The sequence below is a fragment of the Manis javanica genome, chromosome 1 (genome assembly GCF_040802235.1).
Source record: "Manis javanica isolate MJ-LG chromosome 1, MJ_LKY, whole genome shotgun sequence".
Taxonomy (NCBI): domain Eukaryota; kingdom Metazoa; phylum Chordata; class Mammalia; order Pholidota; family Manidae; genus Manis; species Manis javanica.
Genome location: NC_133156.1, coordinates 4,299,589 through 4,371,677, shown reverse-complemented (window position 1 = coordinate 4,371,677; position 72,089 = coordinate 4,299,589). Strand labels below are relative to the sequence as shown.

At 39.7% G+C, this 72,089-nt stretch overlaps 1 pseudogene; it reads left to right on the top strand.

Moving 5' to 3' along the window:
* Positions 1 to 44,958: 44,958 nt before the first annotated feature.
* Positions 44,959 to 70,992, top strand: LOC140845744 (relaxin receptor 2-like; annotated as a pseudogene).
* Positions 70,993 to 72,089: the final 1,097 nt, after the last annotated feature.

Here is a 72,089-nt window from a genome sequence, read left to right as displayed (position 1 = left end):
TTTCTTGGTAATTGGCACCTTTCTCCCTTCTTCCTCCTAGAATGCAGACGATGTGCCTGGAATTGCCCCCAGCAAACATTTGAGTAGGAGCTAAAGGCAAACACAAATTAGAGAGATTTCTGCACCAGCTAAGTGCTGACGCAAGACTTCTTGTTCTACGAGAATAAAACCCCATCTGTTTAAGCCACACTTGAGATTTTCGTTTGCAGCCAAATGCTATTAATTCTCAGTTCCTTCTTTTTCCCTCAATAAACTCTCCCTGCGCGACAGAATCAAGTCCCCTGACACCCATATGCTGCTGAGGTATGTACACATCAATAGCTGTACCCCTGGCTCTTCCCTCTGCTCCCCATAGATATTGCCAAGTGCCTAAATTCCGTATGTCCAAACCGTCCCTCCCCGCCTCCTCCTCCTCTGCTCACCCATGATTAATCTACTCGGTCTCTGCAGCAGAGAGAAATAACCATAAAATCCTCCCACTCACCCATCACTTCCCCCCACAACCAAGCAGCCAATAAAGCCTCTTCAGCTTCATTCTGCCTGCCAAGTTTTCTTCTCCTTCACTTGGAAGGAGAACTCAATGGGCACAAGGTACTGTTAGAGTCTTTCCCTTCAACACTTTGAATATTTTACTCCACTCTCTGACTGCTTGCATATTTCACTTGAGGGCAAATCTTGCAGAAAGCAGAATACTCTGGGCATATTTTGAAGAGTTACTTGCCCCTCTCTTCCTGCCAGAGAATGAAGGGATTTTCCCTGACCTTCAGAAATCCTGGGAGGGCTCCTGCAGGTAAAACTCATGGAAGTATGCACCCTGCCCCAAAACTGGGCCCTCTTGAAGCTTTTAACTCTCAACCTGCCCACACTGAGTTTCAGTTAAAAATTCTTTCCTAGATCACTACTGTTCCTGCAGAGATTTCTGCTCCTGGGCTTCTGCTTGGATAATTTGTGATTTTCTGTGTCTGCTTGTTTGTTACAACAGTTTTGGAGGCAGTGGTTTGTCCAAGACCTCAGTTCTCATGGATCTAAGCAGAGTTGTTGATTTCCTATTGCAAAGCTTTGACATTGTTATCTCAACAGGAAGAGATGATTTCCAAGCTCCTTACATGGGAGACCAGAAGCCAGAAGTCTCCAGTTCCTTCCAAACTATTTCTTCACCTCAACCCAGCAGCCAACCTGTCTTTGTTCAGGCCACCATCCTCTCTTTTGAAGATGGCTGCAACCACCTTTATACTGCCTCCCCGTCTCCATGATCACACCTCTTAAATTTACTTATTTATTCAAATAAAGCATTTACTGAACACTTGTTTCAATAACACAGGCAGAGAACCAATTCCTAGAATGAAATCAATCACCTCACTTCCTTTCTCAAAAATCCCCCATTGGCTCCCCATGGGCAGCAGATTTAAGTCCAAAGTTCAAGAACAGACCTTCACTGTATGAACCGGTCATCTGTTTGAAGCCCACCACTCATATCCCACTCTGCAGTTCCTAAACACTGCCCATCATGAGACCCCAGCTTCTGTGCCGATGCCATTTATTCCCTTGCCTGGAATGCTCTTTCCCTTTCTTGCCCAACCCATTCTGATGCTTCAAAGCTCACCTTAAAAATTAGTGAGCCCTTGCTCAGGGGCACTTAAAGGGACTCATTTATGGGAAGAACCACTTGAGGCTACAATTGTAGCTCTCTGATCAGCTCAGGTTTTTATTTTAAATGAAAGCTTAAAGTTTTTATAAAATATATGTTCACTACAGTAAACTGAAAGTAGACAGGAAAAGCATAGCAAAGAAAATAGACATACCTAGTGAAAAGCGCTGTTGGCATGGGCTGCGTATCTGCCATCATTGTGCTGACACTGAGGATGTACTTTTAATCATCAACATTTCTCAGCAATATTAAAGACTCCTGGGACTCACGATTTTCAGTGGCAGCATAATATTTCTTGCGTGGATGTACTATAATTTGTTTAATTCTTCCCATGCTGTTGACTGTTTTGATTGCTCTCAATTTTTGCTGTTATGAATTATGTGCACAAAGTTTTATCGGCATTTCTGCTTATTTCCAAGTAATACATTCTTAGAAGTTGATTGACAGAAAAGATGGAAAGGTTTTTAAGACTCCTGATAATATTACCAAATTGCTTTACAGAAATAGATCAATACTCCCACCTGTAGTGTATTAAAGTTCATATTTCCCTGGTACCCTAACCAGAATTACCATTAATTTTTTTTTTTACTTATTCATTAATATTTGGTATCTTGTTTTTATATTTTAACATATTTGTTTATTAGTTCAGTTGAACATACTTTCACATTTTCTGGCTGTTTGTTTATTTTTCTATGAGTTAGGCCAGAATCAACCAGCCTCAAGGTACAGAATGGAGCATTAGTGATACAGTAAGAAAATTCACTCATTTTACTCATTTGTCAATTTGAGCTATTATATAAACTGTTATATAAGACTATTTATCAAATTAAGTTCATTTTTTAGAAAATATATAAAATCACATAAGGAGGAACTTAATTCACTCAACATTAATTGATAGGCTATTATGTACCATTACTGTTTTAGAAACTATACAAAGAAAAATTAGACATATATTTTGCCTTCAAAATGCTTATAAATTTCATCATAATAGTGCAAAATAGAGTGATATCGGCTAGAGAGCTAGAAACTCAGAGCCCATTGTACACTCAGAGGAGAGTAACTCCTTCCTATGAAGCAGAGAAGTCAGGGAAGGCAGGAAATTTTTTGAAATGATAAAGATGAGAAGGAGTTTAGCAGGTAGAAAGGGGGACAGTCCTGTCAGATACAGAGTTACACTGTCCAACAGATCCCAATGCCTAGGGGATCTGTCTTTGGTGGGATTAGAGAACAGGGTGTATTAGGAAATTGTAAGATTCAGGAATGGTTATGGTTAGCGTGAGGCCAAGCTATCAAGAAGCTTGTAAGTATTAACAAGGAATTTGAACTATTCCTATTTTGGGCACTGAGTCAACATTTTTAAAGCCAGGTACTATCATCCTCATTTTGAAGATGAAGAATTGGAGGGGTAGACAAGGTAAATAATTTGCCAGGTGATGCTGTTAGGAAGTGAAAGAATTCAAACACATCTCATCTGTCTCCAGACAGGGCTTTTGCATTCAATGCTGTATGCTTCCCTTTATTCCCCTGAGCCTCACCATGTCCACGAGAAGTATCTGCCAGGAACTGTGCGAGGTACTATACACTGCAGGGAGGAACTGGGCCTGTCCTGTCTGCCCATTTCACATGCTGTGCCTGAGACACACACACACACACACACACACACACACACACACACAGCCCCTATGTTACACACTCACCAAGCGAAGAATAGCTACTCATCTACCTGGCAAAGGACAGAGCTGTGAGGGACAGTGCAGTGGGTATTGAGATGTCAACATAATTTGTTTCAGGCTCAGAACCAAAGAATATACTCATTACCAATAAGAATGCTAAACACACCTCTATTTATCTTCCCACAAGCTAGTACGACCTCTGGAAGCACGGGTTACAAAAGCATTTTTCTTCTTTCCACCCATCTTGATAAAAGAACATTATTAATCAGATAATTAGCCTTTGTAAGTTTGAGTGAGAGAAAGAAAAATGTTTTTTTTCCCTGGTGTTCAGGGAAAGCATTCTGCCTATTATTAAAGACCCACAGGTAAAAAATAAAAAAAACTCACCATTTTGAAAGTTTGGACCATGGTCTAGAAAACCAAAGTCTCCTCCCTGACAGAATCTATGTAAGCAAGTTTTCACTTTGATCCCATTGGTCTCCTCTTCACTTTCCAGGTCCTGGTCTTCAAAGTGAAAGAAAACCTAGAAATGCAATCTGTGTTCTTAAGACCTACTGTTTCCTTCCCTGTACTTCAAAGTTACTGGAGATATTTTGCAGGTTTATTTAGTTTCTATGAATTATTTTTATATGAATCAGTAAAAACATGGGGCTGAAAATGTGATAAGAAAGAAGTTTGCTGTATTTTGATGGCTTTGCTGGATTATAGCTCATAAACCACAAAGCCAGCCTATGAGCCCTCTGTCTAGACACATCATGACGGCGTGAGGTCACCTCTCCAGAATACTCTGGAATTCATTAACCATCCAGAGATAGTGTTAAGGTTGCTACCATGATTCTGTACATGTGAAGCCTCCTTATTTTTCTGCAGCCTGCTTATCCCTCAGCAAATGCACATCAGCCCTTTGACAGAAACTTTACATCAGTCATGAAGATTTAGTGGCATAGAATTTCTTTAATTTGACCTTCAAGTTCTTGAGATGACAGCCCTTTATTTTTATTTGACTTAGTTTATATATTTTTAAGCACACTTAAATACTTATTTTTATTTATTTTATTTTTAAAATGTTGATTAGCCATTGATTCTTCACAATCTGTCTTTGTGTGTCATTCTTGAACCACTGTTTTCTTTGAAGAGCTTTACCCCTGTCATCAAATGGCCACTACTGCATATATATTGGGAAGGATTTGAGAAATACTGGTAAAAGTTCTGGGCATTTATTATTAATTTGTACCTGCTATATGGCTGCTCAGATTTTTAAAGAAAAGATTTAAGTACCCAACCTTGAATTGCATATTCTAAAAATCTACCTCTTTTCATCTGAGATATAACAACAAACAAGATAAGGTAACTTCCTCAAACACACAGCTAAGCATTTGAGTTTGGTAGAATAAGTTTCTAGAAGTAGATGATGCTCAAACTATTCAGAATAGGATTCAAAATTAAAGAACATGTGTGTAACATTCAAAGCAAAAATGTTCATTTTGTCTAGTAGAGCTCAGGAATTGACTATCTATGGTATTTTCTCTAAGTAAAAATGTGGTATTGATTAGTAAGATAAGCCTGAGACACAGTTTTATATTTATATATAAATACCAAACTATATATATAGAAAATGAGATTTGAGTTTCTCTTTTGCCGCCTGAAGCCATTTATGTAATAATCTTTTGAAAGATGTATTGATCCTTCTAGGAGAAAGTCATTTTCCCCAGTCATGAAGAAATAGTACCTTCTGTTTACTGTGGAGGGAACATCTGTTAATGATGATTTTTCTCTTAATTCAGGAATCTTTAAATGAACCAAAAGAAGACATTCATCAAGATGAGAAACACTAAGACATCAATCAAGGAAAGGGCAAAGAACCTGAAAAGAGGAAATATGGTGAGAGAAAGGGGGAGGAATAAATAATAGCTTACAGTTATTGACATAATTATTCAGGAAGAAAACTACATGAAGTTTAGCAAAACCCTAACGGGCCATTTCTGCTTGTGAAGGTTTGCCCTTGGACCTGGCCAGGTGGAGGTGGGAGCCAGACTGCAGGCCTCTGAGAAGCAAGGGAGAGGAGACCAGGACCCGGGGTAAGGGTTACTTGGACAAAGTGTGGCCTGGAAGAGATAGGCCGGCCAGATGGGAGGCTGGGACCTGTCCACTGGGAGAAGCTCCTAGGAGCAGGAAGGGCTGTGCCCTTTTATAAGTAGAAATGTGCCACCTGTAACTGAAGGAGGTTTGCCATCCTAAAGAGGTTTTAGGTCTACTTACTGTCCATGTTCTGGTGTGTCAGAGGGACGTGAAGGAAAGGGGACAGCGTGATGGGACTGACATGAGGTAAGACACAGGAGAGACTGAGAATTCTGGTGATTCAAAAAATTGGAAGAAGCGACTAGAGGAAAAATAAGCCCCTCAAATCTCCAGATGTGCCTTCGTGGACAGTGGGTTCCTACTGCGCAAAAGAACTGAAGCTATTCTGATTTAAATACAATGGAACAAGGTGACACTGGCAAGCAGGAGCCCTAGGCTAACCTCCCTGCCCCTGACGCGAGGGTAACACGTTCTTCCTCAAAACAGTAAAAGATGCTCAAATTAAAATAAGCAGCAAGTGCTATTTTAGTTTCCAAATTAGGGAGGAAATATGTGAGCCATGAGTTAGAGTCTTGCCATTTCATATCTTCATGTATCATAAATTGGATCCACCCTTTAGAAAAGCAATTTAGCAATTATACATCAAAAGAAGTACATATGTCAATATGCATGGGGCAATAGTTGCATTGTGGGTCTAGATCCTAGGAATATTATCCCAATGTGAAAATAGCATTATTGCTATTTAAACAACTGAATGATTGCCAATGACATATTTTAAAAAAACTTTTTGATCCCACTGGTTTGCCTTGCTTTACTCCCAAATCCCATTAAAATTGCCAAAGGGGCATTTTTTTAAAAAAGAGGAAATCTGGTATCAGCTCTGAAAAATTAGGAACATTAATATAAACATGGAAAAAATGCTGCAAATCTGCCAGACTGTGTGGTGCTCACCAGAGCAGATTGCTCACATTTAAAATGAGCAAAGGTGGACCCCACTTAGGAAAGAAGTAGACGGGATGCCCCAGAGGAATCCCTGAATTGGCCCTGGAAACATCAGCCAGCAGAAGAGAGCTGGCAGGCCATCCATCAGCCCATGGTGGGCTGGAGGTGTCAGGGGTGACAGAGAAGGAAGCAGTGTAGACACACCTAAGTGAAGGTTTCCCTCACTAGGCTCTGCCACCCAGTGGCGCCTGGGAACAACCTGACTGTCTGGAATTACCCTTTAGCCAGTGGGTTATGCTTTGACACACACCTTCCTGACCTTTCCACCTCCAGGCCTCACAGCCCATGGGACCTAGACTGTCGTAACACAGACTTCAGAAAACATACATTTTCCTCTTTCACTAGTTGGTGAAAGGCTTAACACACAATCTCAAACACAAACAAAACAAAATGATTTAAAAAACCCTCTCCAAATCCTGACCCTGAACAAACACACATCACCCCTTCTGTGAAGGTGAATCAAAGATAATCGCAAGATAAATAAAATAAACAACAATATTCTGTTAAAGGCTAAAGAATGATACTCTGTGGAAGAATAACTTCTTTAGAAAAGTTGAGCCATGGACACCCAATCCAAATATAAACTCAACATGCGTCGTACATTTCCTTTAGCTCATTTCACAGTAAGAAGTAAAAATGTCAGGGAAGCGAGGAAGAGTCCAAAGAGCAGATGCAGACATGATCCATCTGGAAGGCTGAGGCAAATCTGCTTTTAGATGCAAACTTTGCCTCTTGGACAGAGCAGCAATCACCAGCACCTTCATCCTGTGGAGGCATGTGGATAGCATAACCATTAGCCCACTAGAGTTACCTTCTATTGCTGAGTCACCAAATTGTCAAGCCAGTGGGAGAGACAGATCCCCACAAAATTCAATAGCCTATCAGAATCCTCTAGACCAGGGGTCCGAGGATGATTTTTTTAAATATTTCTAGAGGTACCTTAGGGGTTTTAAGGTCTCTATCACAACTACTCCACTCTTCCCAGGGCCAGCTTCCTAGTCCTGTGACCTGGGCAGTCTCAAACAGGGACCTTGCTCAGAAGAGCCCCTGCTGGGGGTTTAATCCTCTGTGACTCCTGTCTCAAAAGTCTTAATAATTTTATCTTTGAATGTGTGCTTTATAAATGAAGTCTAAAGAGACAGTGGAGGCTGTGCTGAGGGCTTAGAGTTGAGTTGACTCACTTCAGATTTACTTCCTGCCATCTCCCCACCTCCCCACAAAGGGTAGAGGACCTGCCATCCCCTCCCCTCACCATGAAGCCCCAGGTCTTCTGTGTCCCTGCAGTCACTGCCACCCTCCACCTGGGCATCACCCTGGCAGGGGCAGGCCAGCTTTCCATCACTGCCCTGGACATGAGTATGAGTAAGGTGGGGGCTGGACATGTGCCTCCAGTTGTCCTGCTCCAGGCAGGCAGCAGGTGGCATGTTCAGTGCTCAATCTGGGGACCTCTCACCCACCCCTGATCCAGCTATAAATGTATCCCAGTGTGGATGGCAATCCATCGACGGTCACCCATCTGCCCCAGGTTGGGGCTATGGATCCCTACAAGGGAAGATAATTTGACAGGTAAGGCTTAGTGGCTTGTTGTTTTAATCCCATCTGCTTTCCCGCCTCTCCACCCCACCCCAATCCTTTCAGCAAAATAAGCCAAGAGCAGCTGATACTGAACAAGAAATTGACTCCCAGCATTTCTAGCCTCTTTCCTCCATTCTTTTTGCACTTTTTTTCCATTCCCAGCTGCAGGCTGTAGTTCTGATCCTAACCCCATTCCAGTGTCCTGCCATATTTGCTGCAGCTTTTTGAGTGTTTTAGCCTTGATTTATATGTGTGCTGAGTGTATATGTGTTTGTAACAACATAGACTTAAACTTCTAGAGGGTTACTTTTACAGATGTTTCCTGTGTCTTGTTCATCACTTTTAACTAAGGAAATGACCCTGAGCTTTCCAGTCTATTCTCTCATCTATCTGCCTGTTCTTTCATCAGCAGTGCATGGGTTTCATGTCTATAGTAGAGGGCTGACAAGATAAGCCACGGAGTCAGGCAGATTACCCCGCTGCATGGCTGATTAGCTCTCAGATCTTGAACAGGTGATTTAACCACTTGAATTTCCTCTGTAAAATATGGATAATAACAGTGCCTGGTTCATAGCATTATAGTGAAGATTAGATAAAATAATGCACAGAGTGGTTAGCATAATGCCTAACACATCTTAAGTGCTCACCAAATGTTAGTATATCATCATCATAGTTGTCATATCACCATTAGCTTTCTTTAAAATGGATTTTGAAAACTGGTGGTTCATAATCCATCCTTTTGAAGTAACTTTTGCCTGTTTATGTCTTTCAATACTACGCAAGTTGTTTGTGAAGTTCCAAAAATCTACTGGGATTCTTTGTTTCAATTATGCTAACCCTGTAAGATAACAGTCATTGTCTTTTTTAAAAATCAGTATTTACACCTAAAAACATAGCATATCTTTCCATTTGTTCCACTCCCACATCCATCAGGACAGTTTGGTGGTTTTCTTCCCATTGGCAACTAGATACTAATGCAGGAGGGACATTATCCAAGGAGATGTCCGTTACCCATGTGAATGGCAAGATTTAGAACCACGCCAGGGGAGGAGAAAAAATGTGGACAGGAGGACCCATCTGGAGGGCCTGGGGTGTGCAGACTCTGGGGAAAGGTCATAGCTTGGGACTGCACATTGTGTACCACTGCCATGCGAGTGTGCAAGGAGCAGACGGCCACCTGCCACCCAGCAGGCTTTCCCCAGACTCCCTGACCTTGCACCACCCAGTCTGCAGAAATAAATGCTGTTGTTTAAGCCACAGTTTACAGTATTCTGTCACAGCAGCCCCTGCAGGCTCAGACAGTCATCTCGTTTCCATTTGAAATTGCATCATACTCCAAGTGTTCAGTAAATTCCCACCAAGTGTTACCTGGGTCATCAGCCATGCTGGAGGCCATGTGGGGGGCAGAGCAGCAGGGCACAGCCGGGATTCTCCCGCAGAGGGTGACAGTGGAGGCGTGAGGGGGCAGAGGGGAGCAGGACCTGGAGACAGGCCATTGATTGAGTAACCATCAGTACGGGTTTCTGGAAACATGCAAGCCTCAATTCCTTTACACTCCTGTCCTGCCTGCAATTCAGTGGCACACCTCACAAGACAGGAGGAGGGGCCTCAGACAGGAAAGCCAGAGAGAGCCCAACACTGACACTTCACCTTACAGGAAGCTTTATTGCCCTGTGTTCCCGCCTCCCCTTGCTTCTCTCCCTTTCTGACTGACTGGGGCTGTGGATGGTCTCCCACTGTATTTGCTCTGGAGATCCGAGGGGTTCAGCAGAACCCACAAGAAAGGAAGGATGAAAACTGTCCATTTACCTGATCTGGGCACCAGCAGGGAGCAGTAGGAAGGAAGGCATCTTCTGCTTCTGTCCTATATTGTGCAGGTTATCTGGAGAGAAGGGTGAGGATTCCAATACCAGCCCTTGAGTGACTTTTTAGTAAATTCAGACAAACAATTTTGTCATGGTGTGGAAATGGCTGACCCCGGCCTGCTTCTGGGATGAGAAGTCTGCTGTGGGAGGCCCTCCCCTCAGGCCAGGACCACACTGCTTGGCACTGAAGGATGGTGAGGAGGATTAAATGAGAATATGAATTTGAAAGTGATTTTTGAACTGTAACTATACAAAGCTCTATTCAGATAGAGTGAATTGGTTTCCCAAACAGGCTTCACTGCTAGGAGGAAAAAATGTGTTGACATTCCTTGTCAAAGTGATCCTGGCAGTCATTTTCCTCATTAAAAAATGAGTTAGTTGAGCCATGGACATACAATGATAGTGTCTTCAACAGATGGTGCTGGCAAAACTGGACAGCTACATGTAGGAGAATGAAAGTGGACCATTGTCTAACCCCATACACAAAAGTAAATTCAAAATGGATCAAAGACCTGAATGTAAGTCATGAAACCATAAAACTCTTAGAAAAAAACATAGGCAAAAATCTCATGGACTTAAATATGAGTGACTTCTTCATGAACATATCTCCCCGGGCAAGGGAAACAAAGGCAAAAATGAACAAGTGGGACTATATCTAGCTAAAAAGCTTCTGTACAGCAAAGGACACCATCAATAGAACAAAAAGGAACCCTACAGTATGGGAGATATATTTGTAAATGACAGATCCGATAAAGGCTTGATGTCCAAAATATATAAAGAGCTCACACGCCTCAACAAACAAATAACAATAATCCAATTAAAAAATGGGCAGAGGAACTGAACAGACAGTTCTCCAAAAAAGAAATACAGATGGCCAACAGACACATGAAAAGATGCTCCACATCGCTAATTATCAGAGAAATGCAAATTAAAACTACAATGAGATATCACCTCACATCAGTAAGGATGGCTGCCATCCAAAAGACAAACAACAACAAATGTTGGCGAGGCTGTGGAGAAAGGGGAACCCTCCTACACTGCTGGTGGGAATGTAAATTAGTTCAACCATTGTAGAAAGCAGTATGCAGGTTCATAAAAATCCTCAAAAAAACCTACCATTTGACCCAGGAATTCCACTCCTAGGAATTTACCCTAAGAATGCAGCAATCAAGTCTGAGAAAGCCAGATGCACCCCTATGATTATCGCAGCACTATTTACAGTAGCCAAGAATTGGAAGCAACCTAAATGTCCATCAATAGATGAATGGATAAATAAGATGTGGTACATATACACAATGTAATACTACTCAGCCATAAGAAAAGGGCAAATCCTACCATTTGCAGCAACATGGATGGAGCTGGAGGGTATTATGCTCAGCGAAATAAGCCAAGTGGAGAAAGAGAAATACCAAATTATTTCACTCATCTGAGGAGTATAGGAACAAAGGAAAAACTGAAGGAACAAAACAGCAGCAGAATCACAGAACTCAAGAATGGACTAACAGGTACCAAAGGGAAAGGGACTGGGGAGGATGGGTGGGTAGGGAGGGATAAGGGGGTGGGGAGAAGAAGGGGGGTATTAACATTAGCATGCATGGGGGGGTGGGAGAAAGGGGAGGGCTGTACAACACAGAGAAGACAAGTAGTGACTATACAACATTTTGCTATTCTGATGGACAGTGACTGTAAATGGATTTATAGGGGGGACCTGGTTATACAGAGGATCAAAGCCTAAGTTGGCTACCCTGAAAATGAACTAAGATATGATATGAAAAAGAACTTCCAACATCAGCACTCTCTGGAAGACTCATGCCAGAAGATGATCATCAAAAACCCCAACAAAGAACCACGTACTGCTACAGGTGTAGATGCACTCATCCCACCGGTTCCTGGACTTGCCATGGGAATGAAGAAGGAGATATCTAAGCTGGCCTGTGCATACAGTAGAACAACAAATTTGACTGGATCTATACTGTTGGAACTCAACCAAGAATTAGGAGAAGTGCAAATTGTAGCGCTCCAAAATCTTACACGTACAGACTATTTACTGTTAAAAGAACATATGGGATGTGAACAGCCCCCAGTAATGGGCTGTTTTAATTTGTCTGATTTCTCTCAGACTGTTCAAGTTCAGTTGGACAATATCCACCTTATCATAGATAAGTTTTCACAAATGCCTAAGGTGCCTAACTGGTTTTCTTGGTTTCACTGGAGATGGCTGGTAATTATAGGTATGCTTTGGTAATGTAACTGTACTCCTATTATGTTAATGTGTGTTCATAATATAATTAGTAGTTTAAAACCTGTACATGCTTATGTTACTCTACAAGAAGATATGTCAAAGAAATAATCAATCTTCCCATGTTTTCTTCCGCCTGCTACTTCTATAGCTTTTCTTCTTCCTTCCTAACTACAACCCTTAAATAGAATTCATGCCTCATATCGAATTTACCCTGTATCATAATTCTTCCCAGTGGTAAAGATACCTCAAGACAAATGCTGGGCATAGAAGCCACAGGGAATAAATATGCAAAGAAGTAAAAGTCTAACCTTTTCTAACAATAAGGCTTCTCTCTCACTTACCAACTTTACATTTCCCTGTATGGCCACGGAAGATGACTGTTTAGCCAGAGATGGGTAAGATTCCTCAAGGGAAGAACAACCTAAGACAGGCACAATTGCAGGGGGGCCATCAGGTGAGAAATTGGGGATCAACAGAGGTGAGGCTTAGAACCTCTCCCCCCCTGTTCTGAGAGAAATCTGCTGCATCCGTGGATGTTGTATTGCCCTTGTCTAGCTTGGATTAACACATAGTCTACAGGCACACACCTGATCATCTACATTTGCTCTCTTACAACACTAAACTATGTTTTCTACCTTTATCTTGCATCTGCCTACCACTTCAGCATTTTATTAAAAATAATAATAATAAAGAGAGAAATGTGTCCACATATAAATCAAGTATAAAAATCAAACAAATATTCATATTTGGACTGAGTGTTTATAGTTCATAATGCATGAGCAAAACTGAAAGTTTCTGTGATGACTGCCCTTGTACTGTTCACCATGTAACTTATTCACTATGTAAGAATTTGTTCTCCATGTAAGAACTTGTTCGTTATGCTTCAGAAGATTGGAGACTGATGAAAATTAGGCTTGGGGTGGATTAAAGATTGTGCATTGAGCATTGACTCCCCTATACAGAATTTTATTGTTGTTAACAACCATTTGATCAATAAATAGAAGAGATGCTCTTACAAAAAAAAATACACACTTCCAATTGTAAAATAAACAAGTAACCGGGATGTAATGTATAGCATAAGGAATATAGTCAAAATATTGTAACAACTTGGTATGGTAATAGCTGGTACCTAGAATTATCATGTATATAAATGTTGAATCACTGTGTTGTACACCTGAAACTAATGTAATACTGTGTGTCAACTACCCATCAATAAAAAATAATTATGTACAAAAAAAATGAGTAAGTTGACTATGGCCATGGGTATGGGCATGCGGCCCTCTTTCCGATGGTGTAATGGCTCCAGGTTCATTCAGCCATGAAGAAAGCTTTAGGTTTCATTTCACTCAAGCTGACAGACCAAACAGAAGTCATGAGGGCCTCCCCATTATAGTTGGGGAACAACGTACCTGTGAATCTCTACACTGCAGCAAGTGGTTCAGAAAAGTAGTCGAGACACATGGCGGTGCTGTCGTGACCTAAGCAAGCTGGTTAACCTCTTTCAGCCTTAATTTTGCACTCATTAAAAAGAAAGTGCAGTGAATAATACTGTACTAACTCTGCCTATTTCAGCATTGTTCTGAAGATTAAACGAGGTTTGTAAAAACTTTGCATACTATCAAGTGACCTGTGGAAGCAAAATTTTATCAGTTATGAAATATATTATGATATAACTGGGTTACTATTTAGAAAAGGAATCAAGTTAAAACCCAATTAAAAAGGCAGGAGTTTTTTACCTCCTAATAGCCAATATTTGGAAGGTCATAAAATAACAATAACAGCAGAAACAAACTATGGTTTAAAGGTGTTGTCTCTTTAACTACTCATAAGAACAAAGTTCCCAACATTAGGGAAGACTGCAATTTTTATTCTCTATCTTTTATTCACTGAGCAGCTTAGAACTTAGAAGAATTGTGAGAACATATATACCTAGAGGAATAAATAAGGTCACAAAACTGTATAGGCAGCAATGAATTCTATATTATAGACAAAAAGTTGCCTCCAGTATTGAGAGGAGGGAGAAATCTCTGTGAGCTGGAAATCTGGAAAAGGGTGATGAGAAGGCAGTGGGACTTTGACCAGATCTTGAAGGACTGGTCACATGTATTTGGACACACATAGATTCCTAAGCAACCAATGTGGGCAGGGAGAACAGTACATGAGCAAAGTCATAGGTGAGAAACCATGGCTGTATATGAAAAATATTAAGGTCGTCTGTTTGGCTGGAGGCAAGGAACCAGGGAGGAGCCAATGGGAAATTGGGTGAGAGAGGAAGAATTTGAAAGGTGGAATAAAAGCATCCGATTTCATTATGAAGGCAGTGGGGAATGATGGAAATATGCAAATACGAAGGGGTAATCTGGAAGTGACACAGAATGCATCAGACATGATGCAGCCAAGTCAGGGGCCTTTTCAGATAGTGTATCACTCCGTTACTAAATGTATGACTCCGTTAGTAAATGGAGCCCCCGCCAGGTCTCCCTACTGCCCTTCCAAGTCTCCACAGCAGCTGTCCATCAGGTCTTCTAGATCTTGACCTCTAATACCATCCTCCACCAGAAAGAACCAGAACTACTTGGAGGAGTGGTTGATTCCTGGGCCAGGGCAGAGCAGAAATGTCTGTGTATGCCACAACGTGCATAAGTGATAAAAAGAATATGATGGGGTGTATTTCAGGGACACTGGAACTTGAAGGGGTACCCACTGGTCAAGTCTGGGATGTTCACCCTTACAGAAATGAATTTTATGAACAGGAAAGACAGATGCCTATGTACTGTAGAATGCCTGTTGCAGACTGGTAAAGCTAGGAGTGCTGGAATTGGAAAATCAGCATTTTGTCACCATCATAAGAAGACTGAATCAGGCAGCAATCATCAGTGGATGCTACTTTACGAAGAAATTTATGGTAAGGAATAAGATATGTGAATGTTTTAAAGCAGCTCCCTACAGATCACTTACTGGTTGCCAGGGGGAAATAAGGTACTTACATTAAAGCAAAAAATACCTTGACCAGGCCATCAAGGCCATCAAGTTGACATCGTGAATGAGGGGCTGGTGGAATTTGTGTGCCCCTAGATGGGACATTCTGAGAAGAACACATCCCCTGTGCTGTGTTCTGGCTTGTAACGCACAACCCAAATCTAATCATAAAGAAACATCAGGCACACCCAGAGTGAGAACTGTTTGATTTTTTAAAGTGAGGATCAGGGTATGTGTTCTTCAAAAATATCAGTGTTGTAAAAGACAACAAAAGGTTATAGAAATGCTCCAGATTACAGGAGCATGAAAAAGCATGAAATACAAATGCAGCAACTAACCCTAAACTAGATCTTGTCTGGAGAGGACAAATGCTAAAAATATCATCATTTGATCAATTAACATAACTGAAACATGGATGGTAGGTTAAAGTGTTGCATCGATGTTAAATTTACTGATGTTGAAAGTACACTGTGGTTATGTACTTATAAGGAATAAAACACAAGTTTTCTGTCAAGAACTTGTAATAAACAGAAAATCAATCAAGGTTTTAAAATACTACAAAACAGTAAATTCGTCCATTTACTCGTGGATCACATGACCCCTTAAATTCTTTTTAGCAATGAAATCTTAATTTTTTAGCAAACCAAAATTGTTAGCATCCAAATCTCTTTGAGTTCCATGTTGTATTAATTTCAACGAGGAAACAGCAAGAAAGGTGTTAAGAAACAGAGAGAAACACACAGAGTGAAAAGAAAGATGGATGAAGAAAACAGGCACAGCCTTACTCCATCAGCAAATGTTTGTTGAGGGGCTCCTGTGTGCCTGGAACAATATGCTAACAAGGAGGAAGCAGGTAGAAGGAAGGAGTGACAGACGGGAGAAGGCTTGTGGTTTCTGAACTAGAGGAAGCACAGGTTAACTGTTTCTAAGGCTGTACCGGTGGCGATGGTACAGCCTGGAAGCTGAATCTGCCACCCTTCAATGCGATGCTGAGTTAAGGTCTGCAGTTCATGGTTCTCCTCGGTGCATCATTAAATTTGCACCAACTCCTCCCCAAATGGAATAATCCCAATAATACAATCACACTGGGGGCTGCAGAAGTTCTTGGCAGGCCCACACTCACCTAGGGAATATTAGTCAAGATTCAGTGAACTAGGCCGAGGGCCAAGTTTGGCCCACAGGCTGGAAGTTTGCCAAATGTAAAGTAATCCAATATGTTATCTTAACAAATATTCTTTAGTTTTTGGTCATGTCCTGAGTTCAGAGTTTCATGTAGTGAGAAACTGATCCTAATCAAGGATTACATTTTTATGGAACGCCAACCTATTTATATTCCTAAAAGATACATTAAAGGAAATGCATTCAATTATAGGTGAAATATGTAATTAGTCCCTGTTGTAAATTTCAACAAAGACTCAGTTTACTAAAATTAGTAAATAAGTGGTTTTTAAACTACAGAAGTAGTTCAACTTATGCTAGTTAAACACATACTCCGCAGACTTCATAAAATTCTCAGTATTTGTTTCAGGAAATGAGGTTTTGCTGATTTATTCAATGACTACAACTTTCTGGACTGTTGACATGATTTCCCTCTCTCCATCTCTCTCTCTCTCTCTCTGTCTCTCATATTCCCTCCTTTCTTTAGTTTTCTGTTAGCAGTGGCTTCCAAAAAGGGCCAGAAAACATGAAAATGCAAAGCACTAAAAGATGAAATACTGTATTGTGATGATGGGTCCCCTTTCCTTCCCATCCTCCTAAAGCATATGTATGTTAAATTTGGCAAAAAGAATGGGAGAGGTCTTCCCCTGCAGAAGCATGAGGGAAGGGAGGGCAGTACAGATTCTAGGCAGCCAGCTATGCTGGATGATGTACGTAAGAACTCGTGCCAGACTTTGCACCAGCCAGTGAGATCCTTCCTGTCTCTCCGTACCTCAACCGCCAATCCAGGTGCCTTTCTGAGTCTCTCTGAGCAGCCTTGACCATCACTGGACCTCAGGGGCCTCCTAAATAAAACAAAGACCTAGAGGAGTCATCCATCCTTACATGCATCTGCCTCAGGGATGACTGATTTAATAGCCTTTCCCGGACCCTGTGCTTGGCTCTAACTATTGGGCTCATCAGCTTGATTCTGAAGTTAGCTGCTATGTCATAGCCCATGAATACACAACTTTTCAATATTTTCACAAAGTTTATCTCCATTCATTTGTTTGCTTTGTGTGTTTTAAATATCCATCATGAGACCCAGTAGCATTTACTGGCAGTACCTAGCCAATTGTCTGCATACAGCCTTAGAATACGCACATGTACCTAGTTACCTATATGCACATGTCATTAGTTACCTAGCCTCATCTACTATCTGTGATATTATAGCTTTGCTTTTCTTAGCCCTTTTATTTTGGTTTGCCCAAATGCAGCCAGTATATACGGCCAAACAAAGAATGCGTACTTGGTAGTAATCTGAAATCATCTGTATGTAGCCCTAGAACTGTGAGTGCCAGAGCATGTTAATGACTTTTCAATAAAGCTTCTAATGACTATCTTCTTATCTACAGCAACCAAATGATTTAAAATTTTTGACTGTAGCTTTTCACTCCCTTTATTTTAAAGTCATTTAGGTAATTATTATGACAAAAGAGTCTCCTTATTTGCCCCACCACACCTCTTTCTTGAATTCTGACATCAACTTCCAACTGCTAGCAAGACACTGCTATCTGCATGTTCCTCAGGCCCCTCAAATTCAGCACATGGAAATATTCCCTCAGCATTGCCCCTGATTTAGATAAGGAAACTCCTCCTCCTAGGTCTATTATCCAGTGGCTCAATCTTTCTCTCTTCAATTCTACTTCCTGAATGTATCTCACATTTGCTTCATCTTCTCCATTCCCTCCACCACAGTCCTGGTTCATGCCTTCCTGCACTAGGGCAGCAGATCTAACGGTCCTCCTTCTTCAAGCTCGGCCCTCTGCAACACCCTCTGTGGTGGCCATGCCAAGCTATTTGTCCCTTCCGTTTAATTAAAGCAACTCTCACTTTCCTGCCACAGAAAGTCTACGTATCTTCCCTCATAAATTACGCTTGTCCTATTCTGTGAATGCCCCTGGCTTCTGCCCACAGACCCCTGCACTCTAGCCCTCTGCACATGCCACGTTCCCTCACTCTTCAGCTCACGCGCAGTGTCTGTTAAAGAATAGATCAACAAATGACATAAAAGCAGCCATCGTGAGTTGCCACAGAATGGCCCACAGATGAACAGAGTTAACTCTGCATCCAGAGGTGATCTGACTTACTGATTGTTTGGGGAATGGCTTTTGCTCGTTCTTCCACCTAAAGCCAAGAGCTGGGGCGCTGCTCTGGTACTTCGTCCAGCCGTCAGGATGTGAAGGGATACAAGGAAGAAGGAGCGGACAGGCCGGCACTCACATCCAAGCAAAAGGCAAGGTAAGGGAGCAGGGAGAGAACAATGGCTGTTGTGAGTCTTTGGGCTTGTGTGAGGCCTTCTGTGGGCTTTGCCAAGTTTGTGTTTTATGATCCTATAAAATATAGGGCTACATAATGAATTCAAAAAGAATTTAGTTTAAAAAATCATTTATGGCTTTTTACTTTAAATCAAACAACATTACCCAGTAATAGACATGACTGTGCTTCATAAATAAAGGTACATTCATTCAGGGTAAACTCAGCACACTGACTCAAACATTGAAATAGGCACCAAATAGTGTGCTAGTTTATTTCATGTAACCTGAAGCTATAAATGCAGGCACTTAGAGACCATGAAACATACACACTGGAAAACAGCATCTACTCACTTAAGCACATACTGAAGTTCAGTCACACAGAATTTCAGAAAAACCAAAGGTCTTGTAAATATTTAGGAATCATTTTGTGATTAATGAAGGGAAGGCCACCTCTGGGAGTGATGCCTCTATAATTTACTTTAAGAAACCTGGGAATAGAATAGAATATTGAAGATATTCCAAAAAATGAAAATTTCTCCAAGGAAAACTGGAGTTAGGATATACATTTATTCAACATACATGGTACGTACCTCTAGGTCAATATTCTCAGTTTTGCTCCTGAAAAACCAAGGACTGATGATGTCCAGACTGACCTATCTGAGTTAGGTTTTGCTGTGTCCACCAAAACAGCAGCAAGAGAGTCACAGGTTCAGGGGCTGACAGCAGTAACACGTATGCCTCAGTCACAGGTCTGTGCATCATCAGTGGCTCTTCTGAGCTTGGCTGGACTCAGGCTCAAGCATGCTGCCTCTGGCTAAGGAGAGGGGGACACAAAAGGTCAAGCCACAACCCACAAACACACTGAAAGCCTCAGCTGGAACATGGCGCGTGTCACATCTAGTCACGGTCAATTGGTCAAAACCAGTCCCATGGGCAAGGGAGAAGTCAGTGGAGCAGATAATATCCACAGCCCTTAAGAGGTACTGCCAAGTCACATGGCAAAAAGTGGGGGTGCAGCATCCTTCTACAGCAAGCAGAATGCTTGGGAACAACCATCTAATGTAGTACGGCATCTCTGATATACTTCCCGAGTATCCGTCGTGGTTTTGGTGCAGCCGTGCATGACCAGACACAGTATTCTGACAGGAATCTGCTTTATTTCCTTCTCCCTTTAGCCTTTCTTGAGTGAGCCTAATACCTGATGCCACTGTGAGGAGAGTTGCCCTGACTTTTAATCTCTTAGGCTGTTAGGTTGTTCAAGATGGACAGAGCTCAAGTTTCACCTAATGGGCTTTGCAACTCAACTGAAATGTTCCCTTCCCTCAAATGCCTTAGAACTTCCTGTCTGCATGGTTCATTTTGGTTCTTACTTCTTAATATATCTCATACATGACTTTATCCTATACTCTCTTTAAAAATGGTTTCCTGGGTACACAATTTTTAGTTGCCATTTATTTTCTCTCAGAACTTGGGATGCTATCTTACTTCGTCTAACTTCTATTGTTGCTGTTGACAAGTGTACTGACTTTCCAATTTTCCTTTTGTAGGTGATTGGCCTTTTCTCTCTTTTTTCTTTTAAATCCTGCCCTGTGTATTTTTTTTTGACATCATTAATCCTCAATTACATGAGCAATATTATGGTTACTAGACTCCCCCCATTATCAAGTCCCCACCACACACCCCATTACAGTCACTGTCCATCAGCGTAGTAAGATGCTGTAGAGTCACTACTTGTCTTTTCTGTGTTGTACCGCCCTCCGCATGCCTCCGCCCTACATTATGTGTGCTAATTGTAATGCCTCCTTTCCCCCCTTGTCCCTCCCTTCCCACCTATCCTCCCCAGTCCCTTTCCCTTTGGCAACTGTTAGTCCATTTTTGGGTTCTGTGAGTCTACTGCTGTTTTTTACCTTCAGTTTTTGCTTTGTTCTTATACTCCACAGATGAGTGAAATCATTTGGTACTTGTCTTTCTCTACCTGGCTTATTTCACTGAGTGTAATACCCTCTAGCGACATCCGTGTTGTTGCAAATGGCAGGGTTTGTTTTCTTCTTATGGCTGAAAAATATTCCATAGTGTATATGTACCACATCTTCTTTATCCATTCATCTACTGATGGACACCTATGTTGCTTCCATTTCTTGGCTATTGTAAATAGTGTTGCGATAAACATAGGGATGCATATGTTGCCCTGTGTATTTGATATTATGCAATTTCAATACCCAAATGTCCAGCTGTTGATTTATTTTTATTTGTACTGCCTACTAGAAATTACTCTTCCAATTTCTGTAAATTTTATTTTTTATCACTTCTAGAATATTCTCAGTCATTAGCACCTCAGATACTGTCTCTTCTTCATTCTCACTATTTTCTCCTTCTGGGACTCCAGCCATATTTTGAAACTTTTCCTGCTTTCCTCCAAATCTTTTAACTTTTTCAACTTTTCTAAATCTCTGTTTATCTGTACTACCTTCTGGATAATTGTCTCAACAATGATTTTGCCCACCCACTGACTCCTTAAATTCTGCAAACCTGTTGCTCATTTCTAGAAATTCTCTTTGGCTCTTTAGTGTGATTTCTTATTATTTACTCACTTTTGTGATTCCATGTGTTTCTCTCTTGTATTCCATAGTTGATCACTTCAATATTGGAGGTTTTGGAGGCTCTAAATCTATTGCTTTTGTTTCTGTTGACTTTCACCCAAGTGTGCATGGTTGATCTTTGCTAATGAGCCAGCATTTCATTGATGTTAATCTGGGTAAAACCCAAGGATCCAAATTGAGGATGATGTTTCTGTTGCATGGTGCTAGTGGCCTCCTTTGACAGTGCTCAGCTGAATCCTCTGAGGAGGCTGAGATGGAGCCTCAGACCTTGCCACAGACCCAAGGCTTGGTCCAGAAGCTGCAGCGCCAATATCCACATTTGTTTGCAGAAGGCATCTTGCCGTCTACATTTGTTTACTGTTCTCCATTGCCGTTTCAGCATTTCAGTTTGGTTTTGTCTTGTGATCTCCCTTTAGATTTAATTCCCTTCATTTTAAGACTTCAGAAATACGATAAATTTGTTTTATGCAGGGGCTATTATTTTCAAGCAAGAAGGCCCTGCAGAGTATCTAATCTACAGTACTGCCAGCAGTGGGTGTCTTCAGTGATATTTTTTACTTTTGGTTTATAGCTCTGCTTTTAAAAGCTGAGCTTGCCAAGTGTTGAAATTCCCAGATAAATGGAGCATGACTTAAATTATTTTAAACATAGAGCAGCAGAGTTATAACACTCAACTTTGACTTTCTTGCTTAAAATGCACCCAGTATCAGGACTGGTTTGCTTAAATGACTGACTCCCTATGTTAAGGAGATCACGTGAGTCAGTAAGGTTTGCTCTGCCAGCAGGGTGCATATAAATCTGTCACCACTGCTAAAAAGGTTACTCAAAATATTGCTTATTGAATGATGAGTTAATAATATAATCTCATAAAGGAAGGCTAAAGTAATTATCATCACAAATAACTTAGCTAGTATGGCTGAAATTTCAAGGCTTTACTACAACTCCGTTGATGGTAAGGAGACTACTGTTGCGAACATTGCCACTATGGGCCTGCTATCTATCACAAGCTTTGGATTCTGATATTTGTTAGTCTATAATTTATCTTTTTGAGGAAAAATATTAGCCATTAATGTAATTCATTCATTGGCTAATGGTGTCCTTTTCTCTCAAAAAAAGAAAGTGATACTAAACAGCTAAGGATCAGGACTTATGAATAAAAGATTAGATAGTCTGTAGAAGTGAGACATGTTTACAAGCCTATCTTGGCATTATGCACAGTGGGTGTTAAATAAATACCTTGATTGAAAATATTCATTTGACAAGAATGTGAGTTACAGCCTATATGAAAAGCAATCATGCAATTCTGAAAATGTGCTAAAATCAGGGTTTTCTGAGCATATTTAAATAAATTGTGTTCTGGATTCAGAACTTTATATGTAACAATGGCTTCTAAGAAGTGAAGAAAAGTTACAGTAGAAATTAAGAAATTCCCCTACCCCCACGCCTTTACACATGGAATAGGATAATTAGTACTTTCAGTAAAAAAACTCTCTTGAATGATCCAGAATTACATTGAATTGTACTATGTTGTAAATACTGTATTGACACAAGCTTTGATGCTATTACTGCCGAAAGTATGCGTGTGTGCTATGCACAGGCGATAAGCATGAAGGAGTGAGTTGATTCAGACAACAGTCAATAAAGTGCACTTACACAAATTTGAAGTTACTATCCAAGGATGAATCAATTTACACGGTTCCATCATCTCTGCCTGAAGCGCTCTCTAGAGTTTCCCTGCCAATGATGTCTCTAAGGAAAGAGTAAATTCATTCACTCTCTTTTGAACCCATACATGGTATCTTTGTGAACATTTCACCTACTTCAGTTTAGTTCAGAAGGTTGGATATTCACACTTGAAAAATCAAAGTTAAAACATACCCAGGGAAACACATTTCAGTGTTTGTACTTTCTGCGTTTGGAAAACTCTATAATGAGCCAAAGATGTTTGTAAATATCATTTATCCTAACTGAGTTCTGAATACTTTTATGTTAATATTTCAAAGATTAACTTTAAAAGCCTAACACAAAGGGATGATGATTGAACTTTTTAGCAATTTAAATCTATTTCTAAGGTTAATATTCATGAAAAAATCTTTGTTTGAAGTTCTTTGAAATCTTGACATCTTTTTCTTTCTCCAAAAGTTGTATTTTCACGGAATATATATTTAAACTTCAAATAGACTTGTGATAGGCAATTCATGGGGTTTAACTGCACTTAAAAATTCAGGCTTAAAGTTTCAATACCAGAAACTAGCATCCATGATGTTATTTGCAGAATACAAAATGTAAGAAAAGATGTTTTTAAAGTGAAGTAAGGCAATTTTTATCTGAAAAGACCTCGAGGTTAATGAAGAAAAAAGTGCTAGAAATGTAAGAAAATATCTTGAAATATTTCTTCTCATCTTTAACATTATTCTCATTGCTGCTCTTTCTTTTGTTGAAAAACTAGAAGGAGAATGCATCTCAGTGTGTCTGGAAAGAGCCTTGGGGAATTTAGCTCACTTGTTAAGAGAGAAAGGAACTAAGCACATTATATGATAGTTAAAGTATTTTCTACTTCAAATTCCTTCTGAATCTCTATTCTATCAAAGGCTGGAATGAAAGAAAGCAGGATGAAAACCCCGCCTCTCCTGATGCGTGGTGACAACAGCCTGTTATCACGGGATGTTTTCCTAAAACACTGTTGTTGCGGCACCATTAATAACACAAGAGAATCCATATCGTTCACTAGCACAATCCTCCATCCATATCAGGACTACAAATGGCTTTGTATGTCTGCATATAAATTTCCCTGTTAGTAAAATATATATGACTCTGACAGTGAAACTCTACAAAGAACTTTTGTAGAAATCTTTATGACCACACAAGGGTCAATGAAACCCTACAACCAAAAATCGCTTTCTGTACTTTTAACTGGCATGAACTGCTGTTTAGGGGCTGCTTTTGGTATATAAGAACTAAATTTTAATTAATGTTTTCTATCAGGCATGCAATACAGAATTGAAAACAAGAATAAAATTATCCACTTTAAAAAAGAGATATGATTATAGAGGAAGTAAACAAAGTTGCAAATATTGTGTAAATGCATTAATGAGTAAAACACAAGGCCATATATTTTTACTAGTTATTAGTTATTAGTATCTTTGTGTATGTTGTGTAAAAACATTTAAATGCATTTGAATAGAATAGGTGTTCTTCATGTATTTGCTAGTAAGTAGCTTTTTGTTGCTTGCTTATTGCATGAAAAATATGCTTGTAAAAAGTTTTATCACCTATTCAGTGTAAGTCTATATCCCTTCATATCTAACAACTTCATATATATTTGTGTTTTAAATATAAAAGCACATTGTACTGTGTGCTTTGAGGGGACATTTTTTAAGTGATTAAAACAATATATTTCTTATCTAATAATACCAAAGTCTCATTTATATCTCTTTGTACATATATGATGAATTAATGACCAATAGTGCAACTGTAATTTTAAAATAAAATGAAATAAACAAACAAACAAAACAACAAAAAAGGCTACGTAGTGTCAAAAGATGGTTTCCCCTCATGCCAGTAAAGCTCTATCTGTGAGCATGCTCAGACGCGTGGGAGGTACCAAAGTTACTATATCAGAACTCCTTCTGAGGTGTAAGGAGGATACATCTGATAACTCAATCGCTGTAAACCTATTGTTATTTTGCTGGTATTAAACATCTCTTCAGCTTCAGATTGATTGCAATGTTCCTACTACTTCATTTCATCATTCTGATAGATATCAAAGGTAAGGCTGCTGCTTTCTCATATAAATGAATGCAGTTTCCAAAAGAATATAATATTTCTCTTTAGTTCTGTCACATTTATCATAGACTCCTTTCAGCGTTTGCTAAACAGACATCCAATCTGCATTTTCATTAACATTATCACTCATTGTTTCTAGTCCCATCCTAGCTATTTCTAGTTGCAACAAATTTTTCATGGAAAATTCCTTTGTATGTCATTAAAATTCTAAATGAAATATATTTTAAAAAGATTGTGGAATATATCAGTTATGGAGAAAATTTTAGTATTTGTAAAAAACAATGATAACAAATCAATTAGAATTTTACCTTACAACGTTTCAACCTGTTGAAATCTGTTCATCAAATGTATGCAATTGCTAGTTACTATGTTTCATTAATGTAGTTACACTAGTTAAGCTGGGAACCGCAAAGCCACAGACAAATCTGAAGACCAGTGTCTCTCCCTAAGAGGAAACCTATCTAATACCAAATTGTTAAAAATGTACAAAAGTGTACCTATTTTGATAATTCTCTTTTCTGTTTTTGATATTTAAACATGTTTATTTCAGTCAAATTGCTAATTTTCAAGTTAGTGGCATTTTTATTGTAAAGCTGAGAAAAAAGATCTAATCTTCACCTGGTTTTAAAGAAAAATATGGACTTGTTTTGTTGTGAGCTTGTACATTTGTAAGTAAATAAATAATCTATTCATCATATCCAAGGCATTTTGGGTTTATTACTATTATTAAAAAATATACCTATTTTAGTTCATAGTCTTTCTTAAAGACTTTGTAAACTCTCTGAGAATAAGTTACAATTTGAAGTTATTTTAATTTTCTGAGAAATTCATTTTAGGCTTTTAAAATACTCACTTTTTATAAATGATCAACTGACTATTTTAAATCTTGGATTAGAATGCAGTGTTTATAAGCAATTGTTTAAGAACTAACAAGTACAAGATTTTTTAAACATTTAAATTTTAGTTTGAATTTGAAGTGATGCTAAAACTATGCTTCAAATTATTTAAAAATATTCTGATGCACTTAGCACAATTTATATTTTGTTTCAATCTCTTAATGAAAAATTGTTACCTTAAGTTATCACTAATGTGTTATATGAAGTATTTCTTAAGAAGAAACACCATATGAGCTCATTTTACATGACAAACAAATGTAGAAAGCAATCTATTTCTTTGATTTAAGGTCTCTCAGAAGGTCATACCTTATGCACATTTGCAGTATTCAATTTCATGTGATTTTTAAAAATGGACAGTTAAAAGTAGGTTCTTGGGTTCAATACACTTTATAGAGGTCATCTATACTCTTAAAAATTCTTTAATATACAGAAATATAAGGTTAACCAAATTTTACTATAGTATTGCTTTTACTTGCAGTAATGCATTTCATTGATTTTTGCTTACAAAAAATCTGAGATGAAAAACAGCTATTAGTAAAATAATGTTTTAAGTTTTGTCATAATGTAATGGTGTTCTTTAAACCAGAAAAAGAAGGAAAGAAGTTTTAAACACATGATTATTATTTGTTCTTTATTTCTACGTAAATGCCCTATTTCAGATCCATAGTAACAACTTGGTAAGTATTTATTAATTGTAATTCTATGGAAACTTTATTTTCTACTCTTACATTACTTTGGATTGCTAATTTAACCTGTTATATTTAAAATCATTTATTTTCAAAGTTAGACATGCTAATCAATACTTTGATATCTTCCTTATATTTATTAAAGTAGTGATCATTTGCTACATAAATAGCAAAACTTTTTTTCTTTTTCACAATAAAATTATAGACAAGCTATAAGACTATAAAAAGCAAAGAAAAGTAATTTCAAATTATGTAAGAGCAAAGATTGCTTTTTCAAGTTTAATCAATATCTGTATTAGATTCATAGAACCAAATCTAAACCAAACAGGAAAGGGTAGAAATTATATTTTGTCTTTTTTCTTCTGGCCAAGACCAACTTGAGAGTTTGAGGAATAAATGATACTCTCTGAAGCTACAGACATTAATTTATAAGTAAATGTAACATCTTACTATCACTTTCTACTGTATTTTATCATCCGTTTATTCACTGGATATCCTTATTAACCAGCTTCAAACCACCTCGTACCCTGAAAAAATACAGTTTTTTGTGGACTAGTCATGGACAGTATTACAAACCCAAACATGGGCTTACATGGGAAATTTAAATCATGAAGTGTTAAGCATGTTACTTAGGAACTACCAATTTCTACTTATTCAAATAATTTGCTAACAAAGCAGCATTTTGAAGTGAGCAGTGTTTGACTGCCCCCTAGTGGACAAGCTGAGAGCTCAATTCCGACCGTCCTTTTTCTGAGTTCAAATCGGTCTCTGTAACTTGAGAAAAGGTTTTCCAATTAAATTCTAATTTCACACAATTACATCCAGGCTTCTGATAGCTGCGAAAATCAGTTATACTGCAGGCTAGTCATACTGAAAGGCTACAGCAACACCAGTAATAAAAAAGAAACGCATCTGCCTAGGGGCTGAATGGAGCCCCGCTGTGAGGGAGGAGGGAAAATAGCAGAAACTCCGACGTTAAAACCACTCAGGATGTGCGAACTCTAACAGCACTGCTAAATACATGTGGCAACAGATGTCTATCATTCGTTCATCTCACGGTGAATAAATATGACCAGATGTGTTAAGAGTTTTGAGGACTCTCACTTGAAGTGGCAAAATTGGCTAAATTCTAGAGATGCAATTGGGATGCTGCTTTAAGGTAAATTGATATTGAAAAATGGTGTGTTTTTATCCTAGGAAATTGTGCCCTGAATGAAACTCAGTTAACTAATAATAGTTTTTGTGTACATAGTTATATAATGATAAATGCACAGCATTTTTAGGAGAGCATGTACATATATAATATATTGCATTATATAATATATGTATATATCTCAATGTATAATATTGAGAACCCAAACTGCCTGGTTTAGTTGTTTGGTAAATATATAACCTAACGTTCACCAGGCAAAATGAATGTGCTTGTTTTACATGAGAAATAACAGTGGAATTATCTGAAAATGAAAAATACACATCTTTTCCATGGTTTACTCACATATACCAATTTCTCACCCCTCTACTTCCAGTTGTTGAGGACTAGAGAAAAAAATAAGTTTGCAATAAATTTCCACATGGCTAAATGCCTCAGAAAAGTGCTTCTAAATCAAATGAAATGACTGATGTAATAATTTTGCGACAAATAGACTTCTGAACATTTTAAGATATGAAAGGAATTTCGATTGCAAAGTCAACTTTAATACTAAGTCATAGGCCTTTGATTTTGAACATTCCATTCACATAAATGGAATCATACAGTCAAAAAAAAAAAAGCCTTTGAAATATGCTCAGCCTGACTGACCAAATCCTTGGCCTCTCCTCCTGCGCACCCTCCTCTCCACTGTTCTGGCTTCTGCCCTGCCACTGTCTCTGCCCCCTCCCCCCCGCTGCTGCCCCCTTCTTGGTTTGGCTTCCCACCACCTGTGTCCCCTTCTTCCGCCCACCTCTGCACACTTCTGTCTGGGATCCCCTCCCTGACCCTCTTCCCACCATCTCTGCACCTCACCTGCCCACCCTCACCTCTGTCTCCCAGCTTTCCTGGCCTCTGAAACCCTCCTGTCTTGTCTTCCTGCCTCATTTTCTACCCTCTTGCCCTCTGAGCTCCTATCTTCTCCAGCTCAGGCTTCATCCTTCCCGCATCCCGGGCTCTCAGATTCCCGTATCTGCTCCTCCCTGATGATTAGCATCGCCTTTACATTTCCACCGTGGAATCCGTGATTCCTCAGGTTGCTCCTCCTCACGTACTCCTCACCTCTTGGTACCCCTGCCTTTGTTGAGCTTCCTCTCCGGAGTCTTCAGCTGCTTTTCTCGCCTCCCCTTTGACCCTGCCTCCTTCCTGTTCTTTGTGTCCAGTCCCAGTGCCTCCGGGCCTGGTCAGCAGTCACCCTTTCTGCTGCTAAGATTGCTGGAACATGTGCCCAAATGGAACCAAACAAGTGTTAGATCGAATTTCATCTTCAACACCAGTTTGCTCTTGTTTTTTACGTCTGTGATGATTTATCTACAATTCTGAAATCCAGAAAGCTCTGAAAATGGAAAGTTTTAACACTTTTGCCTACAAATCTGGTCAAAATTGGTGAATACATCATCTACCCAGAGGCTATTTAGAGCCTTTATTTATAAACTTTTGCAAAATGTCATACATGGTGATGCAGATAAATATTGATGTGTTTAATTATGGGTTTTCCCCCCAGGCCTAGCAAGGAATGTTATGGAATTTATAGTGTGCATATCATATTAACTTTCTAAAATAAAACAAATTATAAATTCTGAAACACATCTCTCCAAAGAGTTCCTATGAAGGTATTATAGATCTGCACTAGCCATCGCCCTGTTTAGCTCACCCACTGTCTGGTGTCATATTATTCTCACTAGTAATATCTGATTGTCTTCTTTGCCCATGAAAGTTGTGTGTTAACAGTATAAATGTTTGATGAAGAAGAGATAATTTCAACCAATTCTCTCTTTCTCTGACTCTACTTTACTTTTTATTCAATAAAATTCTTAGAAAAATGTTAGTGACTATATTTTTCTTTCTAATTATTCCAACTGTATTTAAATCTGTTCTGGTTTTATAATGATATTATTATATCATACTATTATATCTGGTTTTGTTCATGATATTATTCCTTCCATTATTTCTATGAGAAGTTTAAATTGCACAGATTTTTGACAGCTCTTTGAAGCACCATCATTTAGTTCCCCAGGTATAAATTCTCCCCTTTTTGGAGCCCTGGACATTTTCATCAACTTGGAGGGATATTTTCCTGCACGGTCTCTCTATGAATGGTCCCATAACTGCTTCAATATAGCCATTGGAGTGTTCAGATCTGGGCTGTAGTTTATATCAGTATCTCAGGGATTTCACCTCGTGGGTGATCCAATTCCAAATCTCACACCCACTTTGCAAAGGTGTGACTGCTGATTTTCCCTGCTGGTCATGGGCAATGGGCAATATGCATATCACAGCCTTGAGTGGTCAGGCAGAGCTATTTCAATCCTCATTCCTTCCCAGGGGCTCAGTCCCAGCATGTGGCTCCTGTAGGTCCTAGAGTCACCTGGGCAGGTGGCACTCAGCCCCTTCTCAAACAGGCAAGAACCCAGCTCTCATTGCTCATCAGCCCCAGCTCCTGTTGACCAAGCGGGTCAGTTCCTCTCCCGACAGTGGCTTTTCCTCTAGTCCTATGCTGTGGGGAGTGGTCTCTTCCACGAGCTAAGGGTTTTAATGAAAAAACATAACATCAACATTTTCTGTGTCTGTGGGAAAGAATATGTTATGGGGAGCATATCCAAGACTTGCTCACAATAGGTCATCTGGACCCAGTAGCTAAGAAAAGGTGGTTTTTATCCTTGAGATTTTGCCTTCTTAGAGATTGAACCCGGGTAGGCATACACACCAGAGACGTGGTCATGAAGTAAAGGGTTACACAAGCATAAGGGACAGGCTAGGAGAGGCGGCGCAGTGACAGGATGCTGGATTCAGGGCTGGTAGACCTGTACTCGTCACAGCACCTTATCCTTACCTGCCTTTGACCTTCAGCCTCATACCGAAAAACCTCTCAGCCTCAGCCATAACACTGGTAGAATTGTTCAGTTTCTAAGAACCACTTGTAATGGTATTAAGTAGATTCAAGGACTCCAGCCCCCATAGATTCAATAGGTCTAGGGTGGGATGTGGGATTCTGCCCATTCTAGAAGGGTCCCAGGGGTCTGATCAACTTGTCGCATGGATCACACTTCTGGAAACTGGTATTAACAGGTTACATATCAAAATAGAAGTAGGCTTTTTAAAAAATAAGGGATGCTAATTCTTTGTTATGTTCTTTGTGTGTACCAGGATTGCTAATTGGTTCACCTGGATTATTTAACTTGCTAATTCTACCTGAAAAGGTTTTTTTTTTTAAATTTTGGGGATTATGAGGACAAATTAAATTTGTTGGCAGGGGGATAGCTGAACCTGTATTGTCTAATGACCAATATACAGCCTCTTAAGGGATGGTATAATTTTTAGAAGTATAATTAATATGTATGTTTATAAGGCAGTCTTGATGTTAATTACCACTCCCTTCTTTGGAAGAATTAGTAATCCCCTGAAATATGTGGCCAAGGAAGAGCCCTGATTTGCAGAGAGATTCTCTTTCTCAATCATTACCTGGATTTCATTATCCAATTTTTGTTTATAATCCATCCAGTGGACACTGGAATTAGTCATTTGCTGGACGAGAGTGCTAATTCAGGGGCCTCTTCTGTCTCCCCCTTCTCCCCTCCATTCTGTCCCCCTTAGCCCCCATCTCTTACACTTTGAGTGAGACTTTCTGTCTCATCAGCACAGGCTAAAAGTAGTGCATCTGTTGTTGCAGATACTCCTACTCTTAATTTCCTTTCATGTAAATTCATGAAATGTAAGAAATGCAAAAGATATTAATTCGCTTCCATTCTGCCTTTGAGGGACACTGAAAAAGTGTTCCCTCAAAAGCCTCAAATCCTATCTGAGAATGAGGTGAAAGAGTTGTAGGTAAACTTACCTATTGGCAGGAAAAATAATCTGTGCTGAGTGGTACTGAAAAACTCCATTCCCTTGCTTAGAAGCCATTCTTTCATGGTTTTTTCCTGCTTCCCACTAAAAAATGCCACTCTTAACTACGGTGGATAAAATGAAAGCTCCTGTGGTCAGGGTTCTCACCTGGCCCTGGTTGGCTAGCTCACTGCACATGTGTGAGCAATACATCATTATTGACTCTAGAGAGCTCCACCCAGTGCTATGGGCGACATGGTGGCATGGCTGCAAGGCTGCAGGAGAGTAGAGCAGAGGCTGGAGTGGTGGCAGTGCCGAGGACAGAGGCCCAGAGGACAGCTGTGTGGGCAGAGTGGTCCAGAGGCAGAGTCTGACTTGCTGTGTGCAGACTCACTCTGAGTGGATGGGATTTTAGTGACTGACCTGCCACCATGGAAACAAAGTTGGATATAACCCTTTCACCCCAAGATTGTTCTACTATCATTTCTTTGGCCTCATTGAATCCATAGTGAACTTGCCTGGGGCTGAAACCCATTGGCAAGACACTACTTAAGCTGTAACTACTAAAGCTAAAATTATCTACTTTGAAAATAGGTTGCCTTCAGTAAGAGCACACTGTTTTGCATTGCAGTGTTATTTTCGTTCATTGTATGTATGAATTGCAGGGGTTTTACAAGGAGTAAAAGCATGGGGCAATTCCTTTTCCTGTAACCTGATTTCTAGGTGTAGAGCATATAGTGTAATAAGCCAGTGTGGGCCATAGAATTCACCTGGAAATTTCCCACTTCTCCTCTGCTACCTCTGCTGTGTATGGGAGATAGCTTCAAGCAAAAAGGCCAAATTAAAAAAAGAAGCATTAATATAAGACAAATGAGAAAAGGGAAAAGAGCAGAGAACTTGTGTGTGCACCTAACCCACACTGGCATATATCCAACACAAACTTAGCCTGTTTCTGACATGATCATTGAAGGACCTGTATGCTCCCCACTTCCACATACAGGGATTTAGGTATGAGTAGGCCAATTATGAAAACAATTTTATTATCCTTGAAAATGTTAACTAAGTTTGGATAACAATTTGGAGGCATATGGTATGTGCTAAAAATGGAGAACTTTTCTAGGCATCAGGAGATTCAAAATTAATAAAGTAAGTTCCTTTCCATAGGTGGGGCACAGTAAACTACAGGAAGAATGAAAATATCTCTAATTATAATAAATGCCATAAATACTACAATAGATGTATGCGCAAGATGCTCTGCAAAGAAAAGAGAAGTTCATCCTCTGGAGTGGTCGTGGAGGGATCAGTAAAGTTTGCATAGAAATGATTTTTGAGATAAATATCACAGAACGATGAAGTGCAAAATGAGAAAAATTGCATTTCGGACATACAGAACACGGCAAACTAATGTCTAAATGTCTTATTACCATAAAATGCGTGTTTCCCTGATGGAACACAGAGCAATTATAAGAAGTACAGGAGAACTGTCCACTGGCTATGATTGATCTGAAATCACTTTGAATGATTTAGTTTCTTCATTTTCAATACCATATGTTACGCATCGATGAATATATCCATTTGTTAGCCATTTTATTTTGCAAGGACAGTTGGACTGTTTCCAGTTTTGTCCTTTTCTGAGTACTGTTTCTGTGATATCCTTGTCTGAGTCTCTTGGGGCACCTGGGTGTGCATTTCTACGGGGATCTGGAGATCCGTATCTAGAGGTAAAACTGCCAACTCATAAGGTTCCCAGAGCCTCAAGTTTGGTAGGTCACAAATGACAAACTGTTTTCTAAAGCAGTTGCTCTAATTAAGAGTCCCACCCGTGTGTGAGAGTTTGCACAGCTCCATAGCCTTGTCAAATAGTGTATGATTGTTTTTTTAAAATTATAGCCATGCTGGTAACCTGTGTGCTATCTCATTGTAGTTTAAATTTGCATTTCCCTGATCACTTATTAGATTTAATACTTTCTCAGATTTTTTTTGCTATTTGGATATCCTCTTATATTTAGAGTCTATTCAAGCTCTTGCTACTTTTTCTATTTACTGTTAATCTTTTCTTTATTAATAAGTAGGACCACTCTCTCTCTAATATATATGTTTGTATATATATACATATATATATAATGTATATAGATAATATAAATGTGCATAAATATAAATATAAAATACATATGTATTAGAGAGTATTAGGATGTATTCTAACTATAGACTTTGAAAGTTTTTGAAACATCTCCTCTGCAGCTTACTTTCATACTTTCTTAATAGTGACATTTTATCTTTCAACAGTTCCTAAGTTTAGTCTAGTTTCTCTCTCTTTTCTCTTATGAGTGATGCTTTTGTTTGTTGTTTTTGTATTTTCTTAAAATCTCTACCCCAAAGTCATAAGGACTTTCTCCTATATTATCTTCTGGAAATTTCCTTGGTTTACCTTTAATATGTAGCATAATCTACCTCTAAGTGACCATACTCAACGGTGCTCTGCGGTGCCACCAGGTCATAAATCAAGTGTCCATACGTGTGTGTCTGTGTCTGAGCTATCTGTTCTGCTCCATTGATCTAGGTTTCAGTCTGCCCTGATATCGTGCTGCTTAGAGTATTGCACCACTGTGAGTCTTGACACACAGATGAGTTCTCTCAATGTGTTCTCTTTCTTCAAAGCTGACTTGGCTGCCTCTTTCTCTCCTGCATTACCATGTGCCTTTCAGAAGCAACTTACCCATTTCTGCTCACATATACATGCACACTCCTGGATTTTTGTTGTTTTGAACCTATAGATGAATTTGAGGTAAGTGTTAACATCTTTAAAATAGTAAGTCTCCATTCATTTAAGTCTCTAATGTCTCTTAATAATTTTATATACTTTGCATAAATGTCTTGCAGATTTTTGTTAGTTTTATTCCTAAATATATGAAACAGTTGATGTGATAGTAAAGGGTATTTTTTAAACATTTCATTTTCTAATTGTTCGTTGCTGATATATAGAAATTAAATTGATTTTGTGGACACCTTGCTAAACTCACTAACACTAATAGTTTATTATTCTGGATTTTTTATGTTCACAATCGTACCAGTCATGAATAATGACAGATTTATTTCTTCTCTTCCAATAATTATACAACTGATTTACTTGCCTTACTGAATTTGCTAAGCCCTTCCACACAATGTTGAAGAAATGTAGTAATAGGGAATATTGCTGTGCTGTTCCTAGTCTCAAAGGGAAAGCCATAAATAATTCACCATTGAGTATACTCTGTTATAGGTTTTTATAAATATCCTTAATTGAATCAAGTAAATTACCTTCTGTTTTCAGTTTGCATAGTTATTTTAAAGTCAGGATCTGATAGTTCTCTCTCTGGAGCCCCTGTCATGATGAGCAGAGTTAAAGACAAGCGACAAACTGGGAGTGAAAATATCTGTGAGTTATACAACAGAGAGCTAACCTTCCCAGAGAATTCCGGTAACATTGCCAGATTCCATTTTCTCACACATATTAGAGCACTGGTCCAGGCCACTGCAGTCAGGAATGTAAGTTTTACCAGTCCATGAGCCTAAATAAATTAGGTTTTTACAAAGCTAAATGCCTTCCTTTCAAAGGATTGTCTTTTCTTCTGTGGGTATGTTCTCTCTCATTTTAACAATAAAATACTATTTTTCTAACAAACCATTATTATAAAACACAGTCACTCAGGGGTTTCTAATGTTCTTATTTGCAAAACTAAAAATTAGTAACTTTTTGCAGGTCCCTCTAACTTCTTCAGTTCATCCTATTGGTGTCAGAAACCTCGGACCTCATCTGTGTATCGGTGACCCTCAAAGGACTGGCAAAGGAAAGGAAGCCAGAGCATTACGGAGAAAAGGGGTGGTGATAAGGGAACCTTTGGAGATTATGGAGAAAGAGGAAGTAAAGCAAGGCTGTGCAATACCACGAAGCCAGGGCAGAGATGGATTTCTACTTGGTGACTGCGGTTGGCTGCGTTAGCGCTGCAGAGAACTCTGAAATGCTTACTGTATTTAGTAACAAAGAGGATATTAGTGCTTCTGGTGTGAAGAATGACAGCAGAGCAGCAGGTCCAAGACAGCATGCTTTTCAGAAGAAAAAAGGGTGGTGAGGACGTGGAGACACTGACTTGACTGATTTTTTGGGGGAATTTACTTTTGAAAGGAGAGATGTGTGCCTCTGTCCTCATGTGGACAGAGTAGGATTTGAGTCGATTGGGTGCTTGCTTGCTTGAGTGGTTGACTGGTTTAGTTGGTTGACTGGAGGAGATTGAATAAGATTAATGTTAACAGAAAATCCCTTAAGGGGAAAGACAGGAGTATTGAAAATGTAAGAGGTAAAGGAAATAATTAGCAGAAGAGAGATTCTGAGAAGAGGCAGTTAGATGGAATGCAGAACACAGAGGAGAGGCTACACTGAGGGCAGAAAGGGAGACCTGTGTCCTTGGTCCAGAAAAGATGCTTCCAGAATTCCAGCCAATACTGTGCAGTGTCTGCAAGGCTCAGCACTAGTCCATCAGTGTGAAGGGGTCCCATGCCCGTGTCAGGTCCACCGAAGTCTGGGATGCACATAAATCTGTAATCCAATGAGACTCGAATTGGGGAGAATGACCACCAAGAGGAATAATAGCCAGTGAAAGTCCCTTGGGACGGGGCAGTCAAAGAATCCGAGAGGGATAAAGGGAGAGGCAAAGAGCACAACTGTCCCTTTCTGTCCTCTCCACATTTCCCATCAGGCTGCACCCTGTCCCCTGCACAGACACCCTCCCCATATCCACCTAACCTTCACACACCACAGCATTCATTCTCTGAGTTCATTGTGCTCAGGCAGCTTGTAGGAAGAACTAGTCTCTCAGACTCAAGCAGAACAAGACAGGTGTTTGAAGACTAAAAGGCAAGCTTTCAGCTAAAAGAAAGCATCTCTCAAGGTGAAGTGTATACAGTTTCCTGGTCAGTAAAAGAGATCGTTTGGGGAGACAAGCATTCCTTGTGCCCTTATGTGGATTTATGTGTGATCCACATAAATGCACCAGCCTAGGCGGGACATGGGGCTGAAATCTACCCCTGGTGAAAATGATACTGACAATTTGAAATTCACCTGTTTTCTACTATCAGTCAACATGTATCCAGCCCATACTTTATTCCACATAGGTATGTATCATTACCATAAATCAGTTTGTCTAAACATCAGACAATATCTGAAGAGGGAGATGGGATGACAGTTTTCTGAGAAAATCTGTGAGTAGAAGAAGCCTGAGGGAAATTGACAGGCATTTGGCTTGTCCTGAAAAATATGACAGAAATGGGGCTTGGTGACCTTCCTCGAAGGCAGGCATCTTTGAAATGGGAAGGAGGTGGGGTAAAAGTGTGCAAGAAATGGGGTCTGGATCTTGTACTTACTGACTGATGTGGCCACGCAATCCTGTCAGGGCAAACAGTAGAATAAAGGTGTAAGATTTCTAAGCTGAGGAAACAACACACAAGAGGCCAATTCCTCTCCACTCACCATCACATAAAAGCTTTCTTAGCAAGACTTTATTGGTTTCCTTCACAGAAACAGTGAATCATCTGCCCCACCATGGTGGGCTTTCAGTGAGGCTCAGACATGTCCACAAAGTGGGACGGTCTCCAGTGGGTGGACTCGAATGAGCTGGATCGCCTTTGCTTCTCATGGGGGCTGCACTGAATGGTGTGCCTTCCCCTCTTTGAGATCCTGTTTCCCAGGTGGGAATGGATGTTGTCTGACCCTTGACCTAGCACCCAGAGGGCATTCGGTTAACATTTGCTTGACGCTAAAGGAGCAGTTTCCCTGGTGCTGCTCTTTCAAGAGCGACTGGCTCTCTGGCATCCATGGCAGAGGCTTCATCTGCATCTGAACAGGACCGAACTCCGCTAGGAGTGGTGCACTCTGGGAAATGGCCTCCCTGGCCTGGACCCTCTGTGGTCCCCAAATCCCTGGGGCCATGGGGTCGTCGTCTCTGGCCTCACTGTGGAGAGAGACTCAGCCAGAACAGCAGGCTGATGGGTAAAGGCTTTGGCCATCTGTAAGCAGGACTAACCCTGGAAGAGAATCAGAGAAAGCAAAGAAGGGCATGTACATCTCCTTGAATTCTTAAACTGAGAACCCAAAAAGTCGTTCTCACCTATTGTTTCCCAGTAACACAAGGAAAGTGTTGGTGGGCAGGAAAAAAACTGTCCTTGGGCAGCAGCCCAGCAGGCTTCAAAAAGCTATCAAAGAGTCATTTTAAGTCCCTTTGCACAGACATGTCCAGAATATTGACCATAAGAGAGAAGAAGAGAGACTATTCCTGAGTGATTTTCTCCAGTGCTCACACCTCCCCTCGGCTGTGTGTTCGGCAGGGGCCCCACAGAAATTGCTGTGGAGGCTATCAACATAGTTTTAATGTAGGCATCCTCGACTTTTATAACCCCCAACTTTCCATAAAAGCTCATTTTTTCCATTCCCACAGATGGCAGGAAGAATAGATAGCCGAATATACCCTTCACAGATGTCTATTGATTCTTTTTCATTATGTGCCAAATACAGCAGGGATTTTTAATTATTTTTAAATTGTATGACAGAACAGAATGATAAATGGAATAAATAGAAGACTAAACAATATTTTGTCATTGGAATAAAAATGTAAGCCTGAAGCTTTGGGAGGTTTAAATCTTGTAAGGGCCTCTTCCTTTGATTCCTCTTTTATTCCGAAAGGATCCATTAATTCATTCATTAATTTAAAAAGTTATTGAGCATCATGTATGCAGGCCTAAGTTACAGGATGGGGATTTAGGATGCAGAGGGCAAGGGGTAGGGGATAGATTTCATTTATTTACTTTCAATTCATATAAAATTTATACCTTAAGATGTCTTCAGGAAGATATTCTGGGGTGAAAGTGGGGAATTATGAGAAACGCAATGGACAAACTCTGCGCATGGCCAGTCTTCCTCCTCCCCTCCCTCATGCATCCTTTCTAGATGTGACCCAGGTGTTCCACAGAAAAAGAAACTATCTTGATCCCTCTCATCTGTAACAGTTGAATGTTTGTTTCCCCCTAAGTGAGTCTGTCGCTGGGAGATGGGCATTACTTGGATCCAGCCCTCAAAGAACTCAAGGTTATCTTCATGGTAAATCTCATGAGGGAACACAAAATACTGTCTTCAAAATTCCTTATAAGGCCTCAGCCTTCTATTGCAAAATTGTCTTTGATCAAATGTTTGAGCCATTTTTCTGGATCGTTAAGAAAGTATTACTATTAAAGGTTCATGAGGACATTTTCATTGCTTATTTATCATTAAAAGACCCCCATTAATTTTCAAAAGAGAGTTGAGGCTGCTTAAAACAGAAGCTGTAATGTCCTAGGGCAGTTAAGAGAGAAAAACGTGGAGAAGTAGAGGAAGCTTTATTACAGCTCCTATTATTTTTTCATAGAGGTCACAAAACATGGTGCAATGCTAAGGCACAGCAAGCCTCCCTCTGCACCACACCTTCCTTAAGTCCTCTTTTCTGAGCTTGTGCTGAAATTGCCTGTATGACAAGGTTAACTGAGAGCCCGGCAGTCTCCAGTACTTCACAAGCCTTAGCTTGGCCAGCTCCTGAAACATACTCATATGGGAGATCTTATCATTACTTTATTTTAAATATGAGAAAACAAAAGTTTAGAGATCAAGATTCTTGCTCAAAGTCACACCACTAGTGAGTGGCAGACAGAGAGAATTCTAATCCAGGCAGGTCTGATAATTTCCAGAGCACTTCATTAAGGTACATTTTTGAATAGTAGGTCACAGATCAACATAGTGGCCTATGAGTCCTTTTCAACTGAGTAAGTCAGAAGAGCAATGATCAGAGCACATCCCACATAGTAAAAGGCAAGAAGTATTTGAGAAATTGTTTTCAGTGGTGTGCATGTGCAAGCTTGCTTATTTGTGATACAAAACTTATTTCTAACTGTGAGTAACTCTCTTTAAAAAATTCCAAAACTGTTGCACTGAGATGTATTGATTCTCATTCATTCATGTCCCAAACATAGAAGGACTACTAGTTTTTATGACTCTGCTCTCTACAGAAATCTTTACACAAAAGAAATTAAGAGATTTAAAAATCTAAGACTCAGTATGCTTCTTGCTGGGTGAATAGGCTTCACAAGCCAAACTCCACAGGCGTGCAGCTGAGGGTCCCTAAAATAGTCACACCTGACTGGTCTCTAGTGCCTAGTTGCTGGTAGTAAATCATTCATCTGTCACTCCCTTAGAAGCAGAGAAAATGTTTTTTGCTTTTGTAAGAACAAAAATCCAGTGGATAGAAAGCATAGGCCACATCCCCACTTAGGAAAGGCCTAGCAGATGCATCAGCTTCTGGGGGACAGTGTCACTGTCACATTGACTGTCCCCCGGAGAGGGCCAGACTCCCTTTCTTTGCATTTATGGGATTTTGAGGGTCATTACGACTCAAGGTCTAAAGCTCAAGTAATGAGATCACTACTCTTCCTCTCTAATGAAATCACTAAAAGCTTAACATGCACATGTAGCTCAGACATGTCTTTAGTGCCTATATGAAATTCCTGCCTTGTGATAAGGGGCATTATTTGCTAACCAACAAGGGCCATCAGGCTCCACTATCTTTAGGAAAGCCTGGTAGCCTGCCTGGGTGGGGCAGCAGACCACTCCACGTCAGCATTTTCTTGAAGGACCCAGATGTAACAAGAGCATTTCCCGAAGAACCAGAGTCAGAAGTGCCGTCATAGTCTCAGGCTTCATTTTATCATCTTTCCATGGAAGTAATAACACCAACCACACAAAATTGCTATTAAGATTAAAGTGAGATAATTAGGATACGCCCAGTACAAAGTAGATGGTGCTCCACGAAGGTTTGTTCTCTATCTTTCCACTATATTAACAAACATCTTACCATTGACTCAAGGAAATTTCTGGCCATGATTCAGGGGCATGGTTAGGAACTTTGCAAACACCCCTCTCTTCCTTCAATTACTCATAATGACCTGTAGCCATGCCTGAGTCTACAGTCTCTTTAAATCAGCTTCTGTGACATTTCACCTTGTCCCCCTTTTTTAAAACTACGTGACTTCCACAATTTTAGTATTTACAAAGAACATACCTCTTTATTTTCTGAAAAGTACTGTTACAAAATTGAAAGACTGTCTCTTACGTCTAAATGTCTGGCATGTTTTGGTCATCCTATCCACAGAGCAGGACATGTTCTCAGTGCTAGTTATATGTCCTTACCGCATTCCTTCATTCAACCCAGCAGTTGTTCAACTCTTGTCTTCTCTTACGTTCTCAATACAGAGACTGTTGTCAGTTCATACTCATAGGGGACATATGCTTCTTGAAATGTAGGTTCCTGACTCAGTTGATGTCTTCAGAGCAGAGTGGTTAAGAGTGGGTCTCTGGGACTGGGGATGGGGGTGATTTAAACCAGCCATATGTGACTTTCCAGATGGGTGATGGCATTCGACCTCCTTACTCCTGAAACATAAAGGACAGTATCACCCAGACGTGGATGAAATAATAGCTGAGATAACCATTATGCAAAGGCCTGGCACACGGTAAACTCAGTGAGTGTCAGATATTATTACTATTAGCTCTCCTTATTCAGAGGTGGTTCTGCACTCCTAATTCATGCTTCAGCCGTCCTTTTCCCTATGCATCTATTATTATATGTCACCTCAAATCCTTGTAAAGGACTAATTAGTAAGCAAATCCCTCTGTTGGATTCTGCTAGCTTTGATTTCATACAAAAGTAGCACAGTAGCTTGGGTTTTGTTTACTATTGCCTTCATCAAGTGGAGTCAAAATGGGCCTTGACTCCATTGCTGGTACGGCTGGTGTTGGGTTCATGATGGTGATTGGGTAGAACATTCTAATTAAGAATTTCAAAGAAATTGTGCACTGAGAATAACATGAGACAGATTCAACACAGAGTGTTCCTGGGGAAGTAAAATGAATGGGGCACCATGACAAGAGCTCAGCCATATTAGCACTTTCTTGCTATTACATGACATTTTGGTCCCCTTTCCCTTAGATTTTGCACTGACTGAAGGCGGTACAGTCACTCCTTTGTGCACAAAAGGATATTTTCCCTGCGGGAATCTGACCAAGTGCCTGCCCCGCGCTTTCCACTGTGACGGCGTGAACGACTGTGGGAACGGGGCTGATGAGGGCAACTGCGGTGAGTCCGCCTGATACCTGCACACGGAACAGTAATGCTCACCCGGCAGCGGGGCGGATCTGCTCTTCTATAGGGAACACAAGTAATTGATCCCTGATTGATTTGTCGTGATGACCTGAATTTTCATAAAGGTTGCTGAAACCAGAAATACAGTATTATAAAATATATTATAAAATACAGAACAACATGTATAAAATACAGTATTGTAGAATTAAAAATATTTTATAAAAATTGAAGTTGTATTTTGAAATCTCCTTGGATCCCCAGATTTTGATTTTAAATGGCTTCCTGTGTCTACCTCCTTAAGGATTACTAATATGGTTCAGTTGCAAGAATATCCTAATCCCGTCCTGAGAATGAATTCATTGACCAGGTGTCCCCTCCTCATGGAGAGGCTGGCTGCCTTGGCCATGTGCCCTGACCCGGAAGCTCCCCATCAGTCTAGGATGAGCACCTGGTCTGTGGCCACAGCATCCTAGTGTATCTGCTGTGATGTACTAAGGACCTTCTTGTCTTTTCACATACTTATCTCACTAGACATGGGTTCCTCGAGAAGAGTTTATTTGTTCCTGATTTGTTTTGCTGTCCCAGAGCCTAAAACAATGAAGTCCATCGCAGGTTCTCAATCGGTGATAGGGGGCAGCCCTCCGGATGCCCTTGGGCAAGTCAATCAAGCTCCTGGCCTTTCCTACTCATGGCACGGGGATCAGAGATTCTGCAGGCTTATCTGCCTCATGAGGATATTCTGAATGCAAATTAGATAATTCCTACAAAGGCATCAAATTGAATCATTTAAAAAACCATTGAAAGTATTATAAGACAGAAATTAATTAAAGATCGCAGGGCTCAAAGGCACCTGTGGACAACATTTTAAACTGACTTTTCTGTCTGTGTGGACTTTGCTATCATACATACGATGTGTATACCTTTTTAAGAGCATATGCTAAAGTAATTATACTTCAAATGATGCCTCCATTTTAAAATGAATATGATTTTATTGCAAAAAAAGGAAAAGAACCTTGGCAAATAAGCAAAATCATATCTTCTGACAAATTAAAAAAATATTATTTCTTTCAACAGGAATGGATAGCCTTCATGAAAAGGAATCTCATTTTTGCTTTATTAAAAAGATCAGGAGACATGACTTTTATCAGAACTCATTACATCTATCAATGTAATATGTAATGCTTATGCATTTGACAAAACAGAATTCAGATTACATTGTATTATTCTGAGGACCTCAAAATTAAGATAATTTAAAATGTCAGCATAGAAATAGGTGACAGTTTCCAAGATGGATACGTGTATGTAAAATAATTACTGATTTACATTGTATATTTCAAGATAAATACATTTGAAATATTTGTAACTGCGAAAAAGGGGAAAACTCCAAATGTTTACCTAGCTCTTTGTCCCTTACCATTGATGTTATTAATACTTAAACAAATTTTTAATTGATTTCATTATCAAATTTTTATACTTTTGCTTTGTAGTTTGATATTTGGTTTATAGAATAACTGACACATATTCATAACTATTTCACAGGAGACACAAGTGGATGGGCAACTATATTTGGCACAGTCCATGGAAATGCTAATAATGTGACATTAACACAGGAGTGGTATTGGTTCAAAGACTCAGTATCAGCTTTGCAAGCAACACGGTTTGTGGCTTATGGATTTATATGGGTAGTGTGATAAATTCCCTTTAGAAATTCAATTTCAGTTCAGTGTATTTCAAGAGTCGACTCATCTGTTGTTTGCCCATAGGCTGAAAAGAAAGAAGAAAAAGACATTCTCAATTCATGATCATTTTATGTATTAGTCTATCATTGCAAGAATATATAGGCATTGAATGATTGTGACAAATAATAAAGATCTTATTCCCTCTAATTATTTCCTTCAATAAAGATATTGAGCACTAACTACTTTCCAGCCCCTACATCAGACACTGAGACTACCATAAGATGTGGTCCCAACCCACAAATACATAGTTCACATTGCAGTAAGAAAGACAAATCCTTACAGAGGCAGGAAGGATACACTATTAATGCTAAATTGGAAGATTTATGTTTGCACAGGCAACGTGGACGCCCACTGGTAGAAATGATTGCCCTGCTGGGAGTGGGGAAAGATCCACAGAAAAGATGACAGTGAGATGGACTTTGAAATCCTTAGATGGAGGGAAGGGTAGGAGGTAACAGGATGAGCAGGAAAGCAAGGCCAGGAAAGTGCTGGAATGGGAAGGTAAAGAACATGGTTCCCCATGCCTTTGGCAATGGTTCTGAGTGCATGAGGTGAAGGACATGAACCCAGAGAGGGGCCAGCCCCTAAGGGGCTCTGGGTACACACTTTGGAGATTGGCCTTGATGCTGGAGATAGAAATATGTTTATGTATATACATGTATTATATATGTATACTGTGAATATAGACATAGTTATGTAGGTGCATATATGTTTTTATATACACATTAGTAATTACATATGATTACATACATAATGTATATATGTATTAAATACTGCATTGACAATATCTTACATACTTTATAATACCAGTTTATAATTACCACTTATTATAGACTTATTCACAAGTATATCATGTATAAATTTAGAAATGAAGAAGATTAGAAACAGACAGAACTGGAAGTCCTAATATTCTCTCCCTGATGCCTTACACATGTCCCATGTGGCCGTCACTGCTGTACACAGTGGGCAGCCCCCCAAGTCGTGTGCTTATTTTCTTTCAATCAGGAGGAGAAGCACAGGATAAGAAATATATGTGAAAATGATCCCTCCACCAGAATTGTAGAGAATGGGTTAGGATGGTGGCTTTCTCACTGGGACAATTTTGCCCCTAGAGAACATCTATTTATCGGTAAATAGAAGTCTGCAACCTCAAGGTTTTAATCTAATAACCACTATTTTCAATGCAAATATATGTTAAAGTAAACATTTTGAACTTATCTTTAGGAAGCTGAGCTACCTAGCATAAACCTATAAACAACATTGACTATTTCCCAAAACTTTGTATGCTAAAATGCATCTTTTGAATTGAGCAGGCATTCAAAATAAGTGTGTTGAATTTACTAAAATTCAGTGAAGTTAATTTTTAAAATAAAGTTTAAAAGTGATCTAGAAGAAGCAGAGCAACTTGAGAGAACTTATAATCAGATTTCAACAAATTTAAAAAGTTAAAATTTGAAAATATTTCTCATTTTTCTTAGTGCCATCAAAACAAATACCCATAGAATCAGAGACAAAATCAAATGCTCCATTAGTATAGCCTGGTCATTCTCTCTGCCGAACACACACACATACACACAAACACAAACACATCCACACAAAGTGACTGTCCCATGGAGTGACTTGGCCTGGTTTCTCCACAGATTCTTCACACCTTTATATGCCATTATTTCCATAATTATGTAAGTTTCTTCAGAGTAAATTCTGAAACCTTCTTCTTTCTTCTGAATGCTTCATATAGCTGGATCTAAGTTTTTCTCAACTTTACAGCTTCTCCACAACTTGTATGACCTACTTTAACTTCCTAGCCAGGAAAAACAAGAACCAAAATGACAGGGTATCTGACTTTTTATTTTAATAAGGCGCAATGGTGTCTATTGTAAAAACCTGCAACTTCACACAGCTCTAAGAGGTTTGAAAATGGGAAAAGAACTGAACTGAATTTAAATTAACAGTATTTATTGAGGAAGTTCTTTGTGCCATTCAATTAAATCAAATTGCCTCAATTATACCCATTCAAGTTTAAAGATTATACCATAGAGATACACGCAATTATAGTAACATTTTTCATTGAGGAAAACTTAATCTTACTTTACTAGATACTTTTATGATATTTAAATTTTTCTGTGGCTTCTTTCTAATCACTTATTATATGCCTATGAAATAACCCCTGGAAGCTAGAACGGAGATGAACACCACATCAGTCTATATTTGACTAGGAAAGGATTCTGACTTGTTTTTATCATAGGGCTGAGTTAGTCCTTTTAACAAGACATAAATGTCATATACATTCAATGCAAAGAGAACAACATCAGTTCTTAGAGACAAAGTCATAATTAAAGCAAAGTATTTTTGCCCTAGTGAAATCTCACTCTTTTTGCCCCTAGTTCTAGACCAGTTTCCACAGCGCTGTGACTGCAAAGAAACTGAGCTGGAATGCATGGATGCTGGCTTAAAGTTCGTGCCCCTGACTTCCAGCAATGCCACATTACTGTGAGTAGATGTCAAATCCTCATGCTATTTGCCCCTAAAGTCATATGAAAGCCATGTAACCTGATCCAATGTGTCTTTGTTCTGTTTTATGCTACTTGTATATTGGCAAAATAACAGCACCTGCTTTTAAGACCACCAGCCATCAGAGAATTCCAGTCCTTCTCCAGGGAAAAAAACGTATTCAACACTCTATGTTGAATTAGCCAGGTTATGCTTTAGTTCACAGATGTCCGGAGTTCTTATTTTTAATTGCTTTCTGATGTATGAATTATTAGGAAAATGCTGGATCTGTACAACTAAAAAGAAAACTCAAAAAGGAAGAATACTCACATAGTTGATCTCATTTTTAATGGTGGCCAAGACTGCAGAGATATAAGAGCTATGAAACTAGCTATGTCATCATCCTGTGAGCTTTTCTGTGCTGTGAAAAAAAACCTTTTGAGAGCCTCAGGAATTTCAGACATGTCATAATTTGGGCATGCGTGAGTTGGTTAGGATTTGTGGACTTTTTGGTTTTGTTAAGTAGAGTAAAAAAGTTAAATCACTGTAGACATTCCAGACTATTAACTAGCTGACTAGACTTGTCAAATGTTTGCAAACTGCTTTAATTGTGCTTCCTAAGCTTTTTTTTCTGCCATGATAAAGTTTTAAGTTACTTTGTTTTTTTCAAGTGTGTGTTAAGTAGCTTGGAACATCACCAGATATTTTCTTCTCAAGCACAGTTTCTAAGGAAGAGTTTGGTTGGTCATAACAACCATAACGAAGTCTGCTTTACATGTTATTTTAGGTCTCTTAAGAAAAAAAATTCAGTCTTCCAGATAAAGTTTAATCAAATACACAGAACTTAAAAAGATGTAAGTAGCTATTAATAGTGTTTTTTAGGGGGAAATCCTTGTGATGTTTTGTTTAAGATATTTTTGATCCTAAAGTAAAATGAAATACAATGTTGATTACCTTTATCATTAAATTAATTTTTCTAAATATAGTGAAGATTAGAAAAGAAAGCATTGAAAAGTAGTACCTTTACATTTCATAACATAGCTGAGCTAATTTTGATTTAAACTACTTTTATAGAGTTAAGAGTTGAGAACAGGCATTTTAATAAGAAAACACATAGTTAAATGCATTTCTCCAAGATATTTGGAAAATGACATTGCAGATTCAGAGACATTAGATGCACTTTTTAACTTCAACGAAAAATATTAGCATAGGCAAGAATGATCAGAACATTTGAAACACATGACAGGCTACAGCCTGTCACCCAATATGAACAAAAACACAATCTGAGTGAAATCAGGGATAAGAGTATATCGAGGAAATAAAATGTTAATAAATTGGTTGCAGTCAGCAGTGAAAAAATGGTAATCAGTAATGAACAAAGTGTCAAAATGTTGCCAATATCATCCTAGAAAGCAAGCCAGGGTCAGAGGTATATGACCTATAGACAGCCTCTATGGGTGGACAGGGATGGACTGTAATTGACACAATTTACATAACTGTGTCTTGATAGAGAGTCGTTGCTTTGATTGCCAGCTCACCAAACAACTTTATGATAACTACATTAACTTTCCAAATTACTCATACTAACATATTTGGGAAACATTCTTATTTGTGGAATAAGATAGTTCCCATTTGAGTAAAGAAAATGAGATTATTCAAACTTTTATGAATTTGACTACTGTGTATCAGTCCCTCTATGCCCAGTCACTCTGGGTTAATGGAGAGATCAAGTTTCTATACTTGCCAAGATGGTCATTAGAGTAGACTTAAAAATTAGCCAAGTTATGCTGTAAGGCCCCTTGGCAGGGCCATCAGCTTATTTTATCCATCAACTTTTGACACAGAGGAAGAGTTTTTAGAAATGTGGAATATGTCAAAACCAGGAATGAAAAAAGTCTGATCCTTTGCTGATACTGGAAAAACATGTTTGGTTTCAGATCCCACCGACAGCTGCGTGCTCTTCATGAATCCAGGTCCAGAATCCCCAGTACAAGAAAGGGAGTCATTGACGTAGGTCCATTAGTGAGGTAGAATTTTATGTGAACATAGATAACCATGCCTGGGTTTGACTATAGCCTGTGTGAATTTCATCTGCAGTCAGGACCTTCTTCTCCATCCTGGAAATGTGGTCACACTGTCATTGTCACACAGGAGTAGCTGTGCATTAGCTCTGGGTTTCCAGATTCCTCTAGAGAACGCAGTGCTTTTAATCTTACTGGGAATTCTTAGGATCACCACATACTCATTCTGTGAATCAATATTGTCCTTGCACTGCCTCACTTACGCTCAAGGGAGGACAAAAAAGAGCACTAGCAGAAAAAAGGGACAAGATTCACAGTTTAGAGCACCTGTTGAAATTCTATTACCTGGAGTCATAGAAGTTTTATGAATCTCTAATTAAATCTTTTCATTATTCATGAGGTAATTAAAGTCTGCAATGGTTAAATGAGTTACCTAAGATCCAGAACTAGTTAGTGGAAAAGCTAGAATTAGAGCCTGTCTTCGGATGCCTAATGCAGCATTTATTTCACAATAACCAGAAACATAGAGATGGAAAGAAATTGTTCTAGCATCTAATTGAATCTTCTAACAACACATACTGCTCTTCAACACACAGACCACCCCCCACTTGTGTACATGTTTTTCCTTCTAATTTGGGGAAAACCATCTTTTGGGGGGGCAGAAGGATCAATTGAGGATCAAGCAAAGGAGCATTAAAATTAGACTTCTCAGGCCAAGTGCTTTCCCAGACCTCTGACCCAAAGCCTTGTGCTACGTCTATATTTATCTCTCATAGTATCTGCTATTCCACTCAATGGAAGAATATGGAATCACTAATTTCGCTAATTCAGGCCCCAGTTTTTCCTAGTTAAAAAGAGTAGGGATTAACCTTAACTGCCTAAATCAGATGGAAACTTCTCCATAAAAATATTTAATTCTGCTTTGAGGGAACTTAGGTACCACATCATAACCGGAGTATCATCCAGCAAGGGTTCTCCTGATGCAAGGTGCTATTTGATGATTTCTAGGCAATTTCATTCTCCTAGAGCCTCAGAGAAAGAGACTAGGAGACTGTCATCAATGAATATTCACTAAGTGTCTATGCCATGCAAGGTGCAATGCCTTATATTCATATGTCAATTTTTAAAGTTTACAAAGGGTTCCAAGATTTGGAATTCTTATCTGATCTTCAAAATCCGCAAGGTGAGGCAGAAATCATGAAGGTCCCTTTCAGGATGAGGAAACATACTCGGGAAAGAGAGGTTGTTTGCCTGGAGTCAGCCAGCTGATGAATAGCAGAGCTTGGCCTCAAAGCCAGACCTCCGATCATGATCCTTTGGAAGCTTATCCACACGGTCCAGTCTCAGAATATTGTTAACCATCAAGGAAAATGTCCAGGAACCAAACTCTGCTTTGAGAATGACTCAAGTTCTTCACAAGTGTTACTAGAAGCTCCCGCTCATAAGCCAACCCTTCCTTCGGTCGCTCCCCTCAAGCAGCTCCTGCCACTCTTCTCCAACCCCTGGGCTCAGCCCAGCCCGGGTATCTCCTGTCCTAAAACACTACCTTTTCTTCCAAATTCTGCATTACAACAGCTCAAGTAACCAAGGTAGCAAAACTCCACCTACTCACTATCCTCCCAGCACTTTGTCATCTGAAAATAAGATGACCCATCTTTACCTAAGATCTGGTGTAAAATACCAGAGAGGATGTGGCCAAGTCACCTTTCCAGGGCCTGTTATCATCATCCTTCAGACAATAAGTATTGTCTTCTGTTTCATCCATAAACACATCATGAAAACACATGATCAGTGTCTGGTTGACATTATACTGAGCATTTCTATTAATCAGTCTTTCAGAGGAGAAGTTCAGGAGGATCTGACATGCCCTGTTCTCTCCCTCTTTGAGGCGCTCACAGAGCGGTGTCCTATGAGCCTGCTCTATGATCTCTCCTTAAACAAATGTCAAGCTCATCCAGCCGTAGCTTGTGAAATCTACTTTTTCCATTTTTGAAAAATGAAAACTATGCTTTCCATCTTTAATTTTCCAGCTGATCTTCTCCTTTCTAGATTCCTCAGTAATTGGTCATGATTCTGTGTTTTCATTTTTGGTGTTTCTCAATTTCTAGGAGAAACTGCCCAAGCCAGAGGCCTTTAACTCATTTTGATGAATGTACTCTACCATCTGGGCTTGAACTGCCCTGACCCTGTATTCTCTCTATTCATTGCCATCCTGAGATTATCTCTTGGACTGAGATGACAGGAATAATGTAGGAGTTGAGCATTTATATTTATATATTATTTCATCATATTATAAAACAGTTTCCATACACTAGGCTTGGGCATTTCCTTAACATTTTCTTATTTATAAAGTATAACTAGAAATATATTTCCATTTCCCACAGTATTCTTTACTCTCTTGATTTTGAACATGACTTAGATCATTATTTGGACTACGATTCCATTTTTATGAACCCTTCCCACTAAACCTTGAATTTTGAAGAACTACCCCCACTGACCACCTCCTTCTGAGTTGGATGGTCCTAGTTTTCTCCCAGTACCATGTACCACCACCCCTCAATGTTGCATATGTCAAACACACATGAGGATCAATGATTATTTGTTGAAGGAATGATGTGTACAACTAACCCACAGGACTAAAGCAAAAGTGGGGAGCATCTTCAGCAGGGAGAATGAAAAACATAATCAGAAACCCTCAAAGGATATTGTGACAAGAGAGAAAAGGACAGTTTTATAAGAGAAAAGGATTCCCATAGGAAACAATGAAACATATGCTGGAGAAATCATTGAATCATAATTGTAGGACCTTTAAATTCCTGGCTAAAGAATTTCAGTTTGATTCTGTTTGACCAAGGAAAAGGCCTACCCAAAGGGGTGCTTTAGATTGTATTGAACCAATAAACTTAATATTCATTTTTAAGTTGTATTGGGATAGATCCTAGGAGGTCACCAAATTTAATATTTAATGCTAAGTAACTCTCTGGCCTGGAATGCTGTAAATATTCACTGTGGAATAGAGGCCATTTAGGCATCCAGAAAAACAAATTCCTAAATCAAAATGAAATTCTAGTTGCCAGATGGGTAACTCTTGTTCAACTTATCTGAATGCTTTTACTACTGATCAGCTTATTCATTTTAATAATCTTGTACTATATCTAGCCTTTCTAACATTGCATGGAGGGGAGCAATTTCAGATGACCTTTCAGAGAAATAAAATCTAATTCAGGAGATTGACTATAATAGTTTATCACTGCTACCATGGAAACCAACAGCAATTTTCCTCCTCATTGTAATATAAACCTTACATAAACCAGGAATTCCTTCTCAAACTGGGTTCTTATTCAATGCAATTATTGGCAGCAAAATGTAATTCAAGTCTGCCTGACTCATGAATGCAAAATGTTGGATTAAAAAATAGCCTATAAACACACATGTCATTACAGCATTTATTTGCTCTAGTTTCAGGTACATAAATTCCTGGCATTTCTGCTTGAAAATCCCTGACAGCTGAAACAGCAGGAATTCATGAACTAGTAAGTTATTCTTAGAAAAGCCATTTCATGTAAAGTATATTAAATGGGCTCCTATCTCAGCTCTGTATAAAAAGAGGACACCATTGCCAAATTGTCATGTTTCCGAATTTCCCCTTATATTCACCTAGCTACTATTCCACAAAGAAGAAAGCAGGTGCTAGGGGATCAAGTGAAAATGCAGCAGCCTAAGTCTGAGACAAGATATCTGGGACTCCAGTTCTCAACAGGGTGCCAGCAAGCTGACTAAATAGAAGACTGGAGGCTTTATTATTGTAGGCATTGGAATCTTAACTCACGGTCAGGAAGGCAGTTAGGCTGTACACGTCAGATGAGTCATGCAGATCAAATGCACAAGGTCAAATTCAGAACTCACGATTACATGCATCCCTTCAGTACTGACAACATGTGGGTAAAATGTGCATGGAGCTTTTGAATTACTTACCCTGAATAAAATGTAAACAGCACTAGATAGGTAGTACATTTTATATTTAGGAGGAACTTCAATATACCTTTCTTATAATATATGCTTTTCCCTTTTTCACATGGTGTTGTAACATAATTTATCATATTAACTTTCATTACATCACTGCAAGGGCTTTGAAAATGCTGAAACGGATACTGATCTATATGGGTTTATTTTATTCATAGTAGAACTTTAAACCAAAGGCAGAATTTATGTTGCAATGGGAAGCGTCTTCTCACAGACACCGTCCAGAGACTGTGGGTTTGGAATGAATGGCACAAGGTCTTCTGGGATTCCGGTCTACTTTGTAGGAGAGAAATTGATGCTTTCTGAACTGCTATGGATGTATTGCAGGTGCTCTGTAGTACCGATCTTTCCACGTGGCAGTACACAGATAAAATGACAATATTTGTTCAACATTTAGGGTAAAAAAAATGGGTTTGCTGGTAACTGGAGCCTCGTCTCCTCTTTACCTAGCTGTCTATGGGGCTGAGGGCTTCAATATCCTAGCATACCTGGTAGAACATTCATGACTCAAAGGCTGGGAAGTTTTGCTAGGAAATAATTGTGGCATAACAAAATTCACAGGTGGCTGAATGAGCATATGTTTCAGCATAGATTTGCAGTGAAGTAACGTAACAAGTAAATGTTACATATTATATATAGCAGGAGCCAAACCAAATAAAAAAAGAGAAAGGAAAGTCATTCAAAGGACTATGTGCCATTAGTTACTATTATTAGTGATATTATTTCCTGTCCTGAAAGGTCTTTAGAAAATATGAATTCAGGGCTAACCTCCCATTGTATAATGAGCACAGGAAATGGAAATTATTTACTTAGATTGCTTCCAACAGTGCTATTATTGAATCAATACTATATTGCTAAATTGCTTCAGAGGTTAAACAAGGCATGACCCTGTGTATACTAGCCCCAGTTCAACTACTGATGCTACTTGGGACCTCGCCAGCTGGCTTTGTGCTTCTCACTCTGTATCTCAAAATAGAAATGATTAAGACTTGCCCTCTCCCTTTTGGGGAGTTAATGAGGAGTTCAGGGTGGAACTCTGAGCAGAGAGAGCAAGACAGCTCAGCAGTGAGAGGCTGGCCAGTCTCACGTGGTGTGAGACTCCAGCAAGTCAGAACAAGAAGGCCCCCAGACTTCCGGTTTGTGGCAACAGGACTAGTTCCCTCCACCAACACATCGCACTGGAGTTCCATGGTCCAAATCATGCATGCCTGAGTCTCACTGGAGGGATGGTAGGGGGACAGCATGCATTGGCTGGGTTCAACATGAGAATAGGGTTTGGGAGTTTATAAACCAGTTTCACAAATTGTCTTAAGGTAAAGAAAGTGGAGAGCCCACCCAACAGCCTACTAAGTACAAAAACCGTAATCACATGGCATTTGTCTTATTACTACCAGATTCCTGCAGCATAACTGTATTAGACACGTATCCAGGAAAGCATATTTTGGATTACATAATATGCAAATATTCTGAGTAACTTCTTTATAGTTATATTATGAGTACAATTTTCAGTATAGATTAAAGGGTAGAATGGTATATTTAAAAGGGATGATTTGACTATAAAGAAACAGGAGGAAAAGGTTATCACAAAGTACTTAGATTAGTTATTACCCTGAAGGAATTATTAAAAGATTCCTAGTTTTACCATAAGGTGGATGCAAACGTTCTCCTTAACCTTATCTTCTCAAGTGAGGCTTATTTCCACAATTCTTGAGCATTTTATTTTTTCTAACCCTTGCTAACTTACCTATGTACTTTCTTAAAATGCTAGACTTTTAAGGATATGACCCAAAAGGACAAAAGCAAAAATCGCCCCACATATTTATTACAGTCATACTCTAACATACTGTAATATTCCACACACTATTCTGAGGCACTTTCCAGGACTGGCCCTGGGATTGCAAACACTAGGCTTGGGGACATCTGTATTTCTTGGTTGTGTTTTGATTTTTCCTCTTCTGCTCAGCCGGCAGAGTGCTTTCAGAAACAGATGTCCATACTTCATAATCATCATGAGAAGCTCATATTCTAATTATATGTGAAAGACAAACAGTATAGACTTTGCCTAATTAACTCACCCATGCTGTTTGTAGGTATCTCAGCCACAACTGCATTACAGCTCTCAGACCTGGAGTATTCAAAGACTTGCATCAGCTCACTTGGCTGTAAGTATGCTAGCTCTTTCTTCCTCCACAAAGGATCCTGGTCTTAATTCCATTTGTGTATCTTGTTTTTCTGATTGTCATACAATCTGGAGCACTTTACCCAAGCAATTCAGATAATGGCATGCCGAATGAAAGTTGTGTGTGAGGAAACTGGCACCATGCTTTTCCAGGGGGCCTTCTGAGCCCAGCAGTAAGCTTGCTTGGCCCATCCATCTGGTGTTTACCCACAGCAGGTTTTCTCAATCTCAACTCTATTGGTATTTGGGGCCAGATAATTCTTTGACTGGAGTGTGGGGAAAATATGTCCTGTGTATTTTAAGGTGGTCAGCAGCATCTGTGGTCTCTCTACCCCACCAGATGCCAGCAGCTCTCGCTTCCAGAGTTGTGACAACCCACAGTATCTCCAGACATTTCCAATGCCCCTGGGGGAATGCCATCTGTTGAGAACCACTCACCAGAAAAGTAAGCCAGTTCAGGACTTTTGTGATTTCCAGAGCATTCATAGAAAAGTCTGAAAATATGATAGCTCCTGGCGTTTCACCACTTTCCAGCCTGAGCCTGCAGCTCCAGCCTAGATACCTGTTTGTTTCCATCAGTTGCAGGGCTCTCTGTATTTGCCCAGTTTCCATAGGTTGGCCTGGTCTAGGGGGCAAAGCCAGGACATCAGCTTCATGCAGATCCTTGGATATGCCCTGGCCCCGTGCTTAATGTTCCAGGCAATGCTCTTAGTCTTCTTAGACCTCTTTTTTCTCATCTGTAAACTGTAGTCCTAATTCCTTTTGAAGAGTCCTGTTGTGAGGATTAAATCACAATGCACATATGAAGTGCCACATGCAGAGCCCCTGGCATATAGTAGGTGCTCATGTTAACTCCCTCTCTGAATCCTACATCAGGAATTCTGAGAGGAAGATGAAATGGTACCTAGCTTCAAAGGGAAAGGGAAGGAAGGCAAATTTCCCCTTCATCTAATATTTTCTAGGAAAACACCATATATAGTTAAAAACCAGTGATTTGAATATTTAAATATTTTCAGTCTTTCATCTTCAAAGGCCTTCATGAGTTTGTACAGACCTTACAATCACATGAACGTCATGAGACCGCTGAACCATTTGTGATTTCCTGAGCCTTTGTCCATTCATTCTTCATTTGGTCAGTCAGTAGGTCTAAGCATTTATGGAGCCCGTACTCAGTCAGTCAATCAGTGCAGCTTGTGCCAGACCCAAGTATCCAGAGGTGAAGGGTATGACCTGGGTCTTTAAGTCCAGTGGGAGGTGGAAGCAGGAAGAGGAAGCAAGCAGCATAGACCTGACAAGTGCTGGCATGGGGCTTGTAGGGATTTGGAGCAAAGGACAGCTCCAACCATGGGGAGCCGGAAACGCTCTTGAGGGAGAGAAGGGTGCCGAGTGTGGAAGGGCAGCAAGATCAAGGGCAGGTGCTGGGGGAAGCAGGATCGTCATAGGCCTTTTATGTTTTTCTGCTTTCATTCCACAAATGTCTCTGATGCTGGACGTGTTTGTGATGTGTTTTGTCAGAATTCTAGACGACAATCCAATTGCCAGAATTTCACAGCGGTTGTTTACAGGATTGAAGTCCTTATTTTTCCTGTAAGTATTCCTCTACATTTCGATACATCTGTCTATAAATTGCAAGGACACCAAACACTAGCTTACGCACAGGGCTTTAACAAAATCAAATTAAAATTTGTATTACTCAAAACCTTTCCTGTCTTTCCAGCCACAATATTACTGTTGCTACTTCCTGGCCGTATCTCCAGGTATATTTTGAGTCTACCAGTTGATTTCTTTTTTAATTTCCTTTAGTCCTCAGGCATGTTTTTATCTGCAGTTTTTGACCAAAGATACTATTCATGTTTATCTCCTGACTACATATAAGTCTGTTAGAATCTCCCGCGGGGTCAGCTCCAACTACATTTTTAACAGAGTAAAATGTGCCTGTGCCCAGCAAGTCACTGAAAATCCTAAAATCTTCATCCTACAGAGCTTTTCTCATAATTACATTTTCCGTGCTTATTAATACACTGGAATGATTTATCAGCAGGGTTTTATTATGTTCCTTTACAGTTGATCATATAGCGCATTATTTTTCCATTTGTCCAAAGGAGCCACAATATCATAAATTAATCATGCCGCTTAACATGCTGATGAGCTGTTTTCTCTCCCCAAATGCCTCCTATTCTCACTTCTTAGATTTAATGCAGTTTCCAATGCAGCACTTTAATATTAGAAATGATTAGCGTTTCCCTTAAAAAGAAAGTTTGGATGTACGATGCTGGAAATGATTGTAAATTTGAAATTCACAAGGAAAATTACCTTGGACTTCAAAGTTATTACCCAATATATACTTTTGATTCATTTCATAAAATTAAAGTGTATATTTATTCCTAGGTTGCAGATTGTACTTTTCCATTTGTGGTTTCTGTGACGTCTGCTCCCTTACCGACACCATATCCATGTCTAGAGGCCATTCTGAAGAGGCAGTTACATTTATATTCTTCATCCTACTTTATCGATTTTAGCATGCACATTTTCAATTTGTGGAAACAGTAAAAATGCTGTTTGCAAAGTGGCAGGTCACTGTGTTTCTAATGTCTTATTTGTGTTCAGGTCTATGGTTAATAACCACTTGGAAGCCCTTCCAAAGGAGATGTGCACCCAAATGCCTCACCTCAACTGGATGTGAGTATGCATTTAGGGGTTAATTTGCTATTTGACTGGATTAAGGAAAGTAATCCTGAAGTTAATTCATGATTACCGAAAAAGCCCATCCATGATCTTCTTTCCAAACCCCAAATCCCATTGTTACTTCCTGGTTTAAATCTTTGGAGAATTCCCACGGCTGTCAGGGTAAAGTTCAAACTTCCCCCGAAGCACTCAGGACCTCTCATTTTCTATCCCACCCCCCATCTAGTCTCTTTCCCTGCCCCCCTCATGTGCCACCAATCCACAGCTCCCCTGATCAATTTCCTGAGCACATACTGTTCCTTCACTTTGAACAGTCTTGCTCAGTTATTCCTTTGATTAACTCCAACATTTCCTTCAAAAGTCCACTTAAGCATCACTCCAGGAAGCCACCCCGGACATACCAACCAATTTCCGTGGCAGCCTCCATGTTCCCGTTACACCGTGAACAGACTTCCAGCAAGCCACCCATTGTCTACACCACACCCCTATCTCACAGTACTATCAGCATAGATTCGTTCATTTACTTGTTTACCCTGTACGGTTCTGTAAATTCTGAGGGCAGAAACCTATATTGTGATTTTATATCCTGATATTGACACCATGATCAACACATAAGTGCTCAACAAATCCTTTTTAAATGAATGTGCTAAACCATTTCTATTCCTTGTTAGCTTTTAACCAATATGTCATTAAAGCATTTATGTAAGTCTTGCTTATGTAAAGTTTCCCCACCACTACCTGCCGTTCCCTGTCATGTTCACCTTCTCAGTCTCCTGAGACAGGCAATACTGTCACAGCCAGTGACTCCCTGCCCTGTGACATGTGACTGTACTGTCCCCTCCGCTCATTGCCAAATCAGGGTACCTATAAGATGATACCTTGTATTTATTTACTGATTATTTTTTGTATTTATTTATACACCTGCCACCAAAAGGCTTTTAAGTCAATAGAGGTCTCCTGTGAGTGTGCCACTCTCTTAACACTTGTGGGACATAAAAACATTTTTCCCATTTAACGAGATTCAGACTTTTAAGAGGCTACAGTGCTTATTATTTTAATCCATATTTTGACAGTGAAAAAAATATTGAGCTCCTACAAGACCTCCTAAATGGCTTTAAAATAGGGTTTCAAGGGAAATGACAAATGGATTGGTGGTTTCAGTATGAACTTGAGTAAGGTTCAAAGGCATCAAAATAGCTACTATCATATGTAAGGAAGACTGTCCAAGACTAACTATAAATACAAGTTGGCAGAAAAGTCAACGCTCTCGTTCTGAGGCCCTGCAGGAAGCGGCAATGCAGCAGTGTAGCCGAGGGCGTTCCCAGGGTACGTGTGCCGCCCCTGTTTTAAGGAGCCATCGGCACAGTGTCATCTCTCCACCAGGGCTTCTCCAGCATCAGCGTGCATCGCACAGAAGGCGAGCACTTGTTAGCATGGATGGTTGGACCTCAGTCCTATGGTTTAAGATCCAGGGTCTAAGGTGGAGCCCAGAATCTTCATTTCTAATAAGTTTCCGGGGGTGGAGGTACTCCACAGCCACCCTGGGAGCAGCACTGCGCTCAGCAACAGCGTCCCTGGCCCCCCACAGAGAGAGCCCTGGTTTTCCACCTCGCAGGTTGGGACACGCATCCTGACTCTGCAATTCAGTATTTGGAAGGCACCTTTGGCCTGAATTTCCCCTTCAGCAAAATAGAGACAAAAATATCCTCCTGATGTTGGGGGGAAATGAGGGAGGTAACAGTCTATGATGCCAAGGTCAGTGTTTACATTCAGACAGACCTGGATAAGGAGGTCAGTCCCACCACTTATCAGCTATGTGACAGGAAGGAAAGTGCACTTCCAAGCCTCAAATTCCTCTTATGTTAAAAGGGGGGTAATGATACCAGCTTAGGGGGAGTGCTGTGTTAGGCCCTCAGAACAGCACCTGGTACCATCAAAGCCCAATGCATTATAGTTACTGCTATTATTGTGGCGATATTATAGTAATTAATAGCATGGTATTCAGCACAGAGAAACACTCTGTAAAATGATGGGCTGTTCTTTCCCTCAATTTTATTAAGTTCTAATATTAATCGGAAGGGAAAAGGAGGCATAATGTTCATTAAACCAGCCCCACAATAATTAGGAGGAAGACATAAAACTTGGAATGAAGTAAAAATAAAGCTCAGAGCTATTATATCAACAAAGGTGCCTCTAGATATATGATTTGTGCAAAAACATTAAAAATGTTTTTCCTCCACACTTTCTAGGGATTTGGAAGGCAATGGAATAAAATACCTTATGAATTCCACCTTTCTGTCATGCAGTTCACTCACTGTGCTGTAAGTATACAATGGAATTCAGCAAATGAGGAGAAGACCAAAGGATTTGGAAATCACATGAAAATATTGACAAGGAATTTTAAAGTTGTGTTCTGTGTACAGCCTTGGTCTGACACTGCAGTATCAGAAAATGAATACATGGGTTTTGATCCTGATGGTGGGGCTGAGCCTTATGCTCATCCGCCCACCATTTAAGTCTCCAGCGGCTCTCCTTTTATCTGAGGGCAATCATCATTTCTGTGCATCCTCTCCGATGAACTGGTACCCAGCCCATCATCACCAAGGAAATGGGATAATGTGTGTGAAAGTGGTAAGCTAATCGACAATTAGTTGTCACTGCCAATCACACTGATCACTTGATGTCTCTCTCTCTTTCTAAAGAAGAAAGCCATAATTTTATTCTAAAAGGAAGACTGTCTAATGTATTCTGATTGGCCAAAGGTTCTGATTGGTGATTCTGATTACTGATTATGTTTCTGTGGAGTCAGGAAGGCGGAAAGATCAGTTAACGGGCAACTTTTGCACTGGTAAGCTTAGAAAGTGAAGAATTTTGCCTTTGTTTTAGCCTTAGTTGTCCACATGTAGTAAGCACTTGGTAGTTTGTTGGCTGGGTGGATGGTTGGAAATGAAAAATAAGAGTATATCCATTCCTAGTGGTTTAACCCCTCTTCTCCAACAAAGGAAGAGATAAGGCTACTTCCAGGGTGTGTATTTATTAATGAGATTTCAGATTAGCATATTTAATGAGGAAAGAAGCTATCCCACTTAGGAGATGCAGAATTTATTTTTTTTTCTCATGGATAACGAGAAAGAACACTGAAACCAAACAAATTACATTGACAGCTTCTATTTTTTTTGATAGCTCCATGTAGCTTTTGCATCACTTTCATACTCATCATCTTATGTGTTAACACCTCTGTAAGGCAGTTAGCTGCTGACCCTGTCCTTTTGCTGTTATGCTTGGAGGAGTACATTTCTAGACAAAGGAAATGTAAAAACACCATCCCCCCACCACATTTAAAATTTGTCTGTGGGCCCAGAATCTGCTATGTGGTTGGTTCGAGCATTGCTTTTTCTGATCTTTTCCTAAGGAACATTCCTTAAGCAAGGATTGTCTCACAGCCTCTCTGAAAACTATTAACAATGTCCAGACTTGACATTACACCTGGGAATATTAGGAAAGAAACACTTTCTAAGGTAATGAGAATACAAACAAGATGCCACTTTATAGACCACACCCAGCACCCCCAATTAGTTATGGCAGCAGTTCCTGGACATCCGGGTATCCTCTGTGAGAAACTCCTGCCTGTGCTCGACCACTGAACATGCCTCACTTCAGGACTTCAAAGGAGGCTCATTAAGTTACACCCAGATCAATGGCAGCTCCCAGTGAGAGCGGGTGGTTATGCCAGACACAAATACCAGGGCTGACTCTCACCATGTCTTGCAGGTTTCTGCCTAGAAATCAAATTGATTTGTTCCAGAGATGACATTTGCCTCATTAAAAAATTTAGGAAAACTGTAAGTAGCACTGTCTACCAGGAGAGTCTGATTGCTTCTTCATAGATTATAAACTTAAATGACTCAGTGAGACTGCCTTTCCACTAGCAGCAATCAAAATCCTGCAGAATACCAGATATTCAAAATCAATTAAGAAAACCAACATTATCCTAACACCAAAAGCAAATGGAAATTGGACAGTGGGCTTAATATGGATTTAACCTACTCAAATTTCCCTATTTTCTTTGGGTTATTTCATATATATGTGTGTGTGTGTGTGTGTGTGTGTTTGGGATAAATGAGTTTTCCATAGCTCCTTAAACTCAGGGATCATCATGTCTAATGGCTGGAATATAGTTAACTCTCAATAAATGTTTGCTGAATGAATAAGTGACTGACTGACATAATATGAATTATAATGGAACAAAGGAATGAAGACACTTATTGCCTCTAGGGTACATGAAAAAAATAAAATATCCAGCATGAAGAGTAGTAGTAGGTTCACTGAAAAATATTCAGAGAGCTTGTGTAATTTTTTCTGTCCAAATATATGTTTGTAGGTTTGAGCCTTGTAAAAAGCATCTGGCTTGCTATTAATTCATTGCTACTAATGCAATTATGTATCACTGGAAGTTAAAATTAAGTCTGTTACATTACAAATCATAGGAATTAAGGTAGAGAAATCATTCTCTTGATCTAAATCCTAAAAATGGAAAATAATTTCTAAATTAATCTCTCCCCCATTCTGTATGCCTTGTACTGACATCCAGAAAGTGCTGGGGGAAAAAATAACTTGGTAAGAGAATTTGAAAACTAATTCCCAAATAATTAAGATAACTCAATCTAATAAGTAAGTATCATAAGTCAAACCCACAAATATTTAGGGGTACCTACTTTGTGCAAGACAGTGTATTAGAACTGAAAATGTTATCATGCGATGGCAAAAAATTACAGACAGCTCCCTCAGAAGAGCTCACTCATTCCTCACAGGGACACTTGAATTCGGGTTACATGGGTGGAGGGATTTCAAGACACCCCTCCCAGAGAGCAATAAGTACACTTAGGTGAGGCCACTAAAGCTTGTTCCCCACAAAAGTGTCCTTGATTTTCAACTTGACTTTTCAATAGACACTTCAACGTGTTCTAGGTACACAAGATCACCATCCTCTTGCTCTGCTGGCACGCTCTCTCCACCTGCATACCTGTGGCTTTCCTTCTGCACACGACCCAGGTGTGCTCCTCACATCTGGAGCATCAGATCAGAATTCCCAGAATTCCCAGGATGTCTCCACTGGGATGTCAAAGCAGCACCTCAGAAGTAATTTGTACATGACCCTTACCCCACTGCCAGCTTCTTCCCCCGGACTTGCTGTCCTAGTGCTATCAGCATCCTTCCTAGCAGCCGGCTGGAAGGCAACTCCGTCTCCCTCCACCTGTCTCTACTCCTCATACCCTAGCTGGCCGCAAGCCCTGCCTGTGCCCCATTGAAGGCCCAGCAGGTCCCCCCTGGGCCAGGGCCAGAGACTCCGGCCTGGTCTCTCTCCTTTATCTCTATGACTTTTCAGGCTTCTGAAAGAATCATCATCCCACAGTCAGAACATGAGACGTATGCCCCCGTGCTGTTTAATGTCCTCGCTCCTTGGTGCCTGCTGTTGAGCAAAGTCTTTGACGCAGTTCTTGAATGTTAATGTTCAGAAGAACCACACGGGATATGGGCTTTACATTGCAGGTTACCAGGCTCCCTTCCAGAGATTCTCGCCTAATGCTTCTGGAGTGGGCACTGTGAACATGCTCTTTGCCAGCACCCTCCCTGATCCTGACACCTAGACATACTATGGGAAACCCTGCTTCAGAATGTACCCTTGGCCTTCCCATTTTGTCTCCATATCTTCCCATACATTTCCCCCTCTACCCACGTTGGACCATTTGGTGACTCCTGCAGATGTCCTGAATTACCAATGTCTGTTTCTCTGACCCTGCTTAACCCTCACCTGAACGATCCTCTTCTTTTATTCCACCCATAAAAATCACTAAGCTTTGACCAAACACTTCCTAATTTCCCAGGCCCACTTTGATGACTTCTTCCTTGGTGTTTATCTGTACTTCTGTAATAGCACTTGATTCCATCCTAGCTTTATAATATAGTTGCTTACCCTAGTTCTAAGCTCCCTCTATGAAAGACCTAAGTCCTAGTTATTTGTAACTCCCACATATCAGCAGCTCCAAAAAACAGGATCTGTTCTTTGACTCTTAGGAAACTTTACATCTGTTTCAGTCTTAACATCTTCTCTGACTCAGAGGGATATTTTGGACCCCTAAAGATCCCTGATTCCTTCTGGGTCTTAAGACATCTCTTTTCCACATTCTGTAGAAATACTTCCCTATAATTCTTTCCAGATTGGACAGTCCTATTATATTCAGTTCTAAATTCTCAGTTTCCTGTGAAAAATAGTACCATATTAAAATAAGTTAAAAATGTGTGAATTTATTCATTCAAGGTTATCTGGACAGATACTGTGTGGCCAATACTATCTTAGTTGGAATGAGAAATAAGTTGAAGATGAAGGTCTTAACTTCAGAAAGCTTACAGTATAGTTGGATAAACAAGATATCATCATACATGAACCAAGCAGAATCACAGAAACAATGGAGAAATCAAAGTGTACATAGGGTACATAAAACAGAGGAAATAAATCAAATTGAAGCCAGTTTAGGAATGTGCTGGAGAAGGGCTGAGGGTAAATTCCAGGCAGGAACTGGATGAGCAAAGTATCACATCTGAGAATGATGGAGAACCACACCCATTTGGCTAGTTGGGAAACCAGTTATCAGGTTGGTTAAAGTGGAGCATATTTTTTGTTATGTCAAATGGGATGATGATAATTATGAAGAGTAATAAGTATGTCATTTATTTCCAATGTAATTGCCTCTTTCACTGTCACCCACAGGGACCTGTCTAGCAATATGATAATGGAGCTACCACCCCACATTTTTGAAAACCTGATGCTTCTACAAAAATTGTAAGTTTTTCCTACTCTCATCAGATTGAAATGGCAACATCTTGATCTTTGAAATAATAATGTTCTCATGCTTCTTTCTTCCTCCTTCTAATTCCTAAAGGAATCTGTCATCCAATCCTCTTCTTTTATATCTCCATAAGAACCAGTTTGAAAACCTTGAACAACTCCAGTCTCTGTAAGTGAAATTTAATAGGATGTTGATTATCATTTGAGTGGATGTACTTAGACCCAAATTTATGTTTAAGTGGGTATATTTAATATACATGAAGGCTTCTGACTTGAGCCTGCATCCTCAGGCAGTTGCAAATACTGTTGTTACCATAAAACATGTATTCAAAGATGTTACCATGGAGTATGTACTGAATCTTTTTTTTTAACCATTCAAATTATGTGAAGACCCTTTCTGCTTTTGAAGCTAGATATAATTCCTTCCTGAAAACTGGTTCATATGCAAGAGTCTCATCTTAAAGTTTCCCAAAGAATTGAATTTTCAATAGTGTTGCTACCAAACAGTTGGAAAAGAACAAATTAAGATTCACCTGTGTTTTCCTTTTCCCTTTTGCTAAAACTGTTCACTTGATATTGATCTACAGAGCATGCTTTTTACTCTTCTATCAGTAAAGGAAAAAACTATCCCACAAATAGGAACTTTCAGACAATTCATGTTGTGTAGTGTTTTAGAATTTCAAACATGTTTGGCTTCAGTGCCAAGAATTCTGCCAGTCATCATCCGAGCTTCATGATTCCTTTCCCACGAACAGCCCTTGTTAGCTGAGGCTTACTTGTTTGTTTCCGCACAGAAATATGTTGTTTCTACTACATGACCCGATCTCAGCCTAATGTCTGACTTCATTTCATCCCAAAGACCCATCTTTAATACCATACTTTTTTATTCTTGATAAATCATTTTCTATTGGAAAATACTGCAAGATTTAGGTTCTCTCTCAAAGATATTAGGGAGCATCTGCTGATGGAAAAGACTGGGTTCCTGCTCTCAAGAAGTTAGAATAAAAAATCAAAAAATATAAATGACACATTGTTTTTAAATATGAAAACAGACCCCAGGATGCAGGCTGAGTGACTCTTCCCTACACTCAGCACACACTGAATTCTGAGGCCGAGATGCCATGTCACCACATCAGGCCATTCTACAAGTCGGAGTAGCGATGACCTACTCCACACTTAAACAATGTTTCTCCTTTCTTTATTGTCTTGTTCCTTTTTTCCTAAAGACTCACACGTTGACTTCGCAGACATTTATTGGCCACCCGCTTATTCATAGCACTGTTTGGCACCCAGGAGACAGTGGTTTCTGCAGTTTTGGAAATTATGAGCTTGTAATCACATAATCTCATGGTCCATTGTAAAGCTAACAGTGGTGACAAGTCTAGGAGAAAGCTGGGGAACAGAAGAGAGAAGGGGGGATCCTTTCAAATGGACTGACCCTCTGATGATTCAGTGGTATAATTTCTCCCCTAAATTTCATCCCTGACTGCCAAAGAACAGGGCAGTTCCTCTCTGAAGTACACAGTGGGCAAAGGAAAACTCAGAGCCATGCCAAGAAATCCTTATTTGGATTAGCCAAAAAGAAAGTAATTGAGAATCAAACATCTTTCCAAATAAACCCTAAAGGGGTAAGGCTCTGCCTTTTTAGATTTTTCTCTCTCCACCTGTGTTTGCTGAGAACATGGCAGGCTCCCTTAATTCATGCTGTCCTAGGGTCTTCAAAGCATCCATATTGGAAGAAGCTTCTGGATAAGTGAGGAGCATAGGGGTTCTTCTTACAGCCCTCTGAGAGTCACTGATGGGGCCTGCAGGAGTGAAAGGAATTACCCTTCCCACTGTTGTCTTAAGAACAATTATCCTGAATCGAAGCTGCTCATACTGCTTCCCTGGTGTTCCCTCTAAAGACACATAGGCCTGTCATGAAATTATAATGTGATTAAATCCACATTCTCACAAAACTTGCTTCAGTGATATTCTTTGGTTGGAAATATCAGCTCCTGTCTGAGACCCTAAATGCACATGGTTTATAAAATGAAACCACAAGGCCAATTTCATAATCACACAAATCACATCTGCCATGTTTAAATTAAAGGAACAAGTGCATTCTATTACAATGTCATTCTGCACAGTAAGGGATACATCAGCTTGGAACTACAGGGGGCATAAAGAGAAATGGCAATTTTCTAAGAGACTACCTGTAAAATTTTCAAATCCTGATATGAATTGGTAACATGAGATTTTTAAAAATGGCATTTCTGATATGAGACAGAATGTAATTGCTAAAAAGTTCAGCCCTAAAAACATGCAACCTATTGTGCATATTTTCCAGAGACCTGGAAGGGATAGAGATTCCAAATATAAATACACAAATGTTTCAGCCCATGAAGAATCTTTCTCACATGTATGTATGCATGAAAAAATGGAGAAGAAAGTATGATGCAATGTTACCTGTGTTTTAGTGTAAACTGTCTAATGTATCACTGCAATGTGTTTTTATGCAAGAAAAGTCTTTTTATTGAGAACTTTTTAATTTTGTCACCTTTGGTCCCTGTTCAAATAGAGTTCAATATTGTGATGTGCTGACACGAATGACAGTTCTCTCTGGAAACACGCTGTTTATTCAATTGAGGCCCACTAAGAGATCAGGGTACCAGAGTGCCACATATTACATGAGATGAAGTCACTGGCTAAATGGTACTCAGGAGGCATGGAATCATTAATTCACCTCACATGAATGAGCAGTCGGCTGCTCTATGGTTTGTGTCCCTAGGAAGAAAGGTGCTATAATAAATTTCAGGTGTTACTGTTACTAAGTGCACTGCAAAATTGAGGTAATTAATCTTTATCATAGTTTTTGATAAGTCACTTTACTAGATTTAGCTAAAGTGCACTATGGAAGTTGTGTTAATATATGTGCTTATGACATGATCATTTCTTTATCAACTGCATAATCTATGTGTTCATAATCTCAAAAGTTAACCCTTGTTATCCACAACAATAGGGAGGATTCTGATCTAAGATTACAAGTTGGGTGCAGCCAGTGGATAAAATGGTTGGTGCCAAGGTGCTCTTTTGGGAGAACATTTTGTTTATATCTGTGCAGCAGGTGGATTGCTACAAGACAAGCATTTGATGTACACTACGTGGTTTTCACCATACCTCTTTCTGTGGCACCAGAAGATAAATAGTTAAGGAAGGTGTCATGTCCTTGTTGCACTCAGAATGTGAGGTTTTAAAATAGAGAAATGCAGCCTCTTCAGAATTTGATGGAGAAGCTACTGCTTTAACATGTAAACTTGAGGATGAGGTCAAGAAGGACCAATGATTGGCAGAAAATGTGTCAGTTGGTTACATCTTCCAACCAGCACCATAGCCACAGTGGGAGGAGAGGTTGTGTCTCTGAGAGATGCTGGCTGGCTCTCTCTGAACATAGTGGACACAGTGGAACCCTGAAAGAACCAGGAGGCTCCAGGGAAGAGGAAAGCAAAAGAATTATATGTCAAATGCATTTAACTGCACAAATGATATCAGGACTCTAGACAGGAAGTTACTTAAGGTCAGGGATTGTCTCCTGGTTCTCTACCTGACATGCGCAGAACCAAATTACCCATCATTCCTTTGTTCACCTAAGTATTTGCTGAGTACTAAGGACTTCTCAGGGGTCAGGATATGTGCTGGATCTGAGAACATGGGGCTGAACAGGAGACATGAGTGGCTGCCCCATGGAGTTGCCATTCAGAGTAAAGAAGTCAATGCTCAAAAAGTTCATAAATTCGGTGAGGAAAAGTAAAGCAAGACGAAGGGGTATCAGAGAGACGTGACATTTGAGCTGACCTGGACGGAGGGAGGAGGCGGCCCTGCCCATATCTGGGGGAAGAACCTTCCAGGCAGAAGGAGCAGCCCAAGAGCTGCTCTGGGCAGGGGATGAGCCTGGCCTGCTTGAGAATTAGACGGTCAGCATGTCTGGGAGTAGAGAGTGAGGAAGGGAGGCAGTGAGGCCTCAGAGGCCAGTCCCGCCAGGGCCAGATAAAGCTTTGTCTAACTTTCTGGTCCAGAAACTGAATGGGGAGATGACAGAAAAAAAGATGGAGAGAAATGAACTTGAAAACATGGTGAAAAAAAATTCATAGAATGAGTTTTATGGGAGAAAATCCTAAACACAGATATTTGGGGACCATCAATAAACCAAATGACCTCCCAGTTCAAACACCTCGAGACTGCGCACACCTACGTCATAAATACAGTGATCACACGTAAACCTACCTTTCCCTCTAGACATTATTTTAAGTCCTTCCAGGCCCTGATCAGAAATCTGTGTTTAAGGCCGCTGCTTCTCCTCCCAGCTCCAATGAGACTGAATTTACCTAGTGGCAGAGACCCTCCCTTCCTGCCCATGTCAGGGAAAAGGAGGCCCGGCTTAAGTGAGTCTATTTAAAACTAAGTGCAATGCAGGAATGCTCCTAATGAGTTACTCTGGGTCCCTTACACCCCGAACACAAGAGCCTGACTGTTGGTAAAGATGAATTTAGCAGTAGCAATCTCCTTTTCATAAAACCCTAGAGAAGAGTCCAATATGATGTGGGGGAAAATACAGGGTCCCAGACACTTCCAATCTCATGTCCTCCCCTGACTCGCCTCCGACAAGACACCAAATTCATTTGTCTTTTCGGTTCTTCATTTTTAAAACGAGAACATTACCCAGGGTAGAGTAGTATTGAATAAAGAGCTCTATAGTTACATTATCACTACAAAACAAATACAAACAGACCTAGTGAAGTCACACACCTAACGGAGCTCATGGGATTGCAGCTGCTCATTGTGTCATTGCATGTAAAGTGACTCTTTTTTTCCCTTTCCCTTTAGTTATTTTAAAAACTTTCGATACTGCTCCTATGCTCCCCATGTTTGAATATGTATACCCTTGACTGACAGCATTTCTTCATTTGAGGACCTCTTGGCTAACAGTATCCTCAGAATATTTGTCTGGGTTATAGCTTTCATAACCTGCCTTGGGAATCTTTTTATCTTTGGCATGAGATCTATCATTAAAGCTGAAAATACGACTCACGCTATGTCCATCAAAATCCTTTGTTGTAAGTATGTTTTCTATCTTCTGTGAGCTGTGACTAGACATATATTGGCCTTCAGCAATGGCATTAATGTGAATTATATATGCCGGGCAATTCATTTTTCTAAGTATGAAGGCACTGTTCCCTTGGGCCACTCTGTTCTATATTGCATAGGTTTGCAGTGATCAAGCACCCACCCCTTGCAGTTATGTCTTAGAAATGGGGTCACGAGGAACCGATGAGTCAAGGATGGATGTAGAGGACAGGTCATGGGTCATAAAACTAAGCTTTGTTTAACCTTCAATTATAATAGCACCAATGCTCCTCAAGCCCAGAAAATATTTCCCTTGATTAACTGTGTAATACATATCTACTGTTTAAAAACTAACTCCCCTCACAAAATTATACTCCCGCCACCACCACTGTTCTTTAAAATGATCAAACAAAGATCCGAGGTGGTACTTTAAAAACATTACATTTATTTGAAGTCCATTGCTTTCCAGGTAGAGTTGTAGGTGTTTATGTACGTCTATTTAATACAGGATGAAAGATGTAGATCTAGGTGGGAGCACCAGAGATTCAGGGCAACCACACACTCCGTACTGGTCCCCCAACAGGTGCAGACTGCCTGATGGGCGTCTATCTGTTCTTCATTGGCTTTTCCCGTATGAAATACCGTGGGCAGTATCAGAAGTACACGCTGCTGTGGATGGAGAGCTTGCAGTGCCGCCTCATGGGGTTCCTGGCCTTGTTGTCCACCAATGTCTCCGTGCTCTTGCTGACCTACTTTACTCTGGAGAAGTTCCTGGCCATTGTCTTTCCCTTCAGTAACCTTCGTCCTGGAAAACGGCAGACCTCGGTCATCCTCTTGGGCATCTGGATCGTGGGGTTTTTAATAGCGGTGATTCCCTTTTGGAATGAGGATTATTTTGGAAACTTTTATGGAAAAAATGGAGTCTGTTTCCCCCTTTATTATGACCAAACAGAAGACGTCGGGAGCAAAGGATATTCTCTGGGCATTTTCCTAGGTAAATTACATTTTTTCATTTCCTGGACAAATGAATTGCTGTAGAAATAGCAGAAAGTTCAGCAAAGGCATGTTTGTCTATCTCAGAAAGTACACAAGACTGTGTGCGTTCCTAAAGAAAAGTTCTTGCTGCATATGTATAGAAATGTTTATTAAACTTGTTATTATAGAGATTCAGTAGGGGAAACAAAAACACTGTCTGGATCTCTGGCTGATCTTGCACTATCTCTAAGACCCTTTGCTTTTCACGTAGTGACTATGAGCTGAAGGAATTCTATTTTAGTGCCTTGTCCTGTAACCCTACCAAGTTATTCGAACTCATATTCTGTTTTACAACCTAGAATGAATTAAATGAGTAATAATGATGAAATTATGGAAACTCACTAGCAGGAGATTACCTATATGAAACACCAACAAGATTTATTATCTTGGTGAGTGTAGTTCTAAACTCAGCAATGTAAGAGTGATCAAGGTTTTCTTAATTTCTCCTAATTTTTTAGAAAAGAAGCCCCCACCTTCTCTGTAACAGATGAATGAGAAGATCAGGCATTTAATGTTAAAAAAAACACATTTCTGATTACTGTTTCAATTTCTTTGCTCGTAATTGGTTTGTTTAACTTTTGTGTTTCTTCCTTGGTCAGTCTTGGAAGGTTGTATTTTTCTAGGAAGTTGTCCATTTCTTCTAGGTTTTCCAGCTTGTTGGCATATAGGTTTTCATAGTAGTCTTTAATAATTCTTTGTATTTCTGTGGAGTCTGTCATGATTTTTGCATTCTCATTTTTGATTAGGTTGATTTGTGTTGATTCTCTTTTTCTCTTAAGAAGTTGGGCTAGAGGCTTATCTATTTTGTTTATTTTCTCGAAGAACCAGCTCTTGGTTTCGTTGATTTTTGCTATTGTTTTATTTTTCTCAATTTTGTTTATTTCTTCTCTGATCTTTATTATATCCCTCCTTCTGCTGACTTTAGGCCTCATTTGTTCTTCTTTTTCCAGTTTTGATAATTGTGATGTTAGACTATTCATTTGGGATTGTTCTTCCTTCTTCAAGTGTGCCTGGATTGCTATATACTTTCCTCTTAAGACTGCTTTCGCTGTGTCCCACAGAAGTTGGGGCTTAGTGTTGTTGTTGTCATTTGTTTCTATATATTCCTTGATCTCTATTTTGATTTGTTCATTGATCCATTGATTATTTAGTAGCATGTTGTTAAGCCTCCATGTGTTTGTGAGCCTTTTTGTTTTCTTTGTAAAATTTATTTCTACTTTTATACCTTTGTGGTCTGAAAAATTGGTTGGTAGAATTTCAATATTTTGGAATTTACTGAGGCTCTTTTTGTGGCCAAGTATGTGGTCTATTCTGGAGAATGTTCCATGTGCACTTGAGAAGAATGTATATCCTGTTGCTTTTGGATGTAGAGTTCAATAGATGTCTATTAGGTCCATCTGTTCTAGTGTGTTGTTCAGTGCCTGTGCGTCCTTACTTATTTCCTGCCCGGTGGATCTATCCTTTGGGGTGAGTGGTGTGTTGAAGTCTCCTACAATGAATGCATTGCAGTCTATTTCCCTCTGTAGTTCTGTTAGTATTTGCTTCACATATGCTGGTGCTCCTGTATTGGGTGAATATATATTTAGAATGGTTATATCCTCTTGTTGGACTGAGCCCTTTATCATTATGTAGTATCCTTCTTTATCTCTTGTTACTTTCTTTGTTTTGAAGTCTATTTTGTCTGATATTAGTACTGCAACCCCTGCTTTCTTCTCACTGTTGTTTGCCTGAAATATGTTTTTCCATCCCTTGACTTTTTGTCTATGCTTATCTTTGGGTTTAAGGTGAGTTTCTTGTAAGCAGCATATAGATGGGTCTTGCTTTTTTATCCATTCTATTACTCTATGTCTTTTGATTGGTGCATTAAGTCCATTTACATTTAGGGTGACTATTGAGAGATATGTACTTATTGCCATTGCAGGCTTTAGATTCGTGGTTACCAAAGGTTCAAGGTTAGCTTCTTTGGTATCTTACTGCCTAACTTAGCTAGCTTATTGAGCTGTTACATACACTGTCTGGAGATTCTTTTCTTCTCTCCCTTCTTATTCCTCCTCCTCCATTCTTCATATGTTGTGTGTTTTGTTCTGTGCTCTTTTTAGGGGTGCTCCCATCTAGAGCAGTCCCTGTAGGATGCCCTGTAGAGGTGGTTTGTGGGAAGCAAATTCCCTCAGCTTTTGCTTGTCTGGGAATTGTTTAATCCCGCCATCATATTTAAATGATAGTCGTACTGGATACAGTATCCTTGGTTCAAGGCCCTTCTGTTTCATTGCATTAAGT